The sequence below is a fragment of the Notolepis coatsorum genome, assembly GCF_963971535.1.
Source record: "Notolepis coatsorum genome assembly, chromosome: 16".
Classification (NCBI taxonomy): Eukaryota; Metazoa; Chordata; class Actinopteri; order Aulopiformes; family Paralepididae; genus Notolepis; species Notolepis coatsorum.
Window position 1 is genome coordinate 81487613 of NC_140180.1, and position 72089 is coordinate 81559701.

Below are 72089 nucleotides of genomic sequence, written 5' to 3' on the forward strand. Positions count from 1 at the left end.
TTTGTGTTTAGTTGTGTTTAGTTGTTCTTTGCTTATTGTCTAGGTGTTGTTGTGATTCTGTGTTGGCCAGGTGTTCTTAATTGTTAATTAGTCGGGGTATTTAGGTGTCTGTCTGTCTCCCCTTCGTTGTGGCGACATTCCTCCAGTTACCCCCTGTTCCTCCACGTCGTGTCGCATCGTTCTCCCTCTAGTAAGTCTTAGTGTTTGTTGTTTTGTATTGTGAAGTTTGTTATTTAGTTTCTGTATTTTCCCTGTATTGCACTGGATTCTACAGTAAACACCCTTCTCCAAGCTTCACTCCTCGCCTCTGCCTCCTCCATTCTTTCCCTTTCTGTATTATTGCATTCTACCTAACCCCATCGTGACAGATACCATCAGTAACAATGATCTCTGGCAGAGAACGGGCGAACAACCAGTGGAAGAACAAATCAAGAGAAGAAAGTGGGGATGGATCGGCCACACACTACGCAAACCAAACACCAGCACCACCAGACAGGCCCTTAGATGGAACCCCCAAGGCAAAAGGAAGAGAGGCCGGCCCAAGAACACCTGGCGCAGGGACTTGGAGACAGACATCACACAGAGCGGACTGACATGGAAACAGCTGGAAAGCAAAGCACAGGACAGAGGACCCTGGCGAACTGTTGTCGACGGCCTATGCTCCCCCAAAAGGAGCGATAGGCGTAAGTAAGTAAGTAAGTAAGTAAGTAAGTGTGCTGGGGGGGCAACATCAACTCGAGGGTCTCCAGCAAGCTGAACAAGCTGGTGAAGAAGGCTAGCTCAGTAGTGGGTGGTGAGCTGGGTAATCTAGAGGTGGTGGCTGACAGGATGAGGAAAAAGCTAGAAGCCATCCTGGAGAACACCTCTCACCCCCTCTACGAGGAGCTGGCCAGAATGAAGAGCACGTTCAGTCTAAGACTCATGCCCCTCGACACACCACAAACCGCCTGGGCCGGTCCTTTATACCGGCAGCCATCAGGCTCTACAATAAAGGGCTCGGGGCGGCCGGAACGTCCGGTTCTGCTGCCAGAGTTATCACTGTCTCAACTCGGGACATGAGAACTAGAGACTCACATCAACGACTATCTTGGTTCTATCTTGATTCTTTGCACTAGAGACTCATAACACTGGCCTATCTTGTGTTTGTACTTTTTATATTACTATTTTATATTTATATTACTTTATTTATTACTTTTTATAGTACTTTATTATTATTATATTCTATATTACTATATTGAACTGTACTGTGAATCTATGCATCACCACCCTGTACCCCCCCCCCCCCCCCCATGCTGCTCTGACACCTGAATTTCCTCTAGGGGATCAATAAAGGATTATCTTATTTTATCTACACTTATGAACACATCTTCATTGAGAAACTATACCCATACTTCGAAATAGGAGGGGCTGGTGATGCCAAACACCCTGATATAAACATCTGCCAATCAGAGGTGTGTCTCTGTGATATAGTCATACAGTGAGTATTTGTGTGTGTTTGTATAAAATCCTGTTACTGTTACAGGGTAGCTGGCATAAAGCTAGATTAGATTAGCGAACCACATGCTAGTAATTTGAAAAAGAAAGAATAAAAATGTTGTTCGACTACATGTGTGTATGAGAGAGAGAGAGAGAGAGAGACAGACAGACAGACAGACAGACAGACAGACAGACAGACAGACAGACAGACAGAGAGACAGAGGTAATTTATGACTCATTCTTTTGTCAAATAAACTAAACTAAACAAAGATCGTCAACACCCAATAACACCCACTCCGTTATTAATAATAGACCCAGCACTAGTCTAATACATTTATTCTGGGAAACCTGCAACTTGTATTTTAGTACTTGAGTCAGTCCTCCATACCATGAACACATTGCATAATCAAAACAGGAAACGAAAGCGTTTGCTAGCAATCTCAGGCTCGCTGCATCAAGTAGCTGAGCTTTTCTAGGAATCTAGTTCTACCATTTCTACCTTGCCTGTGACATAACAGTTTTGAATTATTGAATATTTCCTCTGAGATATCATTTAAAGACTTTAAATGCGTGAGCGTTGAGCAGATTTAGTATACGAGATTATCTGGCCATGGATATAAGCCTTAAGAGACTCCCAGAGTGTTCCCTTGGATACTTCCCTGTTGTCATTAACACTTTAATCGCCGAAAACGCTGGAACTCGTCTTTCCCCGCCATGCTCATTCTGCCGAAGACGCCGTAACACGTCTTTGATATCAATATTTCAAAAATCTGTGATCGAAATCATATTTCTCCTCCGGGGACCTGAGATATACTGCTGAGCTCCACTCAACTGTCTAACGGTTCAAGAGCGCCATCTGGTGGCAGATCGGCCAACAGGAAGTGACGCGCCAAACAGGAAGTGCTCATCCATATTTCGTCCGGGCACTCACGATCGTTAGCCGGACTCCATCTCGACACACTGGATAATCAATCGCTCGCCCTAACTCAATAAACAACGTTATTTGGACGTATATAGTATTATACAACCTGGAAATGGTTCATCTAGATCAGGGGTTCCCAAACTTTTCAGGCCGGGGCCCAGAAAATAAGGCGTCAGAGAGCCGCGGCCCAATGCACATCGTCTGGCTTTTTTTTTTTTTTTTTTTTTTTGCCAGGCGACCGATTTTTTAAGCCAAATATCACTTCAATCCTATTAAGTTAGTTCAAGTTAGTTATTCATTTATATGTGCTATTTATGAGAGGGCTAACTTGTTGCAAAATAATAATGATAATAATAATAGCCTCATTAAAATACTATTGTTGCTTCGGTTGTTTTCAGCGTTTTATGTGCATAATCTGTTATTTAGTTTGAAATGTTCGTTGAAATAAGTAGATTTTTCGTTTTTGTTTATTTATTAAGTTAATATAAAACCATATAGTCACATTTTAGAATACAATAGAATAGAATTTTTGAATACAACTAGAAACACTGTCCTGGCCTGCTTCTAAGTTCAGTGGCCTGACAAAAAAAAATTAAATAAAAAAATAAAAAATAAAAAAAATAAAAAATAAAAAAAATGTTTTTTTTTTTTTTTTTTTTTTTTTTTTTTTTTAAATCATCTCGCGGCCCATCCGTGGCTGCTCGCGGCCCACCTTTGGGTCGCGACCCCGACTTTGGGAACCACTGATCTAGATCAACATCCCATAATCGAAAACTGTCTACTCCAAGCTGATCGTCCAACGGCACGAGGAAGATACGGTAAGATCCAGCGTTATTTTCCAACGTGTTCTTTACTAACTGCTCTGATGACCATATGACCCACACTAGATGAATGATATAACGTTGCCCACGGAATTATAAACGACCCCCCGCCCATCCGGTCAACATCAGATGATACATAGTAACTTCTAGAAGTACCTCCAGTTGAACTTTTTTATCTGGCACCGATCGCTACCAAACTGTATTTGATCATCAATATAATGCATTTGGGGCTATAAATCAAGTTCTGGAGAAAGCTGCAGAAAACGATAAAAACATACTTATACTTTAGACCATATTTTAGTATTAATATGTGAATGAAAAAGTATAACGTTGCTACACCCTGAACAATAGATATAGGACATTGAATGGGCCATAATAATGTCAATTTAGCAATAGAATTTAAAAAGTTATAGCCCTGCAAAGAAGGGGAACTTCTCCATAGACAAATAGAGCTGGCTAGGGATGGTAAATTACGAATTTAACCATGGCGATCAAAGTGTTTTAATAGCCATAAAATAATCTGTTTGGGCTGAAATAAACTCAACAAAAGCCCTTTCTGTCAACAATAACTTATTAAACCTCCAAGACGGCCGTCGATTTATGTTTGAATGCAAACTGTAGTAGATGGGGGGCATGGTCATAAATTACAATTGTTTCATATTCACATTCCTTGACCTGTGGCAGATGTTTTTTTTATTAGAAAGCCATCAATCTGTGAATATGATTGATGGATAGATTAGAAGAAATAAAAGCTTCAGCTGGATGGTTTTTAAATATCCAAGGGTCAACAATCCCTTTAAAAAAATCTTCTATATTCCTTGCTGATCTAGAAATTGGTTTGGAGGTCTAATTTTGGATTTAGAACACAATTAAAGTCCCCCATAATTACCTGATGTGAGTTCAAATGAGGGATTAAAAGCCATAGTGATGTTAAAGACTTGTCATCGTCAAGCCTGGTAGCATCTACACCAACTAGAATGAGTGGACCATTGTATAGTTTTCCCACTACCACTACATACCTCCCCTTAATAAAAAAAAAAAAAAAAGATTGAGAACAAACAAATTGTGTTCTTATTTATTAAAATCACTGCCCCTTGGGACTTAGAAGTGGGAATGAAACACCTGGCTCACCCAGCCATGGTCATGGTCTTGATTCCTCAGGTGAGTCTCCTGAAGGAACTATATGTCTGCCTTTACATTTTTTAAGTTGTGCCAGTACCCTACCTCTCTTCACCATTAATTATCTTGGTGTTCCATGTATAGCATTGGATTAATCTCTCCCCTCTATCTTCAGTATTAATAATGCCTTCCTAGTTCCAGCTACGTTTGTTTAGCCCTATCACACAGCCTGTAGATATACATAACTGCAGCTGCCATAATAAAACAAAACAAAATGTGAGGTTTTGTCCGCTGCTCACCCACTCGCTCTGTTCCTTTAAGGTATTTCGGTAAATTAATTGCATTCTCCTCTCCACACGCTTCTTCCTGTAGATGCCGTTGATTGGTGCTCTCCCAACCACACGCTTCTGGAGCAATGATCAATTTCATCCCGCAGTTGTCACAGCTTGTCATTAAGCACCCCTTGGCTTTAAATACCCTGATCCCCCTATTATTGATGTTGGATCGTTCTGAAATATTCCCTGCATTTGCCTGTTCCTTCCGTCGCTGCTTTCCCTGTTCTTTGCCTCCCAGGACTCTCGAGAAATATTCCGTTTGGAGAACCTGCTTCCCCGTTACGAAGCGTTCGCCCTGTTTGATCCGCCCGCTTCACGCGCTGCGCTCTGGTGAGTTTTTTGTAAACAGTCTTTTTGGATTCTATCGTTTTTTGTGTGTGTTAAAGCACTGAAGAGATCCTGTTTTTGTTCAGACTGTTCTCACGCCTGTGGAACAGCCTCCCCATCCAGCTGAGGGCACCACAGAGCCTGGACTCTTTTAAAACAGGCCTGAAAACCTACCTATTCAAAAAGGCCTTTGACTGTTAGCTTTTTATTTTAATTTTATTGCGCTGTTGTTTTTAAATTGTCGGTTTATACTATGTTTTTAATTAACTATGTTCTATTTTTATCTTACTTTTATTCTGTATTTTATTTTATTTGTTTTACTAATAACTATTTTATTTCAATTTTTTTTAACTATGTTCTAACCCTGTAGTGTAGCACTTTGGGATCCCAGCGAACAAAAAGTGCATTACAAATCCAATCTATTATTATTATTATTATTATTATTATTATTATTATTATTATTATTATTATTACTGTAGCTCAGCGTTCAACACCATAGTCCCCACCAGACTCACATACTGGTGGACAAGCAGATCGGCCAACAGGAAGTGACGCGCCAAACAGGAAGTGCTCATCCATATTTCGTCCGGGCACTCACGATCGTTAGCCGGACTCCATCTCGACACACTGGATAATCAATCGCTCGCCCTAACTCAATAAACAACGTTATTTGGACGTATATAGTATTATACAACCTGGAAATGGTTCATCTAGAATTTCTAGATCAACATCCCATAATCGAAAACTGTCTACTCCAAGCTGATCGTCCAACGGCACGAGGAAGATACGGTAAGATCCAGCGTTATTTTCCAACGTGTTCTTTACTAACTGCTCTGATGACCATATGACCCACACTAGATGAATGATATAACGTTGCCCACGGAATTATAAACGACCCCCCGCCCATCCGGTCAACATCAGATGATACATAGTAACTTCTAGAAGTACCTCCAGTTGAACTTTTTTATCTGGCACCGATCGCTACCAAACTGTATTTGATCATCAATATAATGCATTTGGGGCTATAAATCAAGTTCTGGAGAAAGCTGCAGAAAACGATAAAAACATACTTATACTTTAGACCATATTTTAGTATTAATATGTGAATGAAAAAGTATAACGTTGCTACACCCTGAACAATAGATATAGGACATTGAATGGGCCATAATAATGTCAATTTAGCAATAGAATTTAAAAAGTTATAGCCCTGCAAAGAAGGGGAACTTCTCCATAGACAAATAGAGCTGGCTAGGGATGGTAAATTACGAATTTAACCATGGCGATCAAAGTGTTTTAATAGCCATAAAATAATCTGTTTGGGCTGAAATAAACTCAACAAAAGCCCTTTCTGTCAACAATAACTTATTAAACCTCCAAGACGGCCGTCGATTTATGTTTGAATGCAAACTGTAGTAGATGGGGGGCATGGTCATAAATTACAATTGTTTCATATTCACATTCCTTGACCTGTGGCAGATGTTTTTTTTATTAGAAAGCCATCAATCTGTGAATATGATTGATGGATAGATTAGAAGAAATAAAAGCTTCAGCTGGATGGTTTTTAAATATCCAAGGGTCAACAATCCCTTTAAAAAAATCTTCTATATTCCTTGCTGATCTAGAAATTGGTTTGGAGGTCTAATTTTGGATTTAGAACACAATTAAAGTCCCCCATAATTACCTGATGTGAGTTCAAATGAGGGATTAAAAGCCATAGTGATGTTAAAGACTTGTCATCGTCAAGCCTGGTAGCATCTACACCAACTAGAATGAGTGGACCATTGTATAGTTTTCCCACTACCACTACATACCTCCCCTTAATAAAAAAAAAAAAAAAAGATTGAGAACAAACAAATTGTGTTCTTATTTATTAAAATCACTGCCCCTTGGGACTTAGAAGTGGGAATGAAACACCTGGCTCACCCAGCCATGGTCATGGTCTTGATTCCTCAGGTGAGTCTCCTGAAGGAACTATATGTCTGCCTTTACATTTTTTAAGTTGTGCCAGTACCCTACCTCTCTTCACCATTAATTATCTTGGTGTTCCATGTATAGCATTGGATTAATCTCTCCCCTCTATCTTCAGTATTAATAATGCCTTCCTAGTTCCAGCTACGTTTGTTTAGCCCTATCACACAGCCTGTAGATATACATAACTGCAGCTGCCATAATAAAACAAAACAAAATGTGAGGTTTTGTCCGCTGCTCACCCACTCGCTCTGTTCCTTTAAGGTATTTCGGTAAATTAATTGCATTCTCCTCTCCACACGCTTCTTCCTGTAGATGCCGTTGATTGGTGCTCTCCCAACCACACGCTTCTGGAGCAATGATCAATTTCATCCCGCAGTTGTCACAGCTTGTCATTAAGCACCCCTTGGCTTTAAATACCCTGATCCCCCTATTATTGATGTTGGATCGTTCTGAAATATTCCCTGCATTTGCCTGTTCCTTCCGTCGCTGCTTTCCCTGTTCTTTGCCTCCCAGGACTCTCGAGAAATATTCCGTTTGGAGAACCTGCTTCCCCGTTACGAAGCGTTCGCCCTGTTTGATCCGCCCGCTTCACGCGCTGCGCTCTGGTGAGTTTTTTGTAAACAGTCTTTTTGGATTCTATCGTTTTTTGTGTGTGTTAAAGCACTGAAGAGATCCTGTTTTTGTTCAGACTGTTCTCACCCCTTTTTTGCCTGTTGGATTTTCACTTTTGGATTACCTAATTGTTTTCACTCTGGACACTGCTCACTGTGTGTTTCACACCGAAGATTCTGTCACTTGGATTTATTGTTTGGACAATTCACTTCACCAGTCACCTGTCAGTTTTCAATTGTGCACTGAGCTAACTCGGACTCTCTCTCTCCCTATCCGCCTCCACCCCGGAGTATATGCTGGGAGGATCTGCAGAGCGGCTCAGACGTCACGGACAAATTCCACAAAAGTAACCTTCCGGGAGAAGCTGCAGAGCAGCAAACATTCCTCACATGCCTGTTTCCCTGTTTGTTCTGTTCTCCACCAAATCCTTTCTTGTTTCTCAGTAAATAAACACGCCCTTGATTTTGGCTAACTCTGAAACAACTCTCTCTGTGCCGTTTGCGTTTGGGGTCGGTGTCAAACCATAACATTACGATCCAACCAATATGACGACCCCAGCCGACACAGAGAGAGTCAGAACAGCATTAGCAGGCCAGATTGAGTTAACCAAGGATCACAGCCACCAACTAGACAGGGCTGCGGCTGCAGTACAGGAACTCCGAGAGCAGGTCCAGCCTATTCAGGGGTCCCTGGGCGCTCTGGCAAGCCAGCAGTCAAGTATTCTCCTCCACCTACACACGCTGAGTGACACCGTTAACGCCTTGCTTGTACCCCCACTTCCTTCAGGAACCTTGGCCGGAGCATCACCCGCAGCCCTGGCAGGCCCCGCGCTTCCCGATCCCGCACCTCGGGAGCCCCGTCTCTCCGAACCACGGCTGTTCGACGGCAACTTCGAGGATTGTGCCACATTCATCATGCAATGTGAGTTGGTTTTTCGTCATCAACCCAGTCGTTTCACTTCAAGAGGAGCCCAAGTGGCCTATATGACTAACTTGCTCTCAGGCCGGGCAGCCCAGTGGGTCACTTCCTCCTGGGCAATGGAGGCAGACTTCTGTTTCTCCTACCCAGACTTCGTGGCTGAGCTCCGCAGGGTGTTCCACCATCCAGCCCGTGGTCTGGACCCTGGAGCCCGGTTGGGTACCTTCCGGCAGGGCAGCGGCGGGGTTACCGACTACGTACTGGAGTTCAGACTGGCGGCGGTGGAGAGCGGTTGGAACGACCAAGCACTTCGTCTTACCTTCATGAGGGGGCTCAGCGACGCAGTCAGGGACCAGCTCGCGACCCGTGAAGAACCTGAGTCCCGCGAGGACCTGTTCAGCCTCGCCATTCGCATCGACGGACGCCTCCAGGAGAGAAGACGTGAGAGAACCCGACAGGGACCTCCTGAGGTACTCCGAACCCCCCGTACTCGTGACGGTACTGCTGGTCGCCCTGCCCCCAACACGACTGGTGGTTTTTTCCCCTCCCGTTCGGTACCCGAGGAGGAACCCATGCAGCTGGGACGTTCTCATCTGAGCCAAGCTGAACGGGAGGCGAGGTTCAGGTCCGGCCTTTGCCTCTACTGCGGTCGGGAGGGACACCGAATCGCCAACTGCCCCACCCGGCCAAAAGACCAGGCTCGCCGGGACCCCGGGAGATCCTGGTGAGCCGTTTTTCTCATTCCCAGAGCCGTGCACCACCTGGCCATCTGATGAGCGTCACCCTGGCCTGGGTGGACCAACGGGCCACGGTGGAGGCACTCATTGACTCGGGGGCAGACGAGAGTTTCCTCGACTTCGAGTTTGCTACCCGGGCCAACATTCCACTTGAGGACCTAGTGAGGCCTTTGGAGATATTCGCATTGGACCAACACCGCCTGGCCGACATCTCTCAACGCACCTGCCCTGTCATGCTGACCATTGCTGGTAACCACGTTGAGAGACTCCAGTTCCTTATCACCAGATCCCCTCTTGTCCCAGTGGTCCTGGGTCGGCCCTGGCTCGCGCTGCACGAGCCCCACATCGCCTGGTCCTCCGGTACCATCAAGGGCTGGAGCTCCTCCTGTCATGCCCAGTGTCTTCAGGCGGCGTCCTGTCCCCCACCCCGGAGGTCCGTTGGTGAGCCGCCTCCAGACCTTTCGACCATACCCCCCCGAGTACCACGACCTCATGGAGGTTTTCAGTAAGTCCAGGGCTCAGGCCCTTCCACCCCACCGTCCTTACGACTGTGCCATCGACCTCCGCTCGGGGGCTCCCCTTCCTGGCAGCCGCCTCTACAGTCTGACCGTTCCGGAGAAGGCGGCGATGGATCAGTACATCTCTGAGTCCTTGGAAGCAGGACTCATTCGGCCTTCCTCCTCCCCGGTGGCGGCCGGTTTCTTCTTTGTTGGGAAGAAGGACGGGGACCTTCGACCCTGCATCGACTATCGCCAGCTCAACGAGATCACCATTAAGAACAAGTACCCTCTACCTCTCATGAACTCCACTTTCGAGCCTCTCACCCAGGCTACCGTCTTTACCAAGCTGGACCTCCGGAGTGCCTACCATCTAGTCCGTATCCGTGAGGGCGATGAATGGAAGACCGCCTTCAAGACTCCCAGGGGCCACTACGAGTACCTGGTGATGCCGTTCGGCCTCACCAACGCTCCGGCGGTATTCCAGGCGCTCATGAACGACGTCCTTCGTGACATGCTGGAGGAGTTTGTGGTAGTGTACCTGGACGACATCCTCATCTTCTCCAAGACCCTCGAGGAGCACATCCAGCATGTCCGCCGTGTGCTGGAGCGCCTCCTCCACAATCGGCTCTTCGTCAAGGCGGAGAAGTGCCGATTCCACTCCGACTCCGTCGATTACCTGGGCTTCATCGTGGAGAAGGGCTTGACCCGAGCTGATCCTCGCAAGATCCAAGCAGTGGAGGAATGGCTTGAACCCACCTCTCGGAAGGAGTTACAGAGTTTCCTCGGGTTCGCCAACTTCTACCGAAGGTTCATCCGGAACTACAGTCAAGTGGCGGAACCGCTTACCAGACTGACCTCTCCCGCCCTGCCGTTCGACTGGTCCCCAGCAGCGTGTGCTGCGTTCCGCTCCCTCAAGAAGAGGTTCACTTCCGCCCCGATCTTGCTCCATCCAGACCCCAAGAGACGGTTCATCGTTGAGGTGGACGCCTCGGATACTGGACTGGGAGCTATCTTATCCCAGCGATCGGCAACGGACCAGAAGGTACATCCGTGCGCCTTCTACTCGCGTCGGTTCCTCCCTGCCGAGAGGAACTATGACATCGGCAATCGGGAGCTGCTGGCGGTCGTGGCTGCTTTGGAGGAGTGGCGTCATTGGCTTGAGGGGGCCGAGGAGCCGTTTACCATTTGGACGGACCACAAGAACCTGACGTACATCCGTGCTTCCAAGCGCCTCAACGACCGGCAGGCAAGATGGGCCAGCTTCCTCAGTCGGTTCGACTTCTCGCTGACGTTTCGTCCTGGTTCCCGCAACACGAAGGCCGACTCCCTGTCCCGGTTACACTCCAAGGGGGCTCCAACCACTGAGGACCCGACTCCCATCCTCCCGGAGGCCAGGGTGGTAGGAGTCGTCACCTTGGGCATCGAGGGGGTGGTAAGGCGTGCCCTACGCTTCCATCGCGCTCCAAGCAATGTACCGGTTCATCGTCTCTTCGTCCCCGACTCAGTCCGGTCCCGGGTCCTCCAGTGGGGCCATACCAGCCGGTTCGCCTGCCACCCAGGCGTTCATCGCACGTTCTCCTTCCTGGCTCGTCGATTCTGGTGGCCCACCATGAGGAACGACGTCAAGGAGTTCGTACTGGCCTGCGCGGTCTGCGCCCGCAGCAAGGCCTCCCACCAGGCACCCTCCGGGCTGTTACAGCCACTTCCCATTCCGAGCCGTCCTTGGTCACATGTGGCGCTGGACTTCGTCACAGGTCTTCCCTCCTCCCAGGGGAACACTTGCCTTCTGACCGTGGTGGATCGGTTCAGCAAGGGGGTTCACCTCGTGGCCCTTTCCAAGCTTCCCTCGGCGGCCGAGACGGCGGACCTCCTGACACACCACGTGTTTCGCCTCCATGGTTTTCCCCAGGACATCGTCTCGGACCGGGGGCCCCAGTTCACTTCCCAGGTATGGCGGGCTTTTTGCAAGGGATTGGGGGCGACGGTCAGTCTTTCCTCTGGTTATCATCCCCAGACTAACGGACAAACGGAGAGGATGAACCAGAGCGTGGAGTCTGCTCTTCGGTGTGTGGCAGCCGAGAGACCAGCTTCTTGGAGCCGTTTCCTTCCCTGGGTCGAGTACTCCATCAACTCCATGGTCAGTTCCGCCACCGGCCTCTCACCCTTTGAGGTATCCCTGGGCTACCAACCCCCTCTTTTCCCTGCACAGGAGACGGAGGTGGCAGTTCCCTCCGTGCAGGACCACCTCGACCGGTGCCGACGGGTCTGGGAGATCGCCAGGACCGCGCTGCTCCGGTCATCAGAGCGCGCCTGTCGTGGGGCTGACCGGCGCCGGGTTCCTGCGCCGACGTACCACCCTGGGCAGAGGGTGTGGCTTTCCGCGAGGGACCTCCCGCTTCGGTCCTCGGGCAAGAAACTTAACCCCCGGTTCGTCGGACCTTTCGAGGTTCTGAAGGTACTCAGTCCGGCGGCGGTGCGTCTTAAACTTCCTGCGTCCATGCACATTCACCCCGTTTTCCATGTGTCCCGGGTTAAGCCTGTCTCCCTCAGTCCCCTGATGCCTCCTGCTCCGGATCCACCTCCTCCCAAGATTGTGGACGGTCACCCCCAGTGGCAGGTCCGCCGGTTGATGGGCGTTCGACGGCGGGGTCGGGGGTTCCAGTACCTGGTGGACTGGGAGGGTTACGGCCCGGAGGAACGGAGCTGGGTCTCCCGCCAGCTCATCGTGGATCCCGGCCTGATCACAGACTTCCATCATGCCCATCCGGGCGAGCCGGGTCGGCCTGGTCGCCGGGTGGCTCCCGTGGAGGGGGGGGTACTGTGAGGTTTTGTCCGCTGCTCACCCACTCGCTCTGTTCCTTTAAGGTATTTCGGTTAATTAATTGCATTCTCCTCTCCACACGCTTCTTCCTGTAGATGCCGTTGATTGGTGCTCTCCCAACCACACGCTTCTGGAGCAATGATCAATTTCATCCCGCAGCTGTCACAGCTTGTCATTAAGCACCCCTTGGCTTTAAATACCCTGATCCCCCTATTATTGATGTTGGATCGTTCTGAAATATTCCCTGCATTTGCCTGTTCCTTCCGTCGCTGCTTTCCCTGTTCTTTGCCTCCCAGGACTCTCGAGAAATATTCCGTTTGGAGAACCTGCTTCCCCGTTACGAAGCGTTCGCCCTGTTTGATCCGCCCGCTTCACGCGCTGCGCTCTGGTGAGTTTTTTGTAAACAGTCTTTTTGGATTCTATCGTTTTTTGTGTGTGTTAAAGCACTGAAGAGATCCTGTTTTCGTTCAGACTGTTCTCACCCCTTTTTTGCCTGTTGGATTTTCACTTTTGGATTACCTAATTGTTTTCACTCTGGACACTGCTCACTGTGTGTTTCACACCGAAGATTCTGTCACTTGGATTTATTGTTTGGACAATTCACTTCACCAGTCACCTGTCAGTTTTCAATTGTGCACTGAGCTAACTCGGACTCTCTCTCTCCCTATCCGCCTCCACCCCGGAGTATATGCTGGGAGGATCTGCAGAGCGGCTCAGACGTCACGGACAAATTCCACAAACGTAACCTTCCGGGAGAAGCTGCCTGTTTCCCTGTTTGTTCTGTTCTCCACCAAATCCTTTCTTGTTTCTCAGTAAATAAACACGCCCTTGATTTTGGCTAACTCTGAAACAACTCTCTCTGTGCCGTTTGCGTTTGGGGTCGGTGTCAAACCATAACACAAAATCACAGACAAAGAAAACATACAATCCCACCCCTCCCCCACCTTTCCCCTAACTCAGTGTCACTACACTGGCTTGCTAAACTAGTCAGCCTGAACGTCTCAGTTTTATCCCCTGGAACGTAAAACACAAGCACATTTCTTCATTTACTGTGTCATAGTGTCACCTGTCTACCTAAATTGCAGAGATGGCGTAGGTTGTCATACACTACAATTATAGGCGTATGGTATAGTTTCTCACTATAATACCAAAAGGGCAGGGTTTGATACAAGCTATTGTTATAGACGTATCGGAGATGAGGATTCTCTGGCTGCTCCTCCTCCGGCCATCAGCCTCTCCCTCCAATTGTCCCAGAGAGAAGTCCGTCTGCCGCCGCCTGGTTGTTTTGACGGGCATGAGTCTGGGGCTCCTTGGTATTGCACATTTAGTGGCATGGTGGCGTAGGGGTTAACACTGTCGCCTCACAGCTAGAAGGTCCAGGGTTCGATTCCTGCTTGGGGACCAGGTTTCCGCGTTGCCAGGTACCCAGGTGGGGTATCTCCCGGGCCTTTCTTTGTGGAGTTTGCATGTTCTCCCCGTACTCGCAAGTGTTTCCCCTCCCGATAAGATAAACCCAATGAAAAAACATTCACAAGATTGCTGTCGCGTTCCCTGACGAAGACGGACAGGAGCACTTGGATTGGTCCCCGGGGCGCGGCCCCTATCTGCTCCCGGCTGCCCTTGGGGGGAAGGACGAGTAAAAATCACAGAGAGCAGCGTTGCATGAAAATGGATTTGTCTCTTCTTCCGCATTTTGACATGCCGGAGCGCTGTGATTGCTGGGCGCACCAGGCATGTGACAAAGCATAAGAAGAGAAGCAGCCAATCACAGCGCTCCGGCATGTCAAAATGCAGAAGAAGAGACAAATCCATTTTCATGCAACACTGCTCTGTGATTTTTAATCGTTTATAATATTTTTTTAAATGTTTATTAGCAACGCCGAGCTTTCAAACCACCCCGGTTTTGTGTGTGAAACCCTTGTGCAACTGTGAGTACCTTTGAAATTCCACTGTGATACATTTTGAACGAACCATTCGTAAATAACCAGTGCTTCAGGGTGAATGTTCCCATGGCTAAGGTGGAGCAAGTGACTGCTGTATTCAAAGTAAGGCATGCATCAGCAGTCACGAAAGGGGCTATCTCAGAGCCATGGCCTGGGCCACAGTTGTCGCACAGAATGACGTTTTGTTTTTAATGTTTTCAACTACTCTGTCTCCGGTTGCTAAGTGGCCAGGAAGCTTCCTACTGTACCAACTGTCTCTAGTCACCACGGCCATGGTGCAGTGGGAGAAAACAGGTAATTCATTTAGTAACCCATTACGTTGGGGAAATGGGTTAATCCACAGTATTATTCACATAAAGGAGGAAGGTGTGAGGGCTGTGGGTGTGTGTGTGTGTGGGTCATGAGCAGATAACAGGGACTCTTAAAGTTATCTGTGAAACGAATAACCACTAGACTGCTACGCAGACATTTTAGGAGAAGGGGAAAAATAAACAACACAAAACAACCTTTACAGGTGGAAGTCTCAAAGTGAGTAATTAACCCTTTATCTGCCAGGGATTATTCTGATCTTAATCACCTCTCTGCCACCACTGTAAGTCTATGGAGATGTTCCCCTTCTTTGCAGGGCTATAACTTTTTAAATTGTATTGCTAAATTGACATTACTATGGCCCATTCAACGTCAAGTATCTATCGTTTAGGATGTAGCAACGTTGGGCGGTCAGGTGGCGTAGCGGAGATTGCGTTCGTCACCAACACCGGAGACGCTGGATTCGCCTGTTCGACTAACGACTAACATTGGGATGGGAGAAAATCGGAGGAAAAAGGAGGGGGAAAAAGATCAATAATAAAAAAAGGATGTAGCAACGTTCTACTTTTTCATTCACATATTCATACTAAAATACGGTCTAAAGTATAAATATGTTTTTATCATTTTCTGCAGCATTCTGCAGAACGTGAGTTATAGCCATAAATACATATATTAGATCATCAAATGTAGTTTGATACCGATTGACGTCAGATAAAAAAATTCAATTGTACAAGGTCCTAAACGTCATGCCTCATCATCTGCTGGTGACCGGAGGGGGGGGTTTATAAGTCCGTGGCCGACGTTAAATCATTTTTTTGTAGTATGGGCGATATATAGATCAGAGCAGTTTATATGGATAATAATAATCAAACACGCTGAAACTCACGCAGCTTCCTCGTAGCGTTGGGCGATGCTACTGGAGCAAAAATATCGTTATTATGGGATGTCGATCTTGTTGGTCCAGTTCCAGGTTGTATAATACTATATACGTCCAAATCATGTTGTTTATCGAGTTATTGGCAATGGATCGCTATCCAGTGTATCAAGCTGGAGTCCCGCCAGCGATAGCGAGTGGCCGGACGAAATATGGGTGAGCACAACTTCCGGCCGCTCACTTCCGGTTTTGGCACCTCGCCGATCGGCCACCAGATGGCGGTCTTGCACCGTTGGAGAGTTGAGAGGAGATCTACAGGACCCGTCAAGTCTCCGTGGGTGAAATATGATTGCCATGACAGATTTTTGAAATATTGATCTCAAAGACGCTGTATGACGTCATTGGCAGATTACGCATGGCGAGGAATGACGTCTAAACACGTCATTGGCGATTAAAGGGTTAAGAAAATAAATCAATTCCAAAAAAACAGGACGACACTCATTAACACTTTGAATGCCCACCAGTTTTCTCGTATTACCCCCCGGGTTGAATGCCCACTCACGAGAATATTCGTTTTATTCGTTTTTTTTTAATATATTAGCAATCTGAAATCATATTGCATCAAGCGAGCCTACCGTTGGAGATCCAGTCACCCCAGGCGCTCAGATGTGAAAAAAGCGCCCCCTATCGTCTCCCAGATGGTAAATCACCCTTTTGGATTGGACTCAATGAAAGTGAATGGGAGAAAGGATTTCTGACTCCACATTTTACGTCTCACTCATGCAGCCGACATCGACCGGCATCACTCCGGAGCCTGAAGAGCAGCGGGGATTATGTGTTCTACTGTATACACGGTTGATCAATACAATGATCGATTTTTTCGAATGGTGATCAGGAATTGGAATAACCATTTGGATACCATCTGATCTCAGGTAAGGAATCTATGTTATCAGTCTTAGGATAATCAGACTCGTTTTCACGGATATATAAGCGTTTCCCCTATATGTGATATGGCTGTTTTGACTGTAAAAGCCATCAGGAAATAAGAGCAGCGATTATCAGCGCGCGGCACGTGCGTGCGTGCGCACACATATGTGACCCAGTCTGGTGATGATGCCTACAAGTCGCCAGGGTGAAATGACACGGACACCTTTTTTTTTTTTTTTATATATAACTACAGTTCGAGAGTTGAAGAACATATTTAGTATAACAGCGAACAGATATAATAACTCTAATTGTAAGAATTCTGTGTTTAAAAAAGTCTGTTTTGAAACAGTTTCCACAGTCTCCATTTACATTTACATTTACATTTAGTCATTTAGCTGACGCTTTTATCCAAAGCGACTTACAAGTTCTGTGCGACAAGACAGCAAGAAGGGTATAACTCTATCAGCTGAGTAACAATGTTCATCAAAGTGTTGCGTGTTACAGTGTAGGTTAGTTTATTAGGACAAGTGCATGACATTAAGGTTAGTCGGGGTTAGATTTTTTTTTTTTTTTTTTTTATCATTTCAGATAATGGTTGAAGAAGTGAGTCTTTAGTCGACGGCGAAAGATTGGACGGGATTCGGCTGTCCTAACTGGGATGGGTAGTTCATTCCACCATTGTGGGGCAAGGACTGAGAATAGGCGGCTTCTCTTTGATGACCCTCCGGGAGCTTGGATAGGAGTAGATCTGAGGCGGCCAGAAGACGCAGAGCGTAGGGGTCTTGAGGGTGTGTAGTTAGAGACCATTGACCGGAGGTAGGCGGGAGCGGTTCCCTTTGCCGCACGGTATGCTAGGTCGAGGGCCTTGAAGCGGATACGTGCAGCAATGGGGAGCCAGTGCAGGTCCCTAAGAAGTGGGGTGACATGGGCTGACTTCGGTAGGTTTGAGATCAGGCGGGCCGCTGCATTTTGAATGAGTTGAAGAGGCTTGGTGGCAGTGGCCGGGAGGCCAGCTAGCAGTGCGTTGCAGTAGTCGAGGCGGGAGATGACTGTTGATTGGACGAGGAGTTGGGTGGCTTCTTTTGTCAGGAAGGGGCGTATCCTTCTGACGTTGCTCAGGAGGAATCTGCAGGTTCTGGTTGTCGCTGCGATGTGAGCAGAGAAGTTCAACTGGTCGTTGAGGACAACACCAAGGTTCTTGGCGGTCGGCGACGCGGTCACAGCTGCATTCTCGACTGTGATGGAGAGGTCGGTCAGGGGGGAGGATTTGGCCGGCAGGTGGAGCAATTCTGTTTTGCTTAGGTTCAGTTTGAGGTGGTTGGTCGTCATCCAGGCGGAGATGTCGGACAGACAGGCCGAGATCCGCTCAGAGACGTGGATATCTGAGGGAGGGAAGGAGAGGAAGAGTTGAGTATCATCGGCATAACAATGATATGAGAAGCCATGAGATGTGATAATGTTACCCAGTGATTTAGTGTAGAGGGAGAAGAGAAGGGGTCCTAGGACCGAGCCCTGGGGGACACCCGTCCGGAGGGGGCGGATGGCCGACAGAGTCCCTCTCCATGACACTTGGTAGGAGCGGTCATTGATGTATGATGTCAGCCATGTCAGCGCAGATCCAGCCACTCCCATTCCTGCGAGGGCCGCGAGGAGGATCTGATGGTTGACTGTGTCGAAGGCTGCAGATAGATCTAGGAGAATCAGGACAGAGGAGAGGCCTTTCGCTTTTGCTAAGTGAAGTGCCTCTGTGACCGCAATGAGGGCCGTTTCTGTGGAGTGGCCAGTCCGGAAGCCAGACTGATTGGGGTCTAGGAGGTCATTCTGTAAGAGATAAGCAGTAAGTTGGTTGGATACAGCACGTTCAAGTGTTTTAGAAAGGAAGGAGAGAAGAGAGACAGGGCGATAGTTGGCTATGACGGTGGGGTTCAGGGTTGGTTTTTTTATGAGGGGCGTGACTCTGGCTTGTTTTAGGGAGGTGGGGACCACCCCCGAGTTGAGTGAGGAGTTGATGGTTGCAGTTAGGAATGGGAGGATGTCCGGTGCTATGGTCTGGAGGAGTGGGGAGGGTAGCTGGTCCAGCTGGCATGTAGTCGGACGGTTCGACGTTACCAGTGTCAGGGTCTCGGCTTCTGTAATGGGAGAGAAAGATGACAGAGTGAAGGATGAGGTTCTCAATTCAGCGTTTGGAATGGGTGGGGGTTGGGAGAAGGAGCTGCGGATGTTCTCCACTTTTTCCTCAAAGAAGATCGCAAAGTCTTCGGCAGAAAAAGATGAGGGAGGAGGAGGTGGGGGGGGAGTGAGGAGGGAGGACATGGTAGCATGCAGTTTGCGAAGATTCTTGGCAGAGGCCTCGATCCTATGGTGAAAGAAAGAAGCTTTGGCATTAGTAATGGTTTTGGAGAATGTTAACAAGAGGTTGTGATATGTGTCGATGTCAGCAGTGAGGCGTGACTTTCTATACTTCCTCTCAGCCGCTCTCAGGACCTGTCTTTGTTCTCTCACTGCATCCGTCAGCCATGGACTGGGTGGGGAACGGCGGGCAGGTTTCTCAACGAGGGGACAGAGCTTGTCGAAGGAGGTTGCAAGGGCTGAGAGGAGGGTGGAGGTTGCCATCTCTGTGGGGAGAGCAGAGAAGGTGTCACTCAAAGGTAGAGCGGATATTATGTCAGAGGAGAGGGTGGAGGGGGATAGGGAGGGCAGGTTGCGTCTGAGTGAGACGGTTTGAGTTGGGGTGAAGACTTTTCGGTTAAGCATGAGAGTTAGTGAGAAGGATATGAAGGAATGGTCAGATACATGTAGGGGAGTTACCGTGGTGTTAATGATGCTGGAGTTACGGGAAAATATGAGATCCAAGGAGTTGCCTGCTTTGTGGGTGGGAGGCATGGCAGTGGGAGTCAGGTCAAATTGTTGTAGGAGGGAGACCACTGGGACCGACTGAGATGAGTCAGGCAGGTTGAAGTCGCCCAATAGAAGGAGCGGGGTACCATCTTCCGGTAAGGAGCTTAGAAGCATGTCCAGCTCATCTGTGAAGTGATCGAGGGGACCTGGAGGGCGATAGAGTGTAACAATGGTGAGATTGAAAGGATTAGAGACAGATACTGCATGATATTCGAGGGAGGAGAGTGACAGTTCTGGGAGTTGCATTAGGTTTGTAGCCCATGAAGGAGATGTCATGAGGCCAGTGCCTCCACCCCGTCTGGAGGGTCGAGGTGTGTGAGTGAAGTTATAGTTTGTAGATAATGCTGCAGGTGTTGACGAGTTATTGGGGGTTATCCAGGTCTCAGTTAGAGCCAGGAGCTGCAGATTTAGACTATGGGCGTAGGCAGTAATGAAGTCAGCTTTCTTGACTGCTGATTGACAATTCCATAAGCCTCCCTGTACTGTGACAGGTGTATTAGTGGCTGTAGGAGGGTAGGAGAGATTAGCCGGGTTGCTAGCAAACTGGCGTGGATGGGTTGATTCTGTTCTTGAGGAGCAGATTGTGGATATAGGTATGAGGCACATTGTGGTGTCAAGAGTGGTAGGAGGAGGTTGAAGGGGCTAGGGAGGAAGCAAGATAGTAGGGAAATAGCAGAGTGGGACGGGAATATGGGATTATGGTGTACTTAGCACTGGGTGGATTGGTGGATCCCTCTGCGGTGAACTCCAGGAAAACTCCTCCTCTTTGTCCCTCTTCGTTTCTCGACGCTTCGCTGACGCTATGCCAGCAAGTCTTTAAATCACTATCACTAATTACTGATGAGTGACACCTGCAGCAAAAGGCCACACCTCCAGTTTCTGTCAGCTGGGTGAAACTAATTACAAACAATTTCCACAACACAATTTAGTCACACACTTCAAAATGATGTACACAGTATTCAGTTAAAAGATCCTACCCTCTCTGCTGTTGTCCTCAGAATGAATCCAACAGAGAAAAAGCTGGTATTTAAGCAGAAAAACTGTCACAAGTGCCCACTTAACTACATGCACAAAGGCCACACCTCCAGTTTCTGTCAGCTGGGTGAAACTAATTACAAACAATTTCCACGTCTCCACAGAGGAGAGGTGGGGGCTGGGTTCATTTTTGCATCTGAATAGAGCTGCGCGTTGGGATTCAGATTCACTGAGCCAGGTAAAGGCATTCACACAGAGAGAGTCATTAACGTTAACAATGGACGCATTCAGGTGAGGGTAGTTGTCCACGCCCCCCCCCCCCCCCCCCAAACTAGCTGAAGTGTAAAAATCTTTGAGAAGCATTTTCTCCCCTTGAGTGTTTTAGACAACAGACTGAGTTACAAGATTTAAATGAATATATGGTATTCAAAACATTCTCAGATTTCAAAGTATGACACATCATTTGAAAGCTTACATTCTGTACTTTCACAATCTGGAAAAATCTGGAAAGTGAAAATGGAGACATGTTGGCACAAACGCTAGACTTGGTCACATATACTATCGATTATCTAGCGTTTATTTGAAAACGATTCATAAATAGGCAGACAAATGACAACGTTCTAGAATATTCCAGTAAAAGGCGATTATCATAGAATGGGTTGTTTTGGAGTGGATTTGGGCATTCAAGGGGGTAAAAAGGAAAACACGGACTGGCTCTCAAAGTGTTAAAGCGGTATTGTAGAAAAATAAATAAGCCACAAAGGCAACTCCTAAAAACAGAGTTTATATTGAAAACATTTATGTGCAAAGGACTGTTCCAAAAGAACAAAAGAAACCACTACCATAAAGGGCTCAGCCTCTATAAAATAAAGTGTAAACTAAGCCAGTAGCCGAAAACAAGGATGGCTACAAAAGAAGGCTAAATGCTGAGTACACTTAAATATAATAAGCCTGACCAAAAGTATAGCCAGCACAAGGAAATGAATTAGCAGTTAACACTGCAAGATCCAAAATTAAATAGACTCAACATAGCCATAGGCACAGCTGCACTGAATCAGGTGCAATCAAGCCCACACACCTGCCGACCCATGAGGCAATTAACCACAGGGACCAGGGATTGACAGCTATCCCTCACAGAAAGGTGAAATAAAGCAAAAATAGACAGCTGTCCCTCACAGAAAGGTGAAATAAAGCAAAACCATGACAGAAGGTCAACCTGTGACAATAGTACTTAACCTATTTATCCACATCTTTTAGCTTCTGTGCCCCCGATACGTGAAATGTTTTGCAACACACTTTAAAACGCAATACTTTAGTATCCGTTGGTCAGTTTAAATCTATAATGGCCAACCATTTCAAGGGCGGCTACGTGGCGTAGTGGGCAAGGCGCTCGCCACGAAATCTGGAGACGCTGGGCTCACCTGTTCGAGCCCAGCGTTCCACATTTGCTTTCAGTTTAGCTGGTCGTCCGTACTAATACACATTGGCCGTATTAGGGGGTGGGAAACTGATGGGTGGGGATCGGGCGTTGTGGACAGCGACTCCTACAGGTCGGTTGGTGCGCCTGCGCAGTGGAATCAGGAAGTGTCGGGGGCAGCGTGAGCCTCCCACGCGTTACTCCTCACCACTGAGAGATCGAGCTGCGCAGGTGAAAAGATGCGACTGCTGTTACCTCGAGTATCGGAGGGGACTTGTGCTATGTATGACTTAGTCCACATTGCAGCCGGCTTGTGGGAGGCAAGAAACAGCGTTCGTGACAGGGGAGGGTTGAATTGGATGATACAAAATTGGGATGGGAGAATATATAGAAACTGGGAGAAAAAGTGGATAAAAAAAAAATGGCCAACCATTTCACCTAGTTTTAATTAATTGAAATTGTTCAACTGACTGACTTTTCTGTTTCTATATCGTTTTTGGATTGTGTATTGTACCCGTCATTGTAAATGAGAGCTTGCTCTCAATGATCTTTCGAGACTGAATATACATTTGATTAATATTCTTAGTTAATCGGAATATTAAATGTTGTATAACCTAAACACATCAAAATGTTTTTGATACACTTAAAAAAAAATCTATTATTTACATTAACACATTCAGAGCCACGCCCCTATGCCCAAAATAGGCTGTTCTGTGCCAGCGCTTTAGTCAATGGGAGGACGGGGAAATTTGCGAACGCTTAAACTATATCTTAAATTATGGCTATGGGTCTAATACACCCGTCGCTTATCAATGACTTGCTTGCAGTCAACATGTATGAAACGGATTGTTTTTTCATCAGTACATTTCCGTTTTATACCGTTTTGAATACGAGTATAGATTCGGAGAGTTCTAGTAATTCCAGAGAAATCCGCGATAATCGCCCTTTACTGGAATACACACGTTGTAATTTTTCGGCTGATATATGAATAGTTTTCAAATAAATGCTAGATTATCGAGAGTATATGTGTCCTTATGCACGATACAAAATCGGGCTGAAAAATCACTTATTCAGTGACTTGCTCAGCGCTAACGACACACACACACACACACACAGACACACACACACGCTGCGATGGCGGTGATAGGAACATCTGATTAACCCAAGATTCGTAACATAAATTCCTTACCTCACATCAGATGTTCTGCAAAAACATTAATCCAATTCCTGATCGCCATTCCAAATATCGATCGCGTTTATTGATCCAACGTTATAGTCCGAAACACATAATCGACTCTGCTCTGAGGGTCCTCAGTCAATCTGGTAACACGATACTGCTTGCCCGAGAAGCAAGACCCGGACCGGAGTTATTTTTTCGATGCACATTCCCAGTCAATCCAATCCAATGATGTGCAATACCATCCGGGAGACGATAGGCGGCGGTATTTGCCCTTTTGCGAGCTCAGACCCATTCCCAATGATAACATCAGGTTGGATGGATGAAAATGAATGGATATCACTAATAAAAGAAATAACGATTAAAACCCGAGTTTTCTCGGGTTTTGGCACGCAATGCATGGCGAGTTAATACGACTAATCTCATGGTTGGCAATGAATGTGTTAACACATTCAGCGCCAATCACGAGTATATTTGTTATTGGCCGACAAGCGTTGAGCGTTTTTATCATATATATCTTCCAGAGTATGAACTCCCCTCTTCTCCCATTGAGGAATATTAACAGGTTTGTGCCCAACAAGTAGTTGCTGGTTATGAAAAATTGGAGAGTCGAGGTGCCACGGGCATTTAACCACATAGGACCTCTCAACATTATGCCACATTAGAATCACGTGGGATATGATTGGTCCATATCTTAGCTGTCCTTTTGATATAGGAATAGTGGAGTATACTACATCCTGTAGTCTTTGTGGTGAGACCGCTGCTGCTTCTAAGGAGCGCCATGACACAGCAATTTCAGTGTCTAGCCAGTTTATCAAGGGCCTCAGCGAGAAGGACCAGAAATATAACTTAAAATCGGGGATTGCCAAGCCCCCATCCTGTTTCCTACGTTGAGTGGTAGTTCTTTTGATTCTCGGGCGTTTATCATTCCAAATTAATTTGGATATCATAGTTTGAGTCTTACGCCAGTGGTCTTCTATTGCAGGGGTTCCCAAAGTTTTCAGGCCGCGACCCCCAAATAACGGTGTCAGAGAGCCGCGACCCCCACTATTATAGGAGGTAAATTATTTTTATTTTTTTTATAATTATAATATTATTTTATTTTATTATTATTATTTTTTTTTATAAATGGAAATGTATGGTTGAAACATGCAAACGTTCAAACGCACACACACTAATAAGCATTGGAGGCTTTAAACCAGGGCCGGACTGGGGAAATCATTCAGGCCAGGAAATATAGTGAAAAATATAGCCCCAGTCAGGCCACTTTTTAAACAGGGGGTCTGGGGGTCCCCCACCAGGAATTTTTTTTGTTACAAAGACTTCATTTCCTGCATTATGGTGCAGGAATTTTTTTATTTGTACCCTTTAACACTTTGATCGCCATGGTTAAATTCATAATTTACCATCCCTCGCCATCTCTATTTGTCTATGGAGAAGTTCCCCTTCTTTGCAGGGCTATAACTTTTTAAATTTTATTGCTAAATTGACATTATTATGGCCCATTCAATGTCCTATATCTATTGTTCAGGGTGTAGCAACGTTATACTTTTTCATTCACATATTCATACTAAAATACGGTCTAAAGTATAAGTATGTTTTTATCGTTTTCTGCAGCTTTCTCCAGAACGTGATTTATAGCTCCAAATGCATTATATTGATGATGAAATACAGTTTGATAGCAATCGGCGCGAGATAAAAAATTTCAACTGGATGTGGTTCTAGAAGTTACTACGTATCATCTGATGTTGACCGGATGGGCGGGGGGTCGTTTATAATTCCGTGGGCAACGTTATATCATTCATCTAGTGTGGGTGATATGATCATCAGAGCAGTTAGTAAAGAACACGTTGGAAAATAACGCTGGATCTTACCGTATCTTCCTCGCGCCGTTGGGCGATGAGCGTGGAGCAGAGATATTCCTATTATGGGATGTCGAAATACCCGATCCATCTCCAGGTTGTATAATAGTATATACGTCCAAATCATGTTGTTTGTCGAGTTATTTGCACCGATCGGTGTTCACTGTGTCAAGATGGAGTCCTGCTAATGATAGCGAGTGCCCGGACGAAATATGGGTGAGCACCACTTCATCCACATGACTTCCTGTTGGGCGATCTGCCGAGCGGCCACCAGATGGCGCTCTTGAACCGTTAGAGAGTTGAGTGGAGCTCAGCAGTATATCTCAGGTCCCCGGAGGAGAAATATGATTTCGATCACAGATTTTTGAAATATTGATATCAAAGACGTGTTACGGCGTCTTCGGCAGAATGAGCATGGCGGGCAATGACGAGTTTCGGCGTTTCCGGCGATTAAAGTGTTAAATGCCAGTGTTTGTGATGGCATCACAAATTATTGTTAAAAAACAGGCTAGCATATATGTATGATTAGCAACAACACAGATTTTTATGGATTTTCAGTTTTTTTGTAATTGAAAAAAATACAATCTTTTATTCAACTTCAGCCCTGATCATAACACCACATATTCATTTTATAATTCTAACCCTTTAAATGCCAGTGTGTGTGATGGCATATATTTGCAATATATCAAATGCAAAGTAGATTTTTCTGGGGGGGATTATTACAGGCTAGCATGTGTCAATGATTAGCAGTTTTTGTAAGGGTCCCGCCTCCACCAATCACATGCGGCTCCCTTTGTGTGTGTGTGAGAGCAAGAGAGAGAGAGAGAGATAGTTCTCCAACTTGTGTGAGTTGCAGTGATCTCCTGGTTGTTCCCCACCTAGGTTATCTAACTATTGCACTGGTGCAACTAGAAACACTGGCATGGCCTGCTTCTAAGTTCAGTGGCCTGACTGCAGAAATTATTATTATAAATATATTTATTATTATTATTTTTGTATCATCTGGCGACCCCCCCGCGGCGGTTGCGACCCCGACTTTGGGAACCCCTGTTCTATTGGAGGAGGAAGGGGAAGCATTGAGCTGACAAAAATGTATCCTAGGTAGTATGTTAATTTTAATTATGGATGCTCGGGCCTGTAACGAATTAGGAAGGCTCGACCATCTATCTAGGTCCTGATGTATTTTATGTACCTGTGAAGTCAAATGTTGTTGTCTGATTCAGTGTGGGAAAGATCTCTATGCCCAAGTACTTAAAATGTAACTATGGGGATGTCAGCCTGTAGTTGCACCGCTTTGGCCAACTCATTAACACATTGTCCGCCAAGAACGGCGTAAGTCGTTATTGCCCGCCATGCGTTAAACGCCAACAATGACGTAAATCGTTTTTGGGATCAATATTTAATTTTTTCGCCATGGCATTCATAATTCATCCAGCCTCCCTCCGGACTGCAGCGGCACCCTGTCTGAGATTGCAAAGCCTCAATACCGCCGCCTGGTGGATGGTCGGGCGAGTTACACTCACGTCAAACCGGAAGTGGCGGTCGGTGCATCGAGGAAATCCCTCCGGCAGTCATATCTTGTTACGGGACTCCAGACAAACACTCGAGTGCATTTGGATCGCTTTCTAAACGCAATAATCGATATGATTTCGGCGTTTATTGCACCATACAAACCGGAAATGGATCTAGGAGATCGGCGTCAAATAATTGGGATCTTTTTCCTCCAGTCTCATCGGCGAACGGTAAGAGGACACTAATGTTATTTTCAGCCCGATTGTCCATTTCCTTGTTTGCAATCAGTCTGATCAATATATCAACCCATACTAAATAAAGCCGTTACTGACTATCAAGGAATTATAAACGCCCCCCCCCCTTTCCTTCACACATGATGAAGCATAATGTCATACATTTGAATTTTTTAATATAGCGTGTATAGGAAAGAAACGCCAATTGATAATCTATCATATGCGTCAGGGCCTATAACTAGCGTTTTTGGAATTACAGCAGAAAAGCTTAAAAACATACATTTATATTTAACACAACAATGTATGAATGAAAAAATATAACGTTCCCACATCCGCAACGATAGATAATCGATGTTGAATGGGCCATAGTAATGTCAATTTAGCATTATACAACGGCATGCAAATTTCTCGATTCTGATTGGCTGAAACAGTCATTTTACACGTCTTTATTGGCAACAATCCACGCTGCTGGCCCAGGACCCGCCCACAACCGACCCACATCACATCACTCCGCCGGATCACAAGAAGGTGGCCAATAATATTTACAAATGGATATGTTAATGGCGACTAAACGACTAAATATGAAGCGATTCTGTCAAGGGGAATGTGTTAGCCCTTTAAACAATGTTGGATGATGTAATTGATGGGTCTTGAGGCAATCTAGAACAAAAGAAAAATCGCGGTTTGATTGATAGATTAATTGATTGATTTAAATTTCTACTTCCTTCTTGCTACTGACTGCAGCGTTCTCTCTCACTGTCCGACGCTGGCGTACCCACAAACACACACACACACATACACACACACACACACACACACACACACACACACACACATACACACACACACGCACACACACACTGTGACACACACACACACACACACACACGCACACACACACACACACACTCCTGTCTGCAACAGCGGGGGAGTCAGACTGAGAGAGAAGCAGCGCTGTTTTAAGTGAGCATGGTCTATTGAATTGATTGATTGGTTGATTGCTAATTTTATTACTGTACCCCTGGTTTCCAACTGGTTAAGTTTAGGCTAAAAGAAATAAATAAAAAAATAGGGCGAAGAAAACGTTTTTTTCCTATGCATTCCCTTAACAATTGTGTGTATTGAGCCGTACTGTATTGTACCCATTCTGCATCTGGTAATAAAATTTTCAATCAATCATTCCAATAATACACAGTTGGATGTGTTAGTTGGTTGGATGCACTTCAAGCTGCTTCCACATGAGGCAACTTCTCTCAATCATTCCAATAATACACAGTTGGATGTGTTAGTTTGGTTGGATGCACTTCAAGCTGCTTCCACATGGAGTTGTGGGAACTACTTTTTCTGGCGGATGGTTTTTTCAATAAATCTTCGATTAATGTGTGTTTATTGTATAGAAATAAGGTTGGATGAATCTGGCAGTTGTATAAAAGCTTTACACCACGTGCAGTCGTGATTTGTGACCAATAAACCATGCCTAGGGGGGTCTAACGACCCTCGGCTGCGCCTCGGGCCTAACAACCACCCCTAGGCATGGTTTATTGGTCACAAACCACTCCTGCGTGTGATGTAATGCTTAAATACAATTTAAAAAGTTATAGCCCTGCAAAGAAGGTGAACATCTCCATAGGCTTAGACTGGTGGCAGTGAGCCTACATTGATGGATAGAAGCATGGCAGGGAATGTGTTATGGCGAGACAGCACCCCCAAAATTGCCTTTTTGCTTTTTTTTTTACGATATTGAGATTTTGTTATATTTTGCTTCCTAAACATGTCTTCTATGAAACTAGTGACAATAAAATGTCAATAACACACATTTAGTTGTTTATTTGACTTAAATTTGACATAAATGTGCACATATTTAATGGGGAAGTGCCTCATTTGCATATATAAACATAAAATTCAGAAAACTTGCAATATATTTTTTCTTAGTTTATACTGTATGTCCATAACAAACTGGGAAAGTCTCATAGTGATATCTATTCAAATATATTTTTTGCCTATTAGAGGGTACTACACTGTTACTACACTGTTTGTAGCCTGTGTGTAGTTCTGTTCAGTTATCAGGCATGTGTTTAGGTTGTCTATTACTAATGGTTTGATTGGGTGTTGTGTTTGTAAATAGCTGTTTCAAATAAAAATGTATGGCATTTTACAATAGAAAACTTTGAGGTCGTTTTCTGAAAAACTAGTTTTTATGCATTTTACTTACACATAAAGAGTTGGAACTCCATTTCCCTAGTACCTACACACACCAAACTTTCCACATTTCTTCCCATCCATATTATGCTTCTTTCTATAGAAAGGTTTGTTGATATATATCATTCATAGCCGGGTTTATAGTACATTTTATACCAAAACTAGGCGAAAAATCGTTTTTTTTATGACAGTAGACAGTATTTTCTGATGTATGGGCTGATAAGAGGACATAGCCACAAAGTCTTTCTATACAAAGTTTCGTTTTGAATGTATCAACTAAATGAATCCAAGTTTTTGAATCTGGCATTATCCATTTTGGTGATGCGAGTCTTGGCGATACATGCAAATATGTGCATATTTAATGGGGGAAGTGGGTCATTTGCATATATAAACATAAATTTCAGAAAACTTGTAATATATTTTTTCTTAGTTTATATGTACATAACAAACTGGGAAAGTTGCATAGTGATATCTATTCAAGTTTTTTTTCCCTATTAGAGGGTGCTGTCTCACCTTAATATGGCATATAGGCCTACTGTCTTCTTCATATTATTTATTGTTGGTTTGATTTATGCCTATTGCTAGAACTAAATAAATGCGTGGAGAAACGGCTTAGTGAGGCAAAATGAATCGTTCCAGCAAAGTAGGCTTCTATTATTCGAATGACTTGTTTTATTAGGTATTACAGTAGTAAGTCCTACTGTAGAACATGACATAATAGCATGACATTTAGTAATGTCAATACTGAACGACTGCGCAATTGGCTCTTCAAGCAAACTAAACTAATTACTATAGACTACTATGATGTTGACGTCTTCCTTTAAATAAATTGTCCTTATTCCATCCAGTGAGTTATATTGATACAGATGATGTGACAACACACGTCAACACAGCCTGGGCCTCAGGCAGATTAGTAAACAGTGTCCCGCTCTCATGTCTCAGCAACAAGCTGCTTTACTAGCCTCAGGTCCTCTGCCAGGCGCCACATCTCTACAGTCACTCTGTTCTCTGGACTGTCACTCACTGGCCAGATGGCTTTTAATTACACAATCTTATCTTTGATGCATGATGCATCAGCAACTATTATTATTATTTATTAGTATTTTATTTATATCCTTTATTATTTACGAGAGAGTGGTGTGTTCTCAGATATTGTCTGAACTATCTTGGGGTACAGGAATAACGTGTGGATTCTTAAAATGGTTAGCATTCTCCTCCATACTGACTTCATACTGAGTGTCAACTTGTGTCTGAGTGTCAAATAATTTGTATTGTTTGTTGTTATTTATTGTGCCTATATGTATGTATATGGTGATAAACTGTGTCTTTGTTTTGTAAGCTCGTTGTTGCTGTAAATTAGGATAACCTCAGTGTCTCACAGGTTGAAATAAAGGTTTGAAATATGAAATACAAACTAGCATGTTATCTTCATACTGACTAGCATGTTATCTTCATACTGACTAACATGTTATGACTAGCATGTTATCATCATACTGACTAGCATGTTATCATACTGACTAGGATGTTATCTTCATACTGACTAGCATGTTATCATACTGACTAGCGTGTTATCTTCATACTGACTAGCATGTTATCTTCATACTGACTAGCATGTTATCTTCATACTGACTAGCATGTTATCTTCATACTGACTAGCGTGTTATCTTCATACTGACTAGCATGTTATCTTCATACTGACTAGCATGTTATCTTCATACTGACTAGCATGTTATCGTAACAACACGAGTACTGATAATGACCAGTGGTTGACACGCTAAAACGATAGATGGTTTAACCTGTTCACCCCCTATCTGCTTGTTTACGGCTATTTACTTATTTGCCTGTTAAAACACTCTGCAAAACAAACTGGAAACGAATTTAAGTTATGGGAGCAATGACTGTTTTATTATTTTTTCACATTTTCCCCCGTATTAGTGCAATTCCAATCTCGCCAGATCAGATACAATTCACACCTCCATTACTCAGCCATCATCTAGGCCTCTGGTGAACCCACCTACTTATCATGGGATCTTTACGATCCTGGCCCCTGGATGATGGTTTTACCTCAAATCCATTGAGGGGAGTCGGTCAGTCATGGCGGCCTTTATTTAATTTCGATCAATCTGAGTTATAAAACCTCGACGTGGACCGAGGCTGTGCTGCCGCTGAGATTTACTGCAGTTTAGCTTGCAAGTCATTTCCCAGTGACTTGTGCAAACACAGCGCATCTGCCTACTGCCGGGGCGGCAGAGACACGAGAGGACTGACTCAGGGCCCGCCTCGCATGAGTATGGTATCGCCTCGCGTGAAACCATCAACATCAACATCATCATCATCATCGTCAAGAACTTCCCCCAGTCCGCATTTAGCAAGCCTGATAAAGACCTCACCGGTCTGTTCCTTCAGCGGTCAATCTTTACACACTGTACCATCTGTTGTTCTTCTATTTTACTGTACCTTTATATTGATTTTAAATATTTCACATCTATTAGTATTTGTATTCACGTGTTGTTGTTTCCATTGTTGTTGATGTTGTAGGTGCTGTATTGTAAAATATGCTGCCCCCCGCCCCACCATTAAATCAAATCAAATCAAATCAAATTTATTTGTAAGGCCCGACAACACACGTTAATGTCCCCATGGGCCGGACACGTCTTCTTTAAACAAGTCAAGAAGAAGGGCGGCTACGTGGCGTAGTGGGCAAGGCGCTCGCCACAAAATCTGGAGACGCTGGGCTTGCCTGTTCGAGGCCAGCGCTCCACATTTGCTTTCAGTTTAGCTGGTCGTCCGTACTAATACACATTGGCCGTATTAGGGGGTGGGAAACTGATGGGTGGGGATCGGGCGTTGTGGACAGCGACTCCTACAGGTCGGTTGGTGCGCCTGCGCAGTAGAATCAGGAAGTGTCGGGGGCAGCGTGAGCCTCCCACGCGTTACTCCTCGCCACTGAGAGATCGAGCTGCGCAGGTGAAAATATGCGACTGCTGTTACCTCAAGTACCGGAGGGGACTTGTGCTATGTATGACTTAGTCCACATTGCAGCCGGCTTGTGGGAGGCAAGAAACAGCGTTCGTGACAGGGGAGGGTTGAATTGGATGATACGAAATTGGGATGGGAGAAAATATAGAAAAATGGGAGAAAAAGTGGATAAAAAAAAAAAAAAAGTCAAGAAGAAACATCAAGAACAAAACAAGAACACGATAAAGTCCAGAAAATATAAAATAAATGCAAAATAAATGCAACACTGCCAGACATACCCCACGCGAAGGTAAGGAAAAACTCACTAAAACCTAGCAATAGGAAAAAATGCACCACAGGCAATGTGGAGGAGAGAAACCTTAGAAGGGCCATTCAAGGGGGGATCTCCCTTCTTAGATGTCAGTGATAGTAGTGTTGCAGTTGGTAAGCATGCACTCATGTGTGTAGTGAAACACAGATATGTGCATGCGATAGCAACTGAACATAAGGACCACAATGGAAATCAGCTTTTATGTTTATTGTGTTTATCCTTGATGACCTTTCTTAAGAATATGTATGAGAGACTTGCTTCAAATGTATGTTTTTTTAAGTTTTTTTGTCAAATTAATTCAATCAATCACATGATCTTGTAACTTGTAAACATGTGAATACTACTGTCATTCAGTCTAATGGAAGCTGGACAGTGAACACTATTCCACACACGAGCTTGAACTTGTACCAGGATGTATCGTGACTTGGCACCGCGTCTCTCCCAAGAGACAGAGAAGCTTTCCAACCTGAGTCCTATATGGCAGCAGCTTCCATGAATGACTGGGCTACATCTGCTATGTGGAACCGTGCTGCCAACCTCTTCTGACTAACAAGTATTCTTAGATCATCCGTTTCTCTAAGAAAGGGGAGGGGAGGCCGCTCACTTCAAGCCCCCCCAGCACTCTCTCTAGTCACCCACCACACAGAATGATGAATATTAACCAGTGTCATCATTGCCATCACCACTAGGGGGAAGCAGAGACGTTTTCTTCTCTCTATGGGAGGAGTGTTTGTCACAGCTACAGTATGACCGGGGGGGATATTCAGTCAAAACCAGATGTACATGTATTGATTCAGTTACATGCCTATCCACACTTGCACACTGCCTACAGCCTTTTCTGGGGACCTTCAGTGTTACTTCTTTTTACTCCTCTCTGTGCAGTGATGGCATTACTGTAGAAAAACAGGATAACATGCTCATTCTCGAAGACACGCTGACGTCACGAGACCGCCGCCATCGTGGTATTGGGGAAACAAACGGATTTCGACGATCAAATGTATGCGTTGAGCTCCGTTTTTATTACATGTTTTATCACATTCTTGTTAATTTCATAACCTTTTCATATAATTTGTTTTGAAAATATTGAGGCCAACATGGCATTTCACTATTTCGAAAGCCTTTCTGGTGATTCTAAGGCGAGATATGAGTCAAAGCTCGCCCTGATTGACTTGAAATCATGGCCATACAAGACACCTGCAGACCATCCGCAACGCCCCAACCCTGGACACCTTCAAATCCGCTCTAAAAACACACCTCTTCACCAAGGCTTTCCCCATCAGTTAGTTTTAGATTAAATTAGGTCCATTATCCCCTACTTTCCCTCATCCCCTCTTCCCCCTCCCCCCCTACTTTCCTTGCCCTATTTTTTGTCCTGATTGTAAAGCGACCTTGGGTTCTATGAAAGGCGCTATATAAATTTGATTTATTATTATTATTATTATTGAATTGAATTGATTGACAATTTTTATTAACAGATTGCAGAATGGGTACAATATAGTACGGCTCAATACACACAATTGTTAAGGGGATGCAGACCAGAGAAAGACTTTCGTCTTGTTTACATCAGGGTCCCCCATTTTCAATTCATAACATATATGACATACAGATAGACATGGTTCAATGGATATGATAGTACTATGTCTTACTATGAAAAGCTTGTAATGCACATTTAACAGCAGGATTGTTCGTGTACACATATCTTGCTCGACAAACCATAGATCGTATGAATTCAGCTCGATATGGAAAATGTGAAGTGGTCGGACAGAAACTCTTAAACCCGAGATAAAGTAAATATTTTACAGCAAGAAAACAAGAGAGGTTTTCTTACACTTTGGGATATGGGGTGAAATTGACATCCTCTGGAGTATCATAGAATTATTCTGTGTCACTTGTGTCCGACGCCACGCTAACACCAACGTGGCTAACACTAGCTAACTAGCGACCTAACGACAGCGAGCCTCCTGTACGTGGACGCATGAAGCCGTCTTTCTGCTGGAGGAGTTCCCGATAAACAGTTCACATCAGAAGCCTGGGTCCAGGCTACAAGACGTCGCCAACACAGTGTCCGCCCTGCCCAGCGCTACACCGCCATAACGTTAACATGAGCTAACTTAGAGCTAAGCTAACTAGCTACTGTTACCCAGCGTTAGCTAAATGTGACAGTTGGCGTTACTTGCCGCCACCCGTGGAGTTAACCCTTTTTAAATGAACGTTGATATCTCTCAAATATAACTGTTACAGTCCAGTTCACTGTCCTCCTGATTACCTGACCAGAATTTTGGATATGGAAAACAGCTGGCTAGCCAACAAGCTAGCAGACTGGCTGTTAGACAGTAGACACCCAGACTCAACCCAAAGACATGGCCATCTCTCGAATACCCAAATGTGTACCACTACCTGATCAAACATCCATGTAAGATAAGATAAGCTCCTATCAGTACTGTAGTACTACTACATTGTTGGACAAGCTATGCTAGCTGTCATGAACTAGAGCTAGCCAGCCACTTTTTCCTCCGTGATGCCTCGGCTAGTCGGCTGGTATTATATAAAACTTGCGATTTGGATTTTTGTTTTTGTTATTAGTACAAAACGTAACACAGCAGCTCTTTGGCATTGTGATGCACTGGAGAAAATTACCCTTGATTGTGTTTCATTTGCCGCTTTTCCGATCCGTATCTGCACTAAATGAAGCATTCACAATGTACCCGGGGGGCATGTTTCGCCCACGCCGTAGTTGCGTAGCAACAACAGACAGGAAGTTGACTTCGAGAATGTCTTTATATATGTTTAGTGCACGGCTAAAAGGGGAATATGCCACCCGTTTTAAGAATTCAGGTTATTCCTGTGGCCCTGCGGCAGTCCAATCAATATCAGTGATTGTGCAGCACTCGCTCCTAAAACAGCACTCGCTCCTAAAACAAAAAATCAGAGGGAGAGAGAGAGAGAGAGAGGGAGAGAGAGAGAGAGAGGGAGGGAGGGAGGGAGGGAGGGAGAGAGAGCCCTGGAATCTGTGTAAAATCTGGGACCGGATGTAAAACCGGGGACTGCTCCATATTTTCTGAGACCATAAAATGTTAGTGTGAGCTGAGCTCTGGTTCAAACCTGTTAGCAATACAAGAATATAAACCGCATCTGGGTGTGAGAATATAACCCTTTATAGCTCCACAAAATCATTGTCCGTGGCGAAGTCCCAGGCTTTGCATCCGGGAGGCGTCACAAATCTGCCAGCTCTCGTCTCGTCTAGCTCCAGGAGCGAGAAAGAGAGTGAGTGCTGCATGTTCAGTTCACATTGACGGAACTGTCAGAGGAATAACATACAGCGTGTGAATTCTCAAACGGGTGCCTCCTGTAAAGGTGGAATATGTCATGTCGTCCAAACCTCTAGGCGATAGGTATTGCACTTTATTTAGTTTTGGTCTTATGTGTGTTTTGGAATTGAGTAGGGATATGGGGGAGGGGTTGCTACTGCTGACCACACCCCTGCTTCTACCCAGAGAGACGTCTGGTGAAATTCACAGTATAATAAGTTACTAAACACCAACCCACACCCACACGTCAGACCAAAACAAAAAGTGTAATACCAGGCAGGGGTTATTTTGCCTAGAGGTCGCTGTTTTAGACTTACGGATTGTTGATTTACTAGTAGACGATGATGAGGGTGCTGATGGATCATCATATGTCCATGGATTAATTTACTCAGAGCTCCGTTTAAATCACACATAACATTGTCTCCTTGACTCGTCTCTCACAACGTTGTACACGAACGATTAGCACCACATGTAGGCTTAGTGTATTTACACGTGTCAACGTGGTAATTAGTCGCAAAACTAAAACAAAACACCAACCAGGATGTTCTGCCACGTTGTGTATATGTGTCAGAACCTTTTCCATACCTCCGAGACCAGTCTCCGAATTAACAGCATATTTTGAAAACGTGGGTTAATTTATGTTATATTTCCCTATTACCATATTTGTCTAAGGGATATTCTATCCACTGCATGCATTATACATATTGTGGGCATACATATATAGTCTGCTTGATCAAAATCTCCTTCGGGGATAATAAAGGATGTGGCGGAATTAAAAGCATTATGCAAATCGTACATGCAAAGAGCTTAGAGCCATTCTCCCCCTTCTTTATGCATGCCGGTCTATCAACCCTTTCACTACCACACTACCAAAGGGTTAACCCGTTCACTGCCACGCAACAAAGGGTTAACCCTTTCACAAGCACACTACAGACGGTTAACCTGTAGTGTGGTAGTGAAAGTGTTAACCTTCTGTATTGTGGTAGTGAAAGGGTTAGCCTTCTGTAGTGTGGTAGTGAAAGGGTTAACCTTCTGTAGTGTGGTAGTGAAAGGGTTAACCTTCTGTAGTGTGGTAGTGAAAGGGTTATCCTTCTGTAGTGTGGTAGTGAAAGGGTTAACTGTCTGTATTGTGGTAGTGAAAGGGTCTAATCCGGCGGTTTGTGTGTGAAGGCTGCTGTCCCAGTGACTCAATATACTGCACCTGACTGAGAGCCAAGCGACTCTGTGCCCGTGATATACTGGAAGCACTATTACAATTATGTCATAGCAATTTGTTAAACTGTCTCTTAAGGCCCGACCACATGAACAGAAGGTTAATTTACTCTCTCGTGTGTGCATGTGCGCACATGCATGTTGCGTGTGTGAGAGAGTGCACATGTGCCTGATACGATTGCATGTAAGTTTGTGTGTGTGCCAGGTGCTCTTTGTGTTTGTATGTGTGTGTACACACGTGCGTGCGTCAGTGTGTCCGTGTGTGAATTGGTTCCTTATAAGGAGCTTGCCAATCTCTTTTTATTTCTGTCCAATTTTTGGCAGTTATATAAACTCATTCCACTTGGCTGGTTGCCTGAACAATTGGCTGTTATTAATGTCGATGCATAATTGCATTACATAATGCGTTCTGCTGTCGTTCAGAGAAGTCAAACAGATGTGGCCATTGGCTGCCTGCGCCACAGAGTCGAGCACTCTCTACTAGCACGGTTGGCAGGCAACAGCACCAAAAAAACACAAAAGGAAGCCGTCACAATTGAAAAAGCCTGTTCTAAAAATCAGATCAGTGTTGTTCTAGTTACTGGGCCATTGTGTGTCGACGACGCTTCTTTAGTTACTGGGCCATTGTGTGTCGACGACGCTTCTTTGAGTCCAGTGAGATTATGGTTATTTTACATTATTTCATCAGGGCTGCTGTTGCAGCTGGAAACATAGTGACAACAAAAACACGACTTTATGATACAGATAATCTGTCTGAGAGAGAGAGAGAGAGAGAGAGAGAGAGAGAGATGGGGGGGGGGGTAGACGAGGGGAGAGATGGGGGGGTAAAGAGAGAGGGTGAGAAAGAAAGAGAAGGGGGGGTAGAGAGACAGAGAGAGGGAGGGGTATAGAGAGATAGAGAGAGGGGGGAGATGAGGGGTAAATAGAGGGTTAGAAAGAAAGAGAGAAGGGGGGTAGAGAGACAGAGAGAGATAGAGAAGGGGGTATAGAGAGGGGGTGAGAGATAAATTGAGTGAGAGAGAGGGAAAGAGAGAGATATGGGGGTATAAGGGGGGAGAGAGGGGGGGGGGTAAAGAGAGAGATTGAGAAAGAAAGAGAAAGGGGGTAGATAGACAGAGAGAGAGAGAGGGGGTGAGAGAGAGAAATAGAGTGAGAGCGAGGGAGAGAGAAAGAGGGAGAGGGGATGGGTAAAGAGAGGTCGAGAGAGAGAGGAGGGGGGGTACAGAGAGAGGGTGAGAAAGAAAGAAGTGTGTAGAGAGAAAGAAGGGGGTATAGAGAGGGAGTGAGAGAGAGAGAGGGGGGGGGGTGAGAGATAAATAAAGCGAGAGAGAGGGAGAGAGAAAGAGGCAGAGATAACGAGGGAGAGAGGAGGGGTAAAGAGAGGTCGAGAGAGAGAGGAGGGGGGATACAGAGAGAGGGTGAGAAAGAAAGAAGGGGGTAGAGAGAACGAGAGAGAGAGAAAGAAAGAAGGGGGTATATAGGGGGTGAGAGAGAGAGAAAGAGGCAGAGAGAGAGAAAGAAGGGGGTATAGCGAGGGGGTGAGAGAGAGAGATGCCACTTTAATGTCTATCTGGCTCTGTCTCTCCCCCTCCACCCCACCAGAGGGAGGTACAACACCAGAGAGAGTAGCACCTCCGTGCAGAACGATGATGATGCAAGAAGACAAGCTGTCTGAAATGAATGGCGCAGTTTGCAAGGTACAAACCTTAATAGGGTAATAGGGTAATATCTCACGTGCACCATCATCGCGGAAGGCAGCGCACGTCTCAAAATATGACAGACTCACAAATGACTGTAGTACATCTTTCAAAAACCTCCCATATGGTGTACCCAAGGGGACGATTAAAAGTGGGACACGTAGATGGCCGCGGGTGCAAATAGATGGATGCACGTGCAAGTCGACTGCTGTTGTGAATCCAATCACTTAGATTGATGAATCCAGGTTGGAGTCTAATACTAATTTTCCCTCCCACAGATTAAAGGGGCACTTCACCAAAAAACAATGCTGAGTTATTTAGTACACAATCCCACACACATACTGTACCAAACCTCTAAACATTTCTGCACACGTTCATTTAGTTTGACCATTATTGAGAGTAAATTAGTTTGAATATGGCCACCAGTGATGTCAGCAGGGATATTGATTTGTGTTAATTGCAGCTCGATAAAATTATAAGGTAGCAGTCCCTATAAGACAAGGTATTGTTATTTTTTCATCTATATCATTTCATGGAGCTGTAATTAATAGAATGCAATGTTGCAGATAATATCACATGGTGGCCATATTACAACAAATGTACTCTCAATAACAAACTAAATTAATGTGTGCAAAACAGTTTTTTTGTGAAGTTCCCCTTTAAAATGAAAGATACAGGATGATTTTGGCTTTACAAAAACCGCACTGCTAGGCGACTCACAAACACAGACTTGTTTCTCTGTGATATAGTCAAGAGGGAATTTGTTTACAAAGCTAAGCTATCATTTGCACTACAAAGAGCTGGTTTTGTGGGAGGATTTGTCAAACCGTGGTCGTCACACAGGCTCATCCTGGCAGCTGCACTTAAACCTTTTTTTCTTTCTTTTACTTATGTCTGAAAATGGTTGTGCTTTTTCCTATTTGTTCTGCCGTAAATGCACATTACAGTGGGTTTCACCAAGGTCTCCACGTGCCCTCTCCCCCGAAACACAAGTATGGTTTTTGTGGCTAATATCTTATCATATCAAGCCATTTGGGAACTCACTTGGCTGTCTTTCATCTCTATATACTAGACGGGTACAAAAAGAGTCTCTGTTTCAAACATTGGTGGAGAAGGTGCGAGGAAATACATTTATCACACAACAACAACAAAAACACCACCAACAATAATAATAGCAATAATAACAACAACAATAATAACAACAACAATAATAACAACAATAATAACAACAACAATAACCACAACTACAACATCAGCAACCACACCAACAGCAACAACAACAGCATCATCAACAACAACAACAACAACAACAACAATAACGAAAAAAGCACCACCAACAACAGCATCAACAATAACAACAACAACAAAAGCACAAAATAGGCTTCAAACAAGCAGAAATGACCGTGCATAATAATTTTGTGTGGCTTACCAAAACAGATATAGAAAGGGAGACTGTTATGAACTGGCGATGGGAGTTCAGAGTAAATTCATGGACTGAGACAGAAGGGTTTTTAATTGAAAAATATAACTCTGACAGAATGTTACCCAGTAACATCAGACTCTAGACTCAAGTTCTGAAGCAAAAAAGCGTGCTTTGAAGTGGTGTAAAATGCCGCTTATGAGATTAGAGCTTGCAGACTGAGACACCCAGCGTATATATATATATACAGTATATATAAAAGCTGGTAAACTAATGAGTTTGCACTTCTATCTTGTGCCATGTGTACAGGCTTGCTTTAGTGCCAGGGCCTTTGAGGCTTCTCTCTGCCAAGGCTTGTAATGGTGTTCTCATTGTTCGCCCGTGAATCTTAATGATGCGAGGCCTGCAATGCTAGTTCAGGCTATCAAGTCGAGTGTATCACTGAGTGGTGATATGTCAGCTGGCCTAGCACATCGGTCTGCATGCACTGCGTCATCTAATAGGTGCTCTTATTTAAACTACAAGCTCCGCATGTCGTTCTCTGCTGCTGTGCTTATAGCTGCTGCTTCATGCTGTTGTAATCATAGATATATATGTCTATGGTTGTAATAGTCATGGGTGTGACTGTGAATTGTACTGCAGGAATAACCACCAAGGAATCAGCTGGGTTTGTTCTCATAACTTTAGTGATGTTCCCAATCACACAGATCATCACAGCAACCACCTTTCCCCACATTACCTGTTAACTCTTTCTCTGCCAACAACGATTAAACTCGTTATTGGCCGCCAATCGTTGAACGCCAACGAGTATACTCGTTATTTATTTTATTGGATATTTCCATTCATTATCCATCCAGGGAGCCTGGTGTTATCATGGGGCTGAGTCTGAGATCGCTAAAGTGCAATACCGGCCGCATCCTACCAGGCGGCGGTATCGAGCACCATTTGAAACCTTGTGTATTAGGCTGTGTGTCGATAAAATGCCTCCGGGCGCTCTTTTCTACTAACCTGAACCTAGGGCTTCACCCGATCGCATTGAATTGTTTTCGGGACCCCCGATTCATTATGCTGTGGTGGGTTATGTCGTGGGCCAAATGGACATACGATCTACCAGATGGCAATCAAATAATTGGAATATTCTTTTTGGAATCCCACCGGCCACAAGAGCAATTTACCGTCAATTTCAGCTCGATTGTGCCTTGTTTTCATAGCCATCGCCCTGATCAGCGTATGTTGTTGTAATAACGAATGCCGTTATTGACAATCAATTCATCAGAAATTACCCCCCCCCCCTTTCATGCATTCATGATGGAACATAATACCTATATCATATGCATTTTATTTTTTTATTGTAGCGTGTGTTGGGACGAAATGCCAATGGATTTAGTATAATACATGTTGCAGGCTATTACTAGCCTCCCAGGAATGACCCTAGACCGCTCTAAAACCATACTTATATTCACCACGGTATAAAACGGGAATGTATGGATGGAAAAATTATTTATTTTTCACATATTGAACGATAGATACTCTATGTCAAATGGGCCATAGTATTGCATCCATAGCTATACTATAAAATATAGTTATAGCCCTGCAAACAAGATGACGGACTCCATTAGTTTAATGCGTGGCAGCGCATAGCCGTATCCCGGAAACAGCGTGGCAGCCAATGAGCCAATTGGGGGACCCTGCTGTTCTAGTCATAAACCGATCAATACAGACCGTATTAATTAATGTTGTGTTTCTTTTTCAAATGTAGCCAAGAGTAAAGACCCTAACCCTATCAAAACAGCAGTCAAAGTGTATTATCAGCACTATGTTTGTTTACCAATGATCTTGAAATTTTTTGGAAAATAAGAGTTTCTCTGAATAATTTGAATTCTCTGTGCATTGCATCGGAAAAATGTGAGTAGTCACTCGAGGAAATGACTAAAATTCAGATTTAACACTGCCATTGGAAAGAGAAGAAGAGGAGATGGATATCCATAGATGTATGACATGGCCATAATAAGGTAATTTATAGGCCTAATATTCTATATTATATTCAAATGCATTATAATTCAAATAGCATGTATCCGGATGGAAAAATTCACTACTGTATCTACAAAAAAACCTGTTAACACTTTGGCGACCACAGACTTGCGGCGATTTATGCCTCAGAGGACAGAGGTTTGTTTACAAACCGATGTACTTTCTAAGAGCTGTATATATAATTTATAGTATTGCTATCTGTCCATTCTCATTGTCACTTGAGTGCATAAACCGTGCCTTCATAATGGCTTAAAGAAAATAAAAATCCATCAGTTGGTTGTCATTTTATAGCGTCGTGAATATAAGGTTTATCGCTCTTTTCGTCTCGTCTTTTTTCCAGGAAGCTAGATAATAGGCTAAACGTTGGCGCCGTTATATCAAACGCCATTTCTGCTGTATATATACGAATGAAATAAAACAAACTGCGTAGCATCCGGACTATTACAGAGCATCTATGGATGAAATGGGGGCGGCGGGGAACGCCGATTAGTATTATTGATTAGCAATACAGTGTGCGTTCAGGTAGCCAATGTCAGTGATCGATCACGTTAGGTTTTAAAACAATGTCCAATCCAGCTGTAATTTGGGGGAATAGTATCCTACCGTCAGGCCATGTGATCGCCGGCAGCATTTCGTCATTAGTCATCTGAATCTGGTAGATCTATATGTCCATTGGCTAATCATAAATCCCATTATTCCAGGCTGAAATATGCGATTGGTAACGTGATCAAAGATGGAAGGTGTTCGCTTGGAACCGAGGCTCATACAGTGAAAAGATTTTTTTTTATCAAATGCCCTCAATGATACTGCAGTGGAGCGATGGCGCCCCTAAGCGGATCTGGCTGGTATTGCATGTTTCGAAAATCAAATATGTGGGTAGGTCATGCATCTCGATCGTGGACGTTAATAGAGTTATAAATATGGAATAAAACAATAACAACTCGTCGGTCCACAACGCATGGAATCGAATCACGAGTTAACTCGTGGACGGTCCCTATAGTGTTAATCATCTCCCCTTTATTCGAAATTCCTCCAAACTCAATGTTAGCATGGGGTTATTCACCGTCAAACATGCAAAGACAAATTTGTATTTATATTCTCCTTTGTTTCATCACAAGTTACTCAAGTATAGTAACAGACACAATATTTCTGACACTGGGAATACATTCCCTGAGGTCCATAGATGTTCCTAGATAACAAGAACATGCAAATTGACCTTGTAGAAGTGGAGCAATCTTCCATTTACTTGGGCATGTACTTTTAGGCAGATTTTCTGAAAATAGGACTGCAGCTTAACAGGTTAAGCATATTGAGTATAAGGACAGAGTCATGTTTATGCTCCAATCTGACATCATAAACATAGCGTGCCTGCATGCAACAGACAGGTGTCTATACTAATGAGCATGCGCATAAATAAACCGTCTCTTTTCCAGACCAAACTCAGTGGATGTGGTCACGTCTTTCTTTTCTTCTGTCCGTCGATTACTAGCTAGGTTCATGCTAGCAAACCACTCTGGTTGACTGCACACGTGGAGACTTCTGCTGACTAAAATGTCTCACGCAACACCCCGCTATAACTCCCATCCACCTTGCGCCCCCAGAATAAACTCCTCCCAGGCATTACTGACTGTAGCTGAGTAGAGCAAACAGGCTAGAGCAATCAAACGTCAACTTCAGACAGGCCTATCAAAGGAATTATATTGTTCAGAATTAAATCAAAATGAATCTGTGAAATACAATAAAACATGCTATAGAAAATACATTCTATTAATTCAAATATTTACAACTCTTACATGCTTTTTTGCTGCTTTTTCTCCTAGTCCTCGTCGCTGTCGCTATGTCCCACAGTTGAGCGATCTTGAAGTGGGTCCGGGAGCGTTTGATTCCACCATTTAACATAGTGCTGATGCGTTAGCCGAGTGCCGTCAGTGACGTTACAGCTTACGCAACATCACATAGCGGAAGCAACACATGACCATGGTCTCTCGATCAGATCATCAATGTTCTCCATGTCCTGTAACGTTTCAGTCTCACTGGACTCTGCGTGATGAACTGTCTAGTTCGATTTCAGCCATTTTGGAAGAGAGAGAACTACGCAAATATTCTGTGCAAAATGTGGTATAATTTGTTCATTCTGGTCTCGTTCGAACTCTAGCAGCAACACTCTGAATGAGCTGTAACTGCAGGAGATCTTTTGTGGAAACCTGACAAGACCCATTTCTAGAGATGAAGGTGTGTTTGAGTTGTCTCACCTTGTTTGGACATGTGTCCTCAGAGACAGGAAGTCATGTGTGAGCCAGGATGGACACGTGTCCTCAGAGACAGGAAGTCATGTGTGAGCCAGGATGGACACGTGTCCTCAGAGACAGGAAGTCATGTGTGAGCCAGGATGGACACGTGTCCTCAGAGACAGGAAGTCATGTGTGAGCCAGGTTGGACACGTGTCCTCAGAGACAGGAAGTCATGTGTGAGCCAGGTTGGACGTGTGTCCTCAGAGACAGGAAGTCATGTGTGAGCCAGGTTGGACGTGTGTCCTCAGAGACAGGAAGTCATGTGTGTGCCAGGTTGGACGTGTGTCCTCAGAGACAGGAAGTCATGTGTGAGCCAGGTTGGACATGTGTCCTCAGAGACAGGAAGTCATGTGTGAGCCAGGTTGGACATGTGTCCTCAGAGACAGGAAGTCATGTGTGAGTCAGGTTGAACGTGTCCTCATGTGTGAGTCAGGTTGAACGTGTCCTCATGTGTGAGTCAGGTTGAACGTGTGTCCTCATGTGAGTCAGGATGGACGTGTGTCCTCATGTGTGAGTCAGGATGAACGTGTCCTCATGTGTGAGTCAGGATGGACATGTGTCCTCATGTGTGAGTCAGGATGAACGTGTGTCCTCATGTGTGAGTCAGGATGGACGTGTGTCCTCATGTGTGAGTCAGGATGAACGTGTGTCCTCATGTGTGAGTCAGGATGAACGTGTCCCCATGTGTGAGTCAGGATGAACGTGTCCTCATGTGTGAGTCAGGATGGACATGTGTCCTCATGTGTGAGTCAGGATGAACGTGTCCTCATGTGTGAGTCAGGATGGACATGTGTCCTCATGTGTGAGTCAGGATGGACATGTGTCCTCATGTGTGAGTCAGGTTGAACGTGTGTCCTCATGTGTGAGTCAGGATGGACATGTGTCCTCTAATTCTTGCTACTGTATACTCTTACCATTGGTCCGCTCCATCTGCAGCTGTTTGCTATGTGCTCATACATTGTAAATCATGTACTTTCTGTATCTTCCATGCTAGCTCAACTAGCCCACGTACAGTTAAGTCCTCCGATGTCTCTTTCCTATCAAAGTGTGCCTTATTCTAATAACACAGGCTTTGTACACCAGGGGAAACATTTACTTGGATTAGGCTACTAATTCCGCCTATATAGTTCATCATTTTTATCTGGATGCTGTTCTAGTCAAGTCAAGTGATCCTTTATTGATCCCTAGGGGAAATGCAGGAAATGCTATTCTATTGTAAATTCCTGCACGTGCCCAGTCATTCCATTGCAGTGTAGTCTTTGTGTACACAAGTGGCAGACAGCCCTGTGACCAATGATAGTTAATATCCTTCAGTTCATCAATGTGATGAACCTTGAGAGAAACACGTTTTATAATGTATCTCATTTGTGTGCTAATCACCTGAACGGCATTTCTCTCTCCACGGTCGGGCGAACACCTAATTGATTTATCTGTACTGATGCTCAGTCAATATGAACCAAACTAACAGTGATTGGTGTCCTCCTTTTAACACCATGGTCAGCATACAATCAAATTGCAACCCTGTGTTCCATGCTGACTTTGCTCGTCATTCTTCAGGATCCATGACAAAGCATCTCTTAAGTTCCAATGGCCTCAATCAAGTCACGGGGCTGGCGGACATCCGCTGATGTTACCTTCATCGTTTTCATTAAAGCAGCATGTACTGTATATCCAAGGGTTCAATACCAAATCACTCTAGTCTCTAACGAACCTCTAACGGAAGATTACTCCACTTCTACAAGGTCCATTTGCATGTTCTTGGTATCTAGGGACATCTATGGATCTCATGGAATGTATTCCCAGTGTCAGAAATATTGTGTCTGTTACTAGGCTTGAGTAAATTGTGATGAAACAAAGGAGAATATAAATTATGATTTTTCTTTGCATCTTTGACCAGACATGAAAAACTGCCACTCAGCTCGTTCAGCACCTTCTTAAGATAATGTGTAAAAAAAATCTAAGCAAATGAATAAAGGGAAGATGATTAAACATAATGTTTTGTAGATACAGTACTGAATTCTGCCATCCGGACACATGCAATTTGAAATATTATTATAGAATATAGAATACCAGGCCTATAAATTATTATAGCCTTATTATAGCCCATTTGCACATCTATGGATCGGGCCAAATCTCCTCTTTCAAATGGCAGAGTTCAATTTGGATTTAGTATCTCCAGGCGTGCAGGACGAACCGTGAATGAAATCTACTGTATGTACAGTTCCATTCTTATAATGGACCTATTGGTAAACAAACGTATTGCTGAAAATATGACTCACTATGACTGCTGTTGTGACATGGTTAGGGTCTTTACTCTTCGATACATTTGGAAAAAACAATTCTACTTAATGTCATACAGTCTGGAGAGATTGATTTATGACGTGATGTAATTTTGGGACCGGTACCGGACCCGTCGGGCTTAACACTTTCAGCGCCGGACCCGACTATAGTCGGGTTAACTCGCCGAACGTTGAGCGCCAGGACTCTGGTTTTATACTCGGGTTTTCATCGTTATTTCTTTTATTCGATTTTTCTATTCATAAAACATTCAGGGAGCCTGTGTTATCACTGGGGATGGGTCTGAGACCGCTATTGCACTCCATTTGAAACGATGTGGTTTGGTATGTGGGTCGATCTGCGGCCTGCGGGCGGAGTGTAACTAGTCGGGCAGGCCAAGCGCTTATAACGCATGCATCGTCGAGAATCAAGCTCTCCCGGTTCATGTTCATTGCTGGATTACGTTGGCAACAGGATCGACATCAATACTTGGAATGGCGATCAGATAATTGGAATATTATTTTCGGGACAGAGCCTAGTCAAGGTAAGGGCTATATGGTAAAATTCCTTCATTGCGATCGGAGCGTGTGTGTGTATATGTACTGTGTAACGTGTTCCGTTGGTGGCGATCAAAGCACAAAAACACTTTTATGCATTCATGATGAAACAATAAAATCTAAATTTGATTTGAGAACAGTAGCTAGTCCAGGGAAGAAACGATAACGCTTTTACTAGAATACACGTTGCCGGCCATTACGCAGCCTTTTGGAAATTACACTCATATTCACGACGGTATAAAACGGGAATGTATGGATGGAAACAATTTCAGTTTTTTGCATCTTGACCGGAAGAAACTCAATGACAATCGACTATATTATTAGATCCATAGCTATAATATATAATATAGCTTTAGCGCTTTAAACACCGCCACGTATTCCCATTCGTTTAAAGCGGTGGCCTTTCAACAGTAACAGTAAACAGCGACCTCTGGCGCTGAAAGTGTTAAGAGGTTAAAGAAGACTTGTCCATCCCATGGGGACATTACCTTGTGATTTCGGGCTTTACAAATCAATTTGATTTGATTTAAGACACACCTGTTGTAATGTACCTGTCTATTGGATGACACACCTGTTGTGTGCAGAAGTTATTGGGAGAGAAACGGAGATGAACTTGACTCACTCTATTTAGTCATGGCCTGCATCCGCCGTGATACGCGATAAGGCCAGTGTTTGTGAAGTGTTGGTGTGGTGAGTGTTCAGGCTTGTAAGTGCACCTGCTGTCGGGTGACCTATTCATCTTGATACATTAACACTTTGATTACCAGCAGGGGGTGCACTATTTATTGCTTGAGTGCCAGCGCTTTAGTCAATGAGAGGGCGAGCACATTTGTGAACGCATAAACTATATCTTAAATTGTGTCTAATACGCCCGTCGCTTATCAATGACTTGCTTGCAGTCAACATGTACGAAACGGATTGTTTTTTCATCTGTACATTTCCGTTTTATACCATTTTGAATGGTATTTTGGTAATTTAATTTGGTAATGGTAATAAAAAAAATTAAAAAAAAAGATTCCGCAGGAATCGCCCCTTACTGGAATATACACAACACGTTGTCATTTTCCGGCTGATTTATGAATAGTTTTCAAATAAATGCTAGATTATCGATAGTATATATGTGTACTTATGCATGCTAGAGAAGCGGGCTGAAAAATCGATTATCTATGACCTGGTCAGCACTAACGTCATACACGCACACACAGACACGTTGTGAAATATGTGAAAAAAAACATCTGATTACCCCAATACTGGTAAAATAGATTCCTTACCTCAGATCAGATGTTCTGCAAAAAGATTATTCCAATTCCTCATCGCCATTCCAAATATCGATCGCGTTTATTGATCCAACATTATACCTCGAAACAGATAATCCACGCTGCTTTCGGTTGCCCCAATGAATGCAATAGTCTCGGGTTACATGCCTGAGAAGTAAAATGTGGAATCCGGAGTTTTTTTTTCACATGCATTTTCATTGAGTCTATTCCAATGGGTGCAATACCATCCGGGAGACGATAGGGGGCGGTATTTGCCCTTTTCGAGCTCAGAGACAGTCCCAATGATAACGTGAGGCTGGATTGATGAAAAATGAATGGATATCGCTAATAAAAGAAATAACGATTAAATAACAAGATTTGTCGTTGTTGGCACTCAATGTGTTAAAATCTCCAGTGCTGCTGTTAAGCCTTAAGGTCCCCCTATAGGGGGACCCTGCTTTTCTTTATCATAAATCGATCAATAGAGACCGTATTAGATCCCCAATTATCATATCATGGGGTATCATTGGAAAGCCACACTCATTGGCTACAACCCTGTGCAAAGATTTCCGAGATCGCCAAATGATTGACGGAGCTAGAGCCCTGGGAGTCGGGGGTGGTAATGTGTACTTTTGCGTACTTTGGGGCACGCCTCACATATCGGCATGTAACTCGAGAACCGCTGAACGGATTTTGTCAGCTGAAAGGGCAATGGACAGGCAACAAATAGGGCTTTAATTCTATCTATATATTGTATTAAAAGAAATGCACACCCAAGCCACTAGAGGTCGGCAAAGAATCGTCCACATGTGGGCCCTTGGATGTTAAGAGGTCAATGTTTTTAAATATTCTTTTTTTGTAGCCAAGAGTAAAGACCATAACCCTATCAAAAACAGTAATCGAAGTGTATATTTTCATTTTTACCGATGTTTTATACAATTTATCGGAAATACAAATTTATCGGAAAATGCTAATTATTGTAAAAACCTTCTTCAACATCCTATACAACCAAAAAGGAGAGAGGAACACGGGTCTTCTCTCGCTCGACGCGAAGAAGGCCTTCGATAGGGTCGAATGGGCCTATCTTTTTGATGTTATTGATCGATTTGGATTTGGAAATTACTTTTGTAACTGGATCAAATTACTACACCTAAACTCTGTAGCTGAGGTACTAACAAACGAAGTGACATCTAAACCCTTTAATATCACCAGGGGTTGCCCTCAAGGCTCGCCTTTATCACCGCTTTTGTTCATCTTAGCTATCGAACCGCTAGCAATAGCAATCAGGGCTAGCAGACAGCTACATGGGATTGAAATCGGTAATAACGATCACAGAATAGCCCTTTTTGCGGACAATGTAATTTTGTTCCTAAAAAACCTAGACACATCGATACCCGCACTGCTTGATATAATCGATCAGTTCGGTAGTATCTCCGGATATAAACTGAACGCCTCAAAATCATCACTTATGCTGCTTAATGACAATGAGAGACAAACCGCTGACCAACAAGAATTCCCTTTCAAGCTCTCGAACAGTTTCACCTATCTGGGCATCAAAATAATACCACAAATAGAAAATATAGCATCAATAAATTATGAACCTATGATAGACTCTGTATTCAAATCCATAGAGATATGGATGTTCTTGCCCATCTCTGTGATAGGAAGGATAAACATACTAAAGATGTCCATACTACCAAAGTTCCTATACTTATTTCATAACATCCCTTTGGCACCACCGGTAGGAATGTTCGGAAAGATTGCATCTCTCATCTCAAAATGTATATGGCATAAGAAGTGTCCTAGAGTCCGCCTATCTCTGTTTGATGCAGGGTGGTTGACGTGTCCTAACCTTCATTGGTATTACCTGGCTGCACAATTGAGAACTGTAATGTTTTATTTTTCTAAGGAAGACCCTCCATCATGGATGGAAGTGGAAGCATGGTATGGTATGAGGTAAAGAAATTTATGAAAATAAACAACTCCATGTCGCAATTCAGCCCAATCTGGGGAAACGTCTCATTTAAACCAGGCAAACTGGATGCCGGATTCAAACTATGGACAAAAGAAGGAATAAGTCAAATATCTGACCTTTACAAAGAGGGGGTCTTGATGTCTTTTGACTCACTATCAATAAAATACAGCATCCCAGGGAAGCATTTCTTTAAATACTTGCAACTGAGAAGTTTCATTTCCTCTCAGCAAAACCAAACACTGGTAATTCCTACACTTTCATCTTTAGAAAAAACTATCATCAAGAACTGCAATAACAAAGGCCTGTTATCAATGTTCTATAACTGGCTTGTATCTGGTTCAGATGAGACGTCAATATCTAGATTGGAGGCATGGAGGCTGGACTTGGGAGAGGAGATCTCAAACGAGGACTGGAACAGAGCATGCGAGGAGGCTCAGACACAAACAGCCAACACTAGCTTAAAACTACTTCAATACAAATGGCTGATGCAGACTTATATAACCCCTGTCAAACTGAATAAATACAACAGCAACACACCAGACAGTTGCTTTAAATGTACGGAGGCTCTGGGAACTTTTATACATTGTATTTGGGAATGTGACAAAATCAAGAAGTTCTGGGGGAGGTGGTGAATAAAATCAAAGATATCCTGTCAGTGAATATCCCAGTAGACTCCAAAATGATATTACTACACCTATATCCAGTAAATCTCAACCTGAGAACCAAACAATTTAAATTGAATGATTTTGCTATACTGCAGGCAAAAAGAACAATAGCTTTCAATTGGAAGAAAATAGACGCACCCACAATAGGTGCTTGGATTAAGAACATGGCACAATGCATGTCTATGGAGAGAATAACATATATCCTCAGGAACAATATAGAGGTTTATGAGGATATATGGAAACCATTTAATGACTATCTGAGAAGGGAAGATATAGGAGGGCTGCTATAGGATGAGTCCCCCCGCCCTCTCCCGCGGTCAGTCGTGACCCAGACCCCGGGGAAGAGCGGAGGCACGTCATTGAAGGTGTTATAAAGATGTAATATTTTTTTTTTTTTTACTTTATTTTCTTCTTTTTAATTATTTTTATTTATGTACGAGCTATTTTACTGGAGGTACCAATGAATGTACGTATTATTTCTGTATGACAACAGTAAAAACAGACTCAAAGATGCTAAGAGAGAGAAAAGGGGAGGGGGGAGGGGGTATGTGGGTATACTTGTATAAACTTGTGGAGAAAAGGAATTAAGAATAACTGACGACAATGAAAACCTGAAATGTGTACTGTAAAACCCAATAAAAATATTGTATAAAAAAAAATTATCGTAAAAACCGCAAGAAATGACTAAATCCCGATTCAACCCTGCCATTGGAAAGAGGAGCATTTTCCCTATCCATAGATGTATGATTTGGCCATAATAAGGTCAAGTTCAAGGTCAAATATGAATTTATAATTAAAGTCGATTATCATTAATTACTGTATCTACAAATCCTTCTGTTTAATCATCTTCCCGCGGTTCATTTGCTTAGATTTTCTGTACACATGATCTCAATAAGGTGGTGAATGAGCTCAGTGAGCATTTTCTCATACCCGTATCAATTTTTTATCAAAGATGCAAAAATCATAATTTATATTCTCCTTTTCTTCATTACAATTTACTCAGCCTAGTAAACAATATTTCTGACACTGGAAATACATACCCCCAGGTCCCTATATGTTCCTAGATACCAAGAACATGCTAATTGACCTTGCAGAAGTGGAGCAATCTTCCATTTACTTAGGCATGTACCTTTAGGCGAAAACGGTCTACAGATTAAAAGGTAAGATGCTTCTGCTGCTCAGCCTGCGGTTCACTGGGCTCACTCTTTGTAGAATAGTGGGCGCTCCGCTAAACACGTTCTCATCAGTACTAATTCCTCTCTGTGACACGGCTTGCATTAACCTGAGGAAAGCCACACTTCGGTTAGGCTACACTTTCTGTTAGGTTAAGGTTTGATCTAGGTTTGATCCAGAAATGTGTATGTTTATTTGCACATATACATAAAAATACCATAAAAAGAACAAGTTAAAACATTGTACAGGAGAGGTTAGAAGCCAAAAAATAAGAAAAAAACAAGAACAATTGATTATGACATTGTCAAGGCGTCAAACCTAAACAAAGGAAAACACACACTATAATTTGCATTGGTTACAAGATGAGATGCATTACAATGAATTCAGAAAGTGTTATATATATTTACTAATTGAGGTCCTTTTTAAGAAGTCTTTTTTAAAATAATGATAATATTATGTTGACTGTAGTGATGGAAATAGATTGTTCCAAAGAGACGGTGCTCTGTATTTGAATGTGTATTGATTAAGGGAAGTGATTGATTGATTGATTGAAAACTTTATTAACAGATTGCAGAATGGGTACAATACAGTACAGCTCAATACATACAATTGTTAATAAGGGGATGCAGACCAGAGAAAGACTTTCGTCTTGTTTACATCAGGGTCCCCCATTTTCAATTCATCATAACATATATGACATACACGACATACAGATAGACAGTCCTGCTACATCTATACATTTATGACATATCAGATTTGCAAATACAGTACTGTTTGTGATACAAAAAGAGTCAAGAAAAGGGAGTATATACATTTGACGTAGAAACTGTACATTGGAGGGGGGGTGGGGGACCATTGGAGGTGGTTGGGTGGGGGGGGGGACACTGTACAACTGTACAAGCAACACTGTACATTGGAATATTGACAAAACCATACATGGTCATTTACTGTACATTGGGTTGGGTTAGGACATTTACAGGGGCCAGTTTCGAATTGCAGTCTCCCGTAGGTGTTTTTTTAGAGTGTTTTTGAAAGTGGGTAGTCCGACAATTATGGAAGATGAAAGTCCTTAGAGTGTCGGGGTGGAATAAGAGTGAATGTCTAAGGAAAGCTTGAAGAACTTCTGGAAAGGGTTGGTAGGTCATGAGTTACGCTCGTACAGTAAAATGCAATAGCTTTTAGTTTAGTCTCCCCCGAGGGAGCGAGTGTGATATCGGCCGTGTTGCACAGTGTCGTTGGCGTCGGGTTCTGGTTTGTCTTTATGCGGTTTTGTAATTGATCACTCCCTGCTCTTATGTTTTGGCTGGCTTTAATTATGCTTAGCAGGGAGTGATTTAGATACAGAGCCATGACACCATAAAATATGTTTATATTCGTGCTCAATAAAATTATTATTTCAATACGTGAGTTGTCTGACTGAAATGATGCGAAGCTAGTTCAGCCAATCAACTCGAGTGGCGCTGCATCACCCCCCCCTACCCTCCAATGTACAGTTTCTATGTCAAATGTATATACTCCCTTTTCTTGACTCTTTTTGTATCACAAACAGTACTGTATTTGCAAATCTGATATGTCATAAATGTATAGATGTAGCAGTACTGTCTATCTGTATGTCGTGTATGTCATATATGTTATGATGAATTGAAAATGGGGGACCCTGATTTAAACAAGACGAAAGTCTTTCTCTGGTCTGCATCCCCTTAACAATTGTATGTATTGAGCCGTACTGTATTGTACCCATTCTGCAATCTGTTAATAAAGTTTTCAATCAATCAATCAATCAATCACTTCCCTTAATCAATACACATTCAAATACAGAGCACTGTCTCTTTGGAACAATCTACTTCCATCACTACAGTCAACATAATATTACCATTATTTAAAAAAAGACTTCTTAAAAAGGACCTCAATTAGTAAATATATATAACACTTTCTGAATTCATTGTAATGCATCTCATCTTGTAATCAATGCAAATTATAGTGTGTTTTCTAATTAATCTAGCCTATCACGTCAGGCTGCATGTGTCAACGAGCCTATCACATCAGTCTGCATGTGTCAACTAGCCTATCACATCAGTCTGCATGTGTCAACTAGCCTATCACATCAGTCTGCATGTGTCAACGAGCCTATCACATCAGTCTGCAGGTGTCAACTAGCCTATCACATCAGGCTGCATGTGTCAACTAGCCTATCACATCAGTCTGCATGTGTCAACTAGCCTATCACATCAGTCTGCATGTGTCAACTAGCCTATCACATCAGTCTGCATGTGTCAACTAGCCTATCACGTCAGTCTGCATGTGTTAACTAGCCTATCACATCAGTCTGCATGTGTCAACTAGCCTATCACATCAGTCTGCAGGTGTCAACTAGCCTATCACATCAGGCTGCATGTGTCAACTAGCCTATCACATCAGGCTGCATGTGTCAACTAGCCTATCACATCAGTCTGCATGTGTCAACTAGCCTATCACATCAGGCTGCATGTGTAAACTAGCCTATCACATCAGGCTGCATGTGTCAACTAGCCTATCACATCAGTCTGCATGTGTCAACTAGCCTATCACATCAGGCTGCATGTGTCAACTAGCCTATCACGTCAGGCTGCATTTGTCAACTAGCCTATCACATCAGTCTGCAGGTGTAAACTAGCCTATCACATCAGTCTGCATATGTCAACTAGCCTATCACATCAGTCTGCATGTGTCAACTAGCCTATCACATCAGTCTGCAGGTGTAAACTAGCCTATCACATCAGTCTGCAGGTGTCAACTAGCCTATCACGTCAGTCTGCATGTGTCAACGAGCCTATCACGTCAGTCTGCATGTGTCAACTAGCCTATCACGTCAGTCTGCATGTGTCAACTAGCCTATCACGTCAGTATGCATGTGTCAACTAGCCTATCACGTCAGTCTGCATGTGTCAGCTAGCCTATCACGTCAGTCTGCATGTGTCAACTAGCCTATCACATCAGTCTGCAGGTGTCAACTAGCCTATCACGTCAGTCTGCATGTGTCAACGAGCCTATCACGTCAGTCTGCATGTGTCAACTAGCCTATCACGTCAGTCTGCATGTGTCAACTAGCCTATCACGTCAGTATGCATGTGTCAACTAGCCTATCACGTCAGTCTGCATGTGTCAACTAGCCTATCACATCAGTCTGCATGTGTCAACTAGCCTATCACATCAGTATGCTGGTGTAAACTAGCCTATCACGTCAGTCTGCATGTGTCAGCTAGCCTATCACATCAGTCTGCAGGTGTCAGCTAGCCTATCACGTCAGTCTGCATGTGTCAACTAGCCTATCACATCAGTTTGCATGTGTCAACTAGCCTATCACGTCAGTCTGCATGTGTCAACTAGCCTATCACATCAGTCTGCATGTGTCAACTAGCCTATCACATCAGTCTGCAGGTGTAAACTAGCCTATCACATCAGTCTGCATGTGTAAACTAGCCTATCACATCAGTCTGCATGTGTCAACTAGCCTATCACATCAGTCTGCATGTGTCAACTAGCCTATCACATCAGTCTGCATGTGTCAACTAGCCTATCACATTAGTCTGCAGGTGTCAACTAGCCTATCACATCAGTCTGCATGTGTCAACTAGCCTATCACATCAGTCTGCAGGTGTCAACTAGCCTATCACATCAGTCTGCAGGTGTCAACTAGCCTATCACATCAGTCTGCATGTGTCAGTCTATCACATCAGTCTGCATGTGTCAGTCTATCACATCAGTCTGCATGTGTCAGTCTATCACACCATTCTTTGTGTCAACTAGCCTATCACCCCAGCATCCACCCCAGGACCAATGTGTCTCTGTGGTCAAAGGAGGACATGGTTTTATCTACAGTAGTTCCCCTGGAGGAGGGGGGGTTGTAATAGATCAATCCCTGCTATTATTTCTAACTGGCTTTAAATTGTGCTTAGCAGGAAGTGATTTAGAAACGCTATAAAATTTCTTTATATTCATGCTCAATAAAATGCTTAGAAGCAAGTGAACTCTTCTCTGCGGGAACTTGGGGAAATCCGTCAACAACATTCTTCACACGGGGAAAGACAACAAAGCCAGGAGAATCGGCGTAAATTATAGATATTACTGCTGCAGTGAAATTAAAGTGACAAAGAAATGGGAGGGGGGGGGGGGGTCCTTTTTAAAACGATTCCAAATCAACTGACATGGCAACGGAGCCGCACTGCAGAGTAACACGTTGTACTTTATGCACTCATTGAGCACCTACAGTACTCTCTCGTTGAGCACTTACAGTACTCTCTCGTTAAGCACTTACAGCACCCTCTCGTTAAGCACTTACAGTACTCTCTCGTTAAGAACTTACAGTACCCTCTCGTTAAGAACTTACAGTACCCTCTCGTTAACACTTTGAGTGCCACGCCGGGTTTTCCTTTTTACCCCCTTGATGCCACCATCCACTTCAATGTTAACGTTAATATCGCCTAATCTATGTTTTAAATTATGGCTATGTGTCTAATCTGCCCGTCGCTTATCAAAGACTATTTTCCAGTCAGTGCTGTCAAGGCAGATTGGTTTTTTATCGCGTCATTTCCGTTTTAGAGCATTTAGAAAAGCACCCGTTTTGAGATAAAAAACAGTTCATTCTGGACCATTCTATGAAAATCGTCTTTTACTGGAATATTCCACAACGTTGATATTCGTCGGCCTATTTATGAATCGTTTTCAAATAAATGCTAGATGATCAATATTATACGTGCACGCAAGCACATTCGGGCCACGCACGGATAATCGCCGCATTGATTTCCTCTTGGACTCTTACAGTGAAACCGAAAGAGCCCATTTCACAAAACAGCTTATAACTTCATCAAAATTAGTCTGATTATCCTAACACTGATAACATAGATTCCTTACCTGACATCAGATGGTATCCAACTGGTATATTCCAATTCCTGATCACCATTCGAAAAAATCGATAAGTGTATAGATCCACCGTGTGTAGAGTGCAGTACATGATTCCACGCGTCTCAGAGGCTCCAGAATGAACTGTGGTAACCCCAGCTGGATCAGTGGACTGGAAAATGTGGAGTACCGGATTTTTTTCCCCATCCATTTTCATTGAGTCCATTCCAAAATCCCTTATGTCATCTGGGAGACGATAGGGGGCGCTTTTTTCCACATATGATCGCCGGCGGTGCTCGTGTATACTCGGGTAGGCTCGCGTGATGCAATATGATTTCAGATCGCTAAAAAATAAATAAATAAAAAATTCAGAGAAATCTCGTGAGTGGCTTTCAACCACATATTAATAAACCCGAGATATCTTGTGTGTGGCAGTTAAAGTGTTAAGCACTTACAGTACCCTCTCGTTAAGCACTTACAGTACTCTCCTAACAGTACTCTCTCGTTAAGCACTTACAGTACTCTCTCGTTAAGCACTTACAGTACTCTCTCGTTAAGCACTTACCGTACCCTCTCGTTAAGCACTTACCGTACCCTCTCGTTAAGCACTTACCGCACCCTCTCGTTAAGCACTTACAGTACCAACTCGTTAAGCACTTACAGTACTCTCTCGTTAAGCACTTACAGTACTCTCTTGTTAAGCACTTACAGTACCAACTCGTTAAGCACTTACAGTACTCTCTCGTTAAGCACTTACAGTACTCTCTCGTTAAGCACTTACAGTACCCTCTCGTTAAGCACTTACAGTACTCTCTCGTTAAGCACTTACAGTACTCTCTCGTTAAGCACTTACAGTACCCTCTCGTTAAGCACTTACAGTACTCTCTCGTTAAGCACTTACAGTACTCTCTCGTTAAGCACTTACAGTACTCTCTCGTTAAGCACTTACAGTACCAACTCGTTAAGCACTTACAGCACCCTCTCGTTAAGCACTTACAGTACCCTCTCGTTAAGCACTTACAGTACCAACTCGTTAAGCACTTACAGTACTCTCTCGTTAAGCACTTACAGTACTCTCTCGTTAAGCACTTACAGTACTCTCTTGTTAAGCACTTACAGTACCAACTCGTTAAGCACTTACAGCACCCTCTCGTTAAGCACTTACAGTACCCTCTCGTTAAGCACTTACAGTACCAACTCGTTAAGCACTTACAGTACCCTCTCGTTAAGCACTTACAGTACCCTCTCGTTGAGCACTTACAGTACCAACTCGTTAAGCACTTACAGTACCCTCTCGTTAAGCACTTACAGTACCCTCTCGTTGAGCACTTACAGTACCCTCTCGTTAAGCACTTACAGTACCCTCTCGTTAAGCACTTACAGTACCCTCTCGTTAAGCACTTACAGTACCCTCTCATTGAGCACTTACAGTACCCTCTCATTGAGCACTTACAGTACCCTCTCATTGAGCACTTACAGTACCCAAAAGTGTATCGCTCATTCTTCCCACTCCTTCTACTGTCTCAGCAGTCAGGACTGTCAGGCTGAGAAGCTGGATTTTGAGGAACATTTGGTTCCACAACCATCTGACTATTAGTGTCTGGCTTCCTGAGTAATGTGTGTATTGTTGCTGCTGCACCATCTAAAAGTGAGATTATTTAAGACTGGTCCATGGTCCCTCTCTCTCTCTGTCCCCCTCTCTCCTTACCCCCTCTCTCTCTATCCTACTCTCTATTTACAGTACCTCCTACTCTCTCCTACTCTCTCTTTAGTCTTTACCCCCTCTCTCTCCTACTCTCTCTTTACCTCCTCTATCTCATACTCTCTCTTTACCTCTTCTTTCTCCTACTCTCTCTTTGCCCCCTCTCTATCCTACTCTCTCTTTACCCCCCCTCTCTGTCTCCTACTCTCTCTTTACCCCCCTCTCTCCTACTCTCTCTTTACCCCCCCCCCCCTCTCTGTCTCCTACTCTCTCTTTAACCCCCTCTCTCCTACTCTTTTACCCCCCCTCTCTGTCTCCTACTCTATCTTTACCCCCCTCTCTCCTACTCTCTCTTTACCTCCTCTCTGTCCTACTCTCTCTTTACCCCTCTCTCTCATACTCTCTCTTTACCTCCTCTCTCTCCTACTCTCTCTTTACCTCCTCTCTCTCTTCACTGGGAGTGAATCTGGAGGCTGGTCGAGTCCCCCAGCGTGTCAGTTTCCATCCATTCAACCATTAATGCCTGAGAGTGGACCAGGGGGAACGATAATAACCCTCCCGTCAGCTTTGAGGCAGGGATTCCAGGAACGTATCACTTCCCCTGCCTGACCTTGGTACGGTTCCAACCCTTCTCACACATGGCTGGACATACAAGAGCTCTCTGCATATCCTCCCCACTGGTTTCACACTATCAGACAACCAATTGTCTTGAAGATTCAGTGATAACCACTCCAACCTATAGACTGCTCTCTAAGGGCATGCGTCCACCTATCTCACATTTCCAGCTGAAACACGCTGGCAGTGCGCTGGAAGTACTGGGGTGGAGCGCTTGCGGTGAGAAAAGAAACCGCAGCGCAAGCCTTTTGTAGCTATGACAACGAGCTGTCAGTCACCAACCTACCTGATGACGAGAGAGAAAGAACTCTAGCGACACCTACATGACAGCCATCTTGTAATAATAACTTTTATCGTATTTTACCGCTGCAGTTTTGTACATATAGTATATATTAATATACTTTATTGTATATTAATTATATATATATATTGTTATTACCTGACACCACAGTTCGCCCTTTGCTTTTTATTAGCTTTTTATTAGTGTATTCGTGTAGTTATTATTATTATTTGTGCCGTCTCTTGTGGGTAGACAGGCAGGCAGCTCCGGTGTCAGGTTACAAACAGAGTGGTAGATATGATAGGCTGTGATTGGTTGTCTGAAAAGACGCTCAGCGCATCGCTCTGAAAAGTTCAGAAAGTTTCAACTTTAAACGCTGTGTGCGGCCGCACAAAAAAGATGAAAGGCGCTGAAAAAAGAAGCCGACTGCAGCACATTTCCTATAGGCTGCATACGCTCCCTCCCCATTGGGATACATTGAAAAAAGACGCTTGCGGTCATAAATATGAGGCAGGTGGACGCGGGCCCTAAGTCTCACCAGCATGTCCCTACCTCATACTCAGCCTCTCTCAGTGTGTTTTTACTGACACTTTACCTCATACTCAGCCTCTCAGTGTGTTTTTACTGACACTTTACCTCATACTCAGCCTCTCTCAGTGTGTTTTTACTGACACTATACCTCATACTCAGCCTCTCTCAGTGTGTTTTTACTGACACTTTACCTCATACTCAGCCTCTCTCAGTGTGTTTTTACTGACACTTTACCTCATACTCAGCCTCTCTCAGTGTGTTTTTACTGACACTTTACCTCATACTCAGCCTCTCTCAGTGTGTTTTTACTGACACTTTACCTCATACTCAGCCTCTCTCAGTGTGTTTTTACTGACACTTTACCTCATACTCAGCCTCTCAGTGTGTTTTTACTGACACTTTACCTCATACTCAGCCTCTCTCAGTGTGTTTTTACTGACACTTTACCTCATACTCAGCCTCTCAGTGTGTTTTTACTGACACTTTACCTCATACTCAGCCTCTCTCAGTGTGTTTTTACTGACACTTTACCTCATACTCAGCCTCTCTCAGTGTGTTTTTACTGACACTTTACCTCATACTCAGCCTCTCTAAGTGTGTTTTTACTGACACTTTACCTCATACTCAGCCTCTCTCAGTGTGTTTTTACGACACTTTACCTCATACTCAGCCTCTCTCAGTGTGTTTTTACTGACACTTTACCTCATACTCAGCCTCTCAGTGTGTTTTTACTGACACTTTACCTCATACTCAGCCTCTCTCAGTGTGTTTTTACTGACACTTTACCTCATACTCAGCCTCTCTCAGTGTGTTTTTACTGACACTTTACCTCATACTCAGCCTCTCTAAGTGTGTTTTTACTGACACTTTACCTCATACTCAGCCTCTCTCAGTGTGTTTTTACGACACTTTACCTCATACTCAGCCTCTCTCAGTGTGTTTTTACTGACACTTTACCTCATACTCAGCCTCTCTCAGTGTGTTTTTACTGACACTTTACCTCATACTCAGCCTCTCTCAGTGTGTTTTTACTGACACTTTACCTCATACTCAGCCTCTCTCAGTGTGTTTTTACTGTGCTGTCTGGCACGTTACCTCATACTCGCCTCTCTCTCAGTGTGTTTTACTGTGTTTACTGTGCTGTCTGGCACTTTACCTCATACTCAGCCTCTCTCTCAGTGTGTTGTTGCTGTGCTGTCTGGCACTTTACCTCATACTCAGCCTCTCTCTCAGTGTGTTGTTGCTGTGCTGTCTGGCACTTTACCTCATACTCAGCCTCTCTATCTCTCCTCTCCTTTGCAACTTGTCTTGCAGTGTCGAGCCCACAATGTCTAAATGATGGTCAAACGCATGACATAAGTGGAGACAACAGACCACATACGAGTTACTTAAAGCAATCAATAACTCACAACACAAACACTTCACAAACACTGGTCTTATCATGTCATATCATCACAGGCTCATCGACATAAAAATATTTAGCTTACAGTGAGTCAAGTTCCTCTTAGTTTCTCTCCCAATCACTCACACACACACAGCAAATTGCGGAAAATAAATCAATAGCATGCTTACCCCCCAAAAACACACAACCTGAAGCCCGTTTCGCACATGCACTGGACTCCTGACAATCTGCACATTAATCGGGCTGTTATATGCTGTGTGATTTTATATGCTGTGTGATTATATATGCTTTATTTATGCTCATTCCTGTATGTACACTTGACCTGATTTGAAAATGAGGGAAAACCTCATTGCCTTTCGAGTTTAAATAATAGGGTTGAAATTAAATGTGGCAGGGCATCCAGGCCATTACAGATTATAAACCCAACAACTCCCTCCCTGATGAGCTCTATAACCGTTATGCCCACTTTGACAGGGACAACCAGGGGGCACCTACCAAGGCTGTCCCTGCTCACCTCCAACCCCCCACTCTCTCACCCACCGACGTGTGTACCATACTGAGCAGGACTAATGCACGTATGGCAGCTGGCCCTGATGGCATCTTCGGTTGTGTGCTCAGGAACTGCGCCGAGCACCTGACCGAGGGCCTAACTGACATCTTCAGGCAATTGTCCCCTGTGTGCTTCAAAACCACCTCCATCGTGCCGGTGCTGACACACTCCTCTGCAATGAGCTTTAATGACTTCCGGCCCTGTTGCACTCACCTCCTTCATCATGAAGTGCTTCGAGAGGCTGGTCCTGGCTCATCTCAAATCTGGCCTTTCACCCTCACTGGATAAACACCAATTCGCCTACCGTGAGAGCAGGAGCACGGAGGACACCCTCTGCTCAGTGCTACACTCTACCCTTTGGACTTCAGAAATACGGAAGCAGGCATGCACATCCCCATCCATATCAACGGGATGGAGGTTGAGCGTGTCTCCAGCTTCAAATTCCATGGACCTCGACCCTCCTCATAACTACGTTCATTATATATATACCGCTGTTATGTGTGGGCATATTGGTATCTCTCCCGTACATGTTCCCCTGTTAGGTTGTTCATCTGTTCCATGTATCTTGTGTTCATGTAATCATAATCCCTGTGTTCTCCACTGTTTTGCATTGTGTTCCCGGTCTTGTGCCTTAGTTGTAGTTCCTTGTCTTGGTTTCCTGTAGTTCTTTGTATGTTTCCCTCCCAGGTGTCTCCATTTTGTTACGGGCCCAGGTGTTTCTTGTTCTCGTCATCCCCCTGTGTATTATCTGTTTGCTCTCCCCTGTCCTCTGCGGCCGGTCTTCTGCACAGTCCTGTTATTTGTACGTTATTATTTATTTTTTTTACCCTCCAAACTCATGGTAATTATTGTTAAAAACCTTTTTGTTTCTAAACACGACTTGGCTACCATTTCGTATTATGTTCCGTTGATATCAGATATCTTCAAGGTTAATCAATGGTAATGTAATATAACGTTATATAGTTATACGGATATAACTGCTATATCCAATCTAGTCTATCAACACTTTATGATAGCAATGTACAATAACACTGTACACACTGTACACAATATATAGTATATCAACACTTTATGATAGAAATATACAATAACACTGTACACACTAATATACATATATATATATATATATTAGGGCTGACCCCTATTAGTTGATTAGTCGACTAATCGGTAGAAAGGAGTCGTAGTCGACTGCCAACCTCTTAGTTATTATTATTATTTTTTATCATTCTTTCCAAAAGAAAAGAGGCCTAGAAGCGTGGCTAACGCGAATGGCACACATACCAGAGGCTAACTGCCTAAGAAGACAGGCACAGAGGCACTGAAAGAGGATTTCACCCATCTAATGAACACACTAGTGTGAGGTTCGCCTGTTCCCTGGACCTTTAATTCCCTGTCTCCTCACCTCACCAGCCCCCACCCTCGCGATGTTTTACTCTCCTCTGCTCTTCACCAGCCCCCACCCTTGGACTACCTTTCACAGCTGTGATAAGTTATGATTAGCGCCCCAGAGGGCTTTAAATACCTGGACCTCCCCTCCAGTCCTCGTCGGGTCGTTCTGTATGCTGGTTCTTTGTTCTGGACTCTTTATCCTTTTCTGTGTTCAGTGTTCATGGAGTCCTGGACGTTACCATCACCTGCCGCGTCTCCGGCGTGAGACGAGGTGCCAGCCATCACCACCTGTCGCCGTTTGCCTGGAGTGGGACACCGTCTACGCTCTCTAATCCTCTACGGGAGGTTTTCCAGTGTCCCACTCCAGACGTCAAGCCGGTGCGCTCCAACTCCAGACGCTCAAGCCGGCGCGCATCGCTTCCTATCCCACGGGAGGATGCGTCTCTTCAAGCCGGCGCGCTCCTACTCCAGACGCTCAAGCCGGCGCGCATCGCTTCCTATCCCACGGGAGGATGCGTCTCTTCAAGCCGGCGCGCTCCTACTCCAGACGCTCAAGCCGGCGCGCATCGCTTCCTATCCCACGGGAGGATGCGTCTCTTCAAGCCGGCGCGCTCCTACTCCAGACGCTCAAGCCGGCGCGCATCGCTTCCTATCCCACGGGAGGATGCGTCTCTTCAAGCCGGCGCGCTCCTACTCCAGACGCTCAAGCCGGCGCGCATCGCTTCCTATCCCACGGGAGGATGCGTCTCTTCACTTCCGAGGAGGATCTCCTTGCCAGGCCTCCGCCGTCTGAACCCTGCCATCCCTGTAAGCAGCTCTGGCCCTCGCCCTGTCCAAGGCCTTAACCCTGTTTCTCTGTCCCTGTCTCCAGCCCGCCTCCCCGTGCCTCTGTCCCTGTTTCCCCCTCTCCAGTGCCCCTGTTCCTGCCCTGACCTTTTTGCCCTGTCCTTTAGCCTTAGCCCCTTAGCCTGCTCGCCTCTTAAAGGCACAGTGCCACATTTTTCCCTATTTCTTTGTTTCCAGTATTTTTGTGTTCTCCCTTAAAGGGACAGTGCCGCTTTTTGTTTGTATTGAATAAATGCCCTGTTTTGGCTTACTCTCATACCTGTCTTGTGTTGTGCGATTGGGGTCGGTTACAAACCATAACAACTAGACTAGACAAATATCAAGATGTATCCATCAGTGGACCAATTGCATGCTTTTGCAGAGGACAAGAAGCCTTCAGTCGACTCCTTCAGTCGACTCCTTCAGACATTAAGCACCCCCAACAGCCCAAATGGAATGATTAAAAAAATATATATATTATATATATATAATATATATATATATATATTTTTTTTAGTCAACTAATAGTCGACTAACGGCAAATTTTGGCCAATCATAGTTGACTATCCAAATCCTTAGTCGGGGACAGCCCTAATATATATATAATATATACAATATCTTCCATACCTACTCTTAGTTAAACCACAGGCTAGTATGGTTTATTACCATAGTGTATTCATACTTCTTGTACCACTGTATATAATATTGTACATGCATTAGCTTAGCATATTTACTCCACATGTTATACTGCAATACACTGTACTGCTACTTTGCTCTCTGGTTAGATGCCAACTTAATTTCCTTGTACTCTGTATTGTAATACATTACAATACATGTAATCTAATCTAATCTAATGATCTAAAGCCATTTGATGTGTACCCTACTGGATATAAACAGAATCAAACCATTTCAGATATCCACTTTGCTTTCTCTGAAAACATTACATAATCTACTCGGGGTACCCTGATTGGCCCATCAGTCAATCTGTCAGTTGTCATTAGTTGTATTTCATTCATTTATCCCCTGCTAGCACAGGTTAACCAATGTTAATCTCCCATAGCCACCAACCACACTGCTCTAATGAATATGTTTATATTGGGAAGCTGTATGTATTGTTACGTAGTATCATGTATTACGATACTAATTTGACTGAGAGAAGGCGCACTAAAACAGTTCGAATTATACATCTGAAGCTGAAATAATGACGCTCCTGACATTAACATTCCACAATACGTTTTTCTCTGACTGAATTAATATCATTATACTGTTTTTTTTATTGTTAGAATCACCTTAAGGGTTCTACAGTCAGTATACACTTCTACACTGTACACTATGTCAGTATGTGATCTACTGTGTGTGTGAGTGTGAGATGTATTTTGCAGGGTAGGTGATTTGTTTGAAGAGCAAATATATCTTGCACTGCAGAGTATGTAAGGGAGCTTTATGTGTGTGTGTGTGTGTGTGTGTGTGTGTGTGTGTGTGTGTGTGTGTGTGTGTCAGGAGCAGATCTGGTGCTCCATCTCCCTCCCTGCACCCCCCCCCCCCCCCTCTGAACTGGGTTATGTACATGTAGTTATGTCTGATTTGTGACTTGGAATGTTGAGGAGATACGCGCTTACGGGAAGTTACAAATTACATACTTCAAAAAGAAAATGGAAACAAATGTTGCAACATGGAACGATGAATTCCTACTGTAACCGTGTGCACTGTTCTGAGAAGCACAAGCAGCTGCCCGCCCGCCCACCCCTCTCTCTCTCTCTCTCTCTCTCTCTCTCTCTCTCACTCTCTCTCTCTCTCTCTTACACACACACACAGTGATTCCTTGGGGCTCAAGGTTGTCGTGCTTATTGAATATATCAACTTAACCACTGATGTCATTGATCAAAAAGCCAATTCCAGTTCTATTATCGTGTTAGAGGGGAGAACAATTGCCAAATGACTTTGTGCAGTGCACTCACTTGGTAAACAGATCTGGGATCCATTAAAGCCGGGGAGATTATCAAGCCTCAGTCCCAACAATTTGCGGAGATTGGTCTAAACACCTCGCCGGGTGACCTTCCCTCAGGCTGAAAGTCAACGGGAAACGTGGCGGGGAGCCCACACCAGAGGAGCCCACACCAGAGGAGCCCACACCAGAGGAGCCCACACCAGAGCCCACACCAGAGGAGCCCACACCAGAGGAGCCCACACCAGAGCCCACACCAGAGGAGCCCACACCAGAGGAGCCCACACCAGAGCCCACACCAGAGGAGCCCACACCAGAGCCCACACCAGAGGAGCCCACACCAGAGCCCACACCAGAGGAGCCCACACCAGAGCCCACACCAGAGGAGCCCACACCAGAGGAGCCCACACCAGAGCCCACACCAGAGGAGCCCACACCAGAGCCCACACCAGAGGAGCCCACACCAGAGGAGCCCACACCAGAGCCCACACCAGAGGAGCCCACACCAGAGCCCACACCAGAGGAGCCCACACCAGAGGAGCCCACACCAGAGGAGCCCACACCAGAGCCCACACCAGAGGAGCCCACACCAGAGGAGCCCACACCAGAGCCCACACCAGAGGAGCCCACACCAGAGCCCACACCAGAGGAGCCCACACCAGAGGAGCCCACACCAGAGGAGCCCACCAGCACCAGAGGAGCCCACCAGCACCAGAGGAGCCCTCCAGTTTACTCACACCTCGCCAGCACCTCAGCCAACCCCCCCCCCCCCCCCCCCCACACTCTCTCTTATATAACCACGCGTCCCTGTCAACACCTTGGACCTAGTTATATAGTCCAGATGTGCTATAAGCTTAATAGCCCCCAAGATACTGCTGGCCACACTTAGCCACGGCGTCCATGATAGATATGCCATAATAACATGAACTGCCGTCTCATCAATATTAATTGCGGGGAATTTGTTCCACACGGCGCTGTCTGGTTTGTTTTGTAGCCGTGTAGACTCTGACCTCTCCAACGGGCTCGGGCGGTTGTTTTCCATTAATCATAATATATACGCCGCCCGCTGCATTGATAGGTTAATATACCCAGAGGATCAATAGAGTCTCGAGGACATTTAGTGCAACAAAAGTTTGCGGGTTCAGGAAGCGTCTCTGTCTAAACCAAGATCTTTATCCCAGTTTGTTACGGGGTTATGTGAGGTCTGGAGACTGCTGGGATAACGTGGATAATTGGTCGAGGCAAGTGTTGATGATAATTGAGGACAATGGCTCTAAGGTGACGAGATTGTGGAAAAACAGGAGATAGTGTGAATATTTGTAACCTTTATAGTAGGGTCATCGATCTGTGGCACTTCCGTGACCGTGGAGAGCGAAGGTCCGTTTCTCAATGGATTTGTCATCTAGGAGGGTTAATAAACAAATTTAGCCGGGGTGTATTTTTTTTAAAGGCGGGGAAAATTCGTGAGAGACCAAAATCCAAAATGGCTGCCGTGGAAATTTACTTTTTAATGGTTTGACCTACAATGATGCACAATACATGGTTTCAGAGCTTATTTTGATCAAGGAATACATATTTGGTGTTTATATAATGATTTAACCTATTGTTGACCTTCAAATGCAAGATGGCTGCCAATTTTGAGCTCCAAAATGATTTTTTTTTTTAATCGTCACAGAGCCTTCATATTAGGCTCTAATGAAAGCTCTGCTCATGATGAGTTGAGTTATGGACAGGGGGGATAGGTGGCTATCTTCCACCATACTCCATCCATCTGTGAAAATTGGAGACATAATCACCCCTGTTTGCTTCAGCAGGGTGGGTTATTGGCCCCAGATGCTGTTTCCACAAGGTTGTCTGACAGCTTTGTCTGACCTCTCACCCTAGACCTGTCCGGTTTGGTATTATGGCACTAAATCAGTGTACTGTTGTGTACTGTTTTGATTGTGTTTATTTTCATTATTTGATTATACAAGACAAAACTTAAATATACAGTAACAGAACAAAACAATATATATATTGTGACGAGTCTGGTGGTGTTCAGACTCAGCACGGTTCAAAACAAACAAATTCAACTGTCCACACAAGCACAATTTCAATAAATAAAATATATTTATTGAATAACAGCAAAAATAGTCCGATGGGCAATTAGAGTAGTCGGATAACAGTCCAAGGTCAAAAACACAGGCTCTCGTACAAAAAAGGGAATGTTCAATACTCAGGGTCAGTTTCATAAGGGGGTTTCTCAGCCAGTCTAGGGTCCTGTACCAACAAACACCATCTCGCTTTCTCCTCTCCTTATAACTACCTCTCACCTCACAAACTCTGTATCTCGCTCTCTCTCTGTACTCCGCTTCTTCCTCACCTCCACTCAACAATACTCTGTCTGTCCTAGGGTTTTATGTTATGTGTGTCTGGTGTGTGTGTGTGTGTGTGTGTGTGGGATGTGGGTGATCACGTGGTGCACAGGTGTGTTCTATCAGTCCTAATCAGCTGCCTAATTGACTCTCCTCTGCCCGTGGCAGTAGTACCTCCCTTCCTCCACCTAGCCGTGGAACGGGGGATGATATCTGCCACAATATACAGTATATATATTCACATACATACACATAATAATAATAATTCATTACATTTATATATCGCTTTTTTAGACGCTCAAAGCGCTCCCCACAATGTAGGGTGGAAATTGCCACCTTCACCACCACTGGTAGCACCCAACCTTGGGCTACGCAGGCTCAATGGCTGCCATACACTGGCATCAGGCACACATCACACTACACAATGGCTGAACGGCTCAGGAGATAGGGATTGATATCAGTCAATTAATGGGAAGGGATGATTAGGTGGCTTTGATGTCAGTGACTCTTTGCGATAGGCGTCCTCGGTTCTTTAACAACCAAGATTCAGTCAGGACCTCGGCTTAGCGTCTCATCCGAAGGACGGCACTCGCAGCTATACGGTGTCCCTATCACCGTAACAGGGGCATTGTTACTGACTAGTCCAGAGGACAGAGTGCCCCCTGCTGGACAACAACACCACTTTCCGACAACGGCTTTGACCGGGGCTCGAACCGATGATCTTCCGATCATGAGTCCGGAGCTCTACTCAGCCACGCTGCCGGATACACATACACACACACATATATATATATATATATATATATATATATATATATATATATATATATATATATATATATATATATACACACCACATATATATATATATACACATATATAAACAAGACAAGACAACAAAATAAAATTATAGTTAAATAATTATAATTTCTTAAATATTTTTCTTCTGTTCAAAAGCTGTGTGCAGGGAGCGGGAGGAAGTCATTACTTCACCTCATCCTTTAATAACCTGTGCTGCTGCCGTCCTCTGGACCAGCTCAGCAGGGGAGAAACCTCTGGCTATGGAGGAAAACATTTGCTCCCAATGAATAAACGATGAGAGGAAAAGTGGGGCTTGTATTAATTTACAAAGCAGAAAAAGAGTCACAGATTTGAAGCATGTTTTTGCAGGATAATTTACCTCACGGCAGGGTGTTATAATATTCAGCCAAATATAGCAGCACTTTGGAGGACACTTTTAAAACGCTGTGTACTTGTCATTTAATGTAAAAAATTAAATAAAAAAGGTTCAGTTTTTTTACCCTTTGGTTAATGTCCCAATCCTTGATCTGAATCTAAAGAAAAAAGCTCTGCCACAAAAAAAAAGAAAAGTATAATTACGTAGTTGGGTAAATCTGGGTACAATGCCCCCCTATACCATCTATTAAAAAATATATAATTTGAATATTAACACTTTCCCCGCCATTCACGTCGTACGACGGGTTTCAAGTTCATGCGAATTCTGCCAATAACGGCGTATGACGTGTTTCAAGTTCATATTTCATATATTAGTATTATACAAACCGGAACTGGATCGCATCGATCCACATCACATAACTGGGATCTGTTTGCTCCACTCTCATCGCTCAACGCTACGAGGAAGCTGCCGTGAGTTTCAGCGTTTTTCTTTATCATTTTCGATACAAACTGCTCTGATCTATATAACACCCATACTACATAAATCATTTAACGTCGGTCACAGAATTATAAACGACCCCTCCCCCCCCTCCGTTCACCCGCGGATGATCAGTCATAACGCTTAGGACCATGTACAGTTGAAATATTTTATATAACATTGATCGGTATCAAACGGCATTTGATAATCTAATATATGCATTTATGTCTATATCTCACGTTCTAGGAAATACTGCAGAAAACGATAAAAACATATTTATACTCTAGACGGTATTTTCGTATGAATGTGTGAATGAAAAAGTAAAACGTTCCTACATCCTGAACGATAGCTAATCGATGTTGAATGGGCCATAGTAATGTCAATTTAGCAATACAATTTAAAAAGTTATAGCCCTGCAAAGAAGGTGAACATCTCCATAGACTTACAGTACTGGCAGAGAATGGTTTAGGATGATCAAAGTGGTGGCAGAGAATGTGTTAATACAATATGTACACAATAAGTACAGTATGCTTAAGTAAACACATTTTGAGGGTAATTACATCATAACATGCTACAACTTTGTTATTATGAAACTAAATGTAAAATGAATACCCATGGAAGATGCCCCCTAGAATGTAATACATCAACAAGCTTATCAAAATAACCAGTACTGCATCATTAGACAAATGCTGTCATGGATCACTATAACTATAAAAAAGATGATGTACATCCATTTAAAAAGCACATTCTTAATGTCAACATATTTGTGAGGATTGGCCCATTCCCGCCACACGCTTCAAGGTACTGTGAGGAGGATTGGCTCATTGCCACCACACGCTTCAAGGTACTGTGAGGAGGATTGGCTCATTGCCACCACATGCTTCTAGGTCAAGTACCAATTGCCGTCACGCACCTGTCGGTTGTTTGTAATCAGCGCCCTTCATATACTCGGGTCTTTCTGGCAATCGTTGTCGGGTCGTTTTGGATTTCCACTGCTACTGCCTGTTCCCCCCGTTGTTGTGCCTCGTCTGTTTTTCTTCAGGACGTCCATGGAAGTCGCCGCTGTTGTGTATCTCTATCATCCGTTGGAGCTGTGCCTCGTTGCCTGCTTTGCGCATTTGCGCTTTGGTGAGTTTTTGGAACGAACCTTTTGGATTCTCTGTTTTCTGTGTGTTTGGATAACACTGAAGATTTGCCGTTTTTGTTTTGTACTGGACTCAGCTAAACTTGTGTGTTGGTAACACTGAAGATTAAGTCACGTGGGATTGTACCGGGCTCAGCTAAACTTGTGTGTTGGTAACACTGAAGATTAAGTCACGTGTGTTTATACTGGACTCAGCTAAGGAGGACTGGACTGCCTCTGTATTCCGTTGGCTTGTTTATTGACCACTCTCTCTCTCTCTCCGTTCCTCCCCGAGTTGGATCCTGGAGTAGCTGCAGAGCCGCAGAGGCAGTGGCGCTACGCCGCTTCTCCATCTCGATACCGGGACGATCTGCAGAGCCGCAGACAACTCTGCCAAGAACATTCTCCCCTTTGTTGTTCTTATTGTTATTTCGCTCATTCCTGTTTCAGAAATAAATACGCCCTAGTCTTTGGCTAACTCTGAACTACCTGTCTGTGCCGTGCTGTTGGGGTCGGTTTCAAACCAGAACAATATTACATCAAATTACTTCAAAATTGTTTCTTTGGTAAACTGTACCTCCCACTAATAATATGAGTTGGATGCTATTCAAAGATTAGCAAGACAATTACTATCCATGACCAACAGGGAGCGGTCGTCTGGTAATCAGAAGATTCCCGGTTTGATTCCGGCTCCTCCCGGCAGCGCGTCGAAGTGTCCTTGAGCGAGACATTTAACCCTTAACTGCTCCCGATGAGCAGGTTGGCACCTTGCATGGTCGCCTCTGCCATCGGTCTGTGAATGTGC